Genomic DNA, 72089 nt, shown 5'->3' on the forward strand with positions numbered 1-72089 from the left:
ATTACAATAGGCTTTAAAAGCGAACAGCATGGATCCAGACCAGACTCCGCGGATGCGCAGGCTGGTCTGGATCCATGCTGGTCGCAAAGCCACTATGTTGTTTTTCTCATGGCGCAGCTCAATTATAATTAGACCAAGAATCACCAACCTGTACAAAAAATAATAACTGGCAACCGAAGTTAGGAACACGGTTTAAAGTTTTGTATCTGGTCTAGCAGTTATGACACTCGAATCCAAATACATACTTGATCATACTGTGACAGGCACTCATCTGCTGCGCTATAAGATAGAATTATCAAATTTGGAACAAATGTGAATTAGGTGCACCTGCAGATTTTAGATTTTTGTCGAACTTGACGAAATAAGGTAGTGTCTATAAGTCCCAAAACTGCCCAGAATTGTTGACTGGCAAATATTTGTTAAGTACTAGTTATGACCATTGTATTAAAATAAGGGCATCATGTGTGAAATATTTTGACACTATCTGATCATAACGAAATGTCCTTAATACGCCACGTGGTCCAGGTTGCATAGAAACACCGAAGAGCTATATACGGAACAAAGCTAAAGGTGTTCCGTTTATAGCTCCTGTTTTAGCAAGGGAGCTTTATACGGAGAATATATACGAAAAGGTCCCCCAATATAGGAAACAACTCAAGAAATCACCACTTCCCTTACACTACTGATTTACCAACACAGTCCAAACCACCCCATGCCCATACCCCAACCAAGCCAAAAATAAGTAGATCAACTATTACTTGGCCACCTATACAGTAACAATTTTATATGATTCTTACATATGGCTAGCTAATCCTATACAATTGAATTCTATATCTTTGTACAATTAAACCTAAAATTTTACCTTCTAAATTAGAATAAAATTGTACTATATTCAATAACATTTATGAATAAATTATCTCAGATATGAAACTGTATAAAAGTTGACAGTTGCAGGTAAAATAGATTATATAACAAAAGGGCTATATCGTTTCTTCATTGTCTAAGGCCTACATGCACAAGAAAATTTTAGGTCTATTTACTGTCAATAAATACAGACAATCACATGTATAAAATTATGCGGAATCATGCATATAAAATATACATGTGCAAGTGCTTGTACATTGAAAATGTGAAGGTGCGTTGTATATCTATTCCAGGTTTTATGGCGGTATATAAATGTAGGGATATTCGACTCTGTTTTTGTTTAGCTAATATATGCAAAACATATGTGTTCAAGACTCGACTGTTCAAGGATATTTTATTTAGTACCAGAATCAATATCATTTTACTAGTGAAAAAAGACGTTCAGTTTTGGAGCAGTTTAATGTTTATGTCAAAGTATTTTGTCAATATTATGCATGTTTTTATAATGCATGCCTTGTTTTTTTTTTTTTTTTATTTTTTTTGTTTTTTGTTGTTTTTTTAAGATGGTTTTTCTTTTAACTAAACTCTGACCTATCTTTTTTCTTTTAAACGATCTTCTTACTGATGTGAAATTAAATGAATACAATGAATTCATTACTCCTACATGTCATTTGATTTATAGATAGAACACTATTTTTTTCTCAGTTAACCGTTACGGTTAGAACATTCATGTAGAAAAAAAATGTAATAAATAATCATCTTCTAGCTATATACGGGGTACATTGAAAAATTGAACGAAGACATTAAATTATTCAAACTTTCACTTAACTATAAATTGTATATATTTCATAATGATGAGTCTTCCGTTGCTAGGCAACGTACGCTACGAGTGAACGACATTATAATACGGTTATCTTTGAAAATATTTGTTTCCTTACTGTTACAACGAGGTATATTATTATTGTAACAATATTTACATGTACAAATGGACCGGTCCTATCACTGAACTAGTCGAAAATTCAGGATATGTTATCAGGTTTGTTTATCTTGAAGCCTATTAAAGTAATATAGTTTGAACAGTATCTTTTCAGCAGAGATAGCCAGTTATATTTATGAACATGACTTAACTTGTCTTCTCTATTCTCAGAAGTACTCGAGATACTGTGCTATAGATATGTGGTTGCTCTGAAGGTCAAGTCATGCCCGTCACTCAATAGTGTACATGAAAAGACAAAAACCTGATAAAGTACTGTGTTCTGTGACGGTCATCGTTGATTTGACAATTTGCCCTGTAGATTGGTAAGGTTGACAGTGTGATAATACGATGCGACGACGTGACATTCTGCATCGCGTTTTCATATCGTATCATCGCATTATCGCCCCTCTCCTACCATAACTGGGCGAATTTACGATTTTATGATGCAAAATTTAAGTGCGATGCAAATAAAAACGCGAAAATACAAAGGTGCGATATTGATAACGTGTCTGTTGCAGATCTTCACGTTAACGCATCGTATAATTGCGCCATCGCATCGTATCTTCGTGTCTTCGCATCGTTTTATCGTACTTTCACCCTTACCAATCTACAGAGCAAATGGGCGAAATAAGGATGACTCTCATTGAACCCATACAAAAGCCTCCCTCTGAACCACTAGTTGTATATCTCTAACATCGCCTTCCCATTTTATACACTATTCTTATTTAAGATTCACTGACAGCACACACATTTTAACCTAGTCAAGACACCAATGCTTTCATTAAAATTTCTAAAGGCTAAACTCATGCTCCGATCTCGGCCAAAACTTAATTAATATATGTCCCGTAGCTGCAGAGATGGTTCATAGTTATTTCGTGGTATCATAATCACATTGTTAGGTAAAATGGATATATTCAGTATTCCTTTGCTAGGTTACTTTTAAAGCGCCATTATCATTTTTCGGAACACATTATTCATATGATACAATAAATGCTGCACTTCAATTGTACAGTCACTAACGCTTACGGATTCTTCCCTGAGTGCAGGAGTCCATTCACAAACAGAATTTTGGACAGAAACCGATTACAGGGCCGCGATGTACGAAACTCTTACAAAATCTAATTGTTCCCCGTGATGTTTACATAAAACACACAGACAGTGAGCACGGTAACACACTATCTCGTTTACCTGACTTAATATATAGGACTTCAAATCAATATTTTCACATCCGTATACTGGTTAATGTCATGGGACACATACGATAACACCACTCGTATCGTTTCGAAATTTTATGTTACTCGAATTAACTTTATGGAAGCAACCTTATTAATGAAAGGGGAAATAATTGTAATCGTACACTTAATACAGCAATACTGAATAATTACCCTTTAAAATATTGGTCTTGTACCTGTGCGTCAGGCAACATACGAAAATTGTATGACATATTCACCACACTAAGCTTGGAATACCTTAAAATCACATATTGGTCCGCCCGCCTAGCTCAGTAGGGCGAGCGCAGATCTACAGATCGCGGGGTCGGGAGTTCGATTCTCGGGCGGGGCGTATGTTCTCCGTGACGATTTGATAAAAAACTTTGTGCCTGATATCATTCGTCTTCCACCTTTGATTTATGTGGGGAAGTTGGCAGTTACTTGCTGAAAACAGATTAGTACTGGTAAAGAATCCAGGTAACTGCTCGCCGTTACATAACTGAAATACAGTTAAACCCGAAACAAACAAATAAAATCATATATTGAATAAACGTGACGAATATTAGGACGGACGGCAATCAGGTTTCCTCAACGTTCGTGTTGTCTTGAAGATGAAATATTTTACATTAGTTATGGCTGCTTCCATTGACTGACACCTTTGAATTGTCCGCTTGTTTTTTTTTTAAACACAAATTTACAAAATACAATTATGTCATACTGTCAAAAGAAATAAATTTCATATCAAAATGTTTGATACTTCTCTTAGTTCAGCTATGATAAACTTTAACGTTACCTTGAGATTAGTCTGTGTTCAGACCGTATGTTTTGTTCAAAGGAGATAACTCCTGAGGCTATTCAAATTTTGTATAATTTTGTCCCTTGTCTTCTCAAAACATAATCAGAGCCAGGACTGATGAAGTCAGAATTTTTTACAGAATTTTTTTCTAAAAAAAAAAAAAAAGATTATCTAGTCGGTAGCTAGACTACCTTGAGATAGTCATATCAAGGAATCAGCATAAAAGGTGCTATAAATACAGGATTTCCAAAGAAAAAAAATATCATCACATTTATACGTTGTTTAGGTTGAAACAAACTGTTGTCGCCTATGAACAGAAAAATGCTGACCAGTTTTTTTAAATACAAAACTATCAAGTCACTTAACCAGCACAACGACGGTGCTGTATATTATATAAAATACACCTAAACTGGAAACTTAGCAACAGGCCGAAAACAGGGCTGCAGACTTGAAAAGGTTATTAACAACGATGTGGTTTGGGGATTAAAATTACATGTACCTACAAGAAGAGCCTAAACTTTGTCATAGATTAACGACAAAATGTACTTACTGAACCTAATATCCTAATCCCTACTTGATAATATTTATTTTCAGTTCTGAGTGTTTGCCTTCTCATCGTTTTCTCGTTTTCCACTTATGTGTCGGATCAGCAAACAAAATAACCTTCATTGAAGTAGCTCTTCTACAACGCCCCCGTCATAAGTGTACAAATTTTTGCGTGCTGCACATAGGGGATGCATCATAGCTAAGTTGGTAGCATTCTCTGACGGATATGTCTATAAACATAACACGTGGTTTTGTTCTGCTACAACATGTGACACTAGATGCAAAAAGGACGGCATTTTATTTCTTCCCATGATCCTCTGAACAAAACTTTGACAAAATAATGGTATGCCGAATATTTATTGAACAAATGATTCTTCACTGCTGTAGACGCTGAAGTCTCTAATTTCGCATGAAGCTCATGAGAGAGCTTTATAGAGAGCTTAATGTAGATGTGCATTTTGCATAAAGTTCATCGTGAGATTTATGCGAATAGAATGTGCCTTTGTTTGCATAAAGCTCAACAGTTTTACTCAGAAATGTATACATAGTGTACTTCAAAATATTGCTCTGTAAATTCGAAACTATTAAAAAAATGTTAAAATTCGAAACCACGCTAAGCCTGATGAAAATCGATACTTACATGATAGAAATATTGACCGGCGATTCATAAAAGTGCCTTCTGCAGCCAACGTTAATCAGTCTGTAAAAAATTATGTGTTTATGTCTTTGTTGAAATATGCTGTTTCTGCTGGGGTTTTTTTCTTCTTGTAATTCTGTGGTTATGCTATTTTCGGAGTGTGTCATCCCTAGTTTGGGAAGTAGTTGCGACATTCAGCTAATATGTTGTTTACATAATGAGTTAATCTAAATATTGACTTTACGGCTTTAACTGCCAATTATGAAGAGAATTATTTAAGCTTCCGTTCACATTTTGCGTGCCCCTTTTTTATTATTTCAAAAATTACACAACACATAGTATACTTCAACCTACTTCGAATCACAGAGAGAACTTCCGAGCGTTCCATCTTGTTCCAGTGTCATAGCATCCCGACTTTTCTTTCTCGATCTCACGACATAACATCTCAATTGTTTTGTTTGTTATCTCTTTCAAACGAAATATTGTCTCGAGTTTATCGTTTTCTATCTCATTCCAACGGCATGTCATCTTAAATTGTTTTTATTTTATTTTCAAAAAGTATTTTAAGAAACATTTAAAATGATACTGAGACTTCCGGCGATATTAAAGATAATATTATGTTAGACTCAAATTCGTATTTGAAATTAAGAACATGGACTTCACTGTATCTACGTTAACTTAAAATTAACATGTTCTTTGTGCAGGGTTTCCGCTACAATTCGCCAAATTATCAAATGGCGAACAAAAATGGCGGGAAAAATCGACATAAATGTACTTTTATGTGTATTACTTTGTCTAAAGAACTATCCGTCTAGCCTAAAAATTGTGTATAGACAATACTCTAGTTTTATACCAATATCTAATGCATGCATTACTGTAGTTCTGCACAGTATAATTGTGCACCACTAAAAAGCTAAAAAAAAAAAAAAAAGAGGATTTTAAGGATGTAGTTACATCGTGTTTTATTATAAACGTACTGTATCAGAATACTTAGACTGGCTCCCAGACTATGATATATCTTTTTTTACCTTTTTATGATTGAAAGTGGTGAACTGAGTCAGTCTATATTCCGGCTTTTGTCTCCATGAAATTGAATTAGACAAGAAAAGGAAAACCTGTAGAAATATATTTATTATCAGTCTAGTGGCTAGTTTGAAAAATACCTTAAAAGGTTTGAATCGTATCACTGGTCAAAGAATTTGAATGGTCATGTTTGTTTATAACCGTTCTCTCTTATCGTTGAAAACGCGGTATACCGAGGTATGCCTTAACCGAAATGAAATGAACCTGAAACTATTAAAATTAAAAAGATTTTGTTTGTATAGCAGCACGGGTATTTAGGTAAACACTTGTAAACTTTTGTTAGTCATAATTTCTGTTTGCCATGCAAATGATGAAACTTGTTTTATTGTGTTCGAAAGCTAGAACGTGATAAACCTTCGTTCTTTACGCAGATAGTTTATTTGCTTTTAACACTAAAAAAAAACTGGAAAAAAAAAGAAATATTTTTCAGTTCAGTTTGCGTTTTTAACAAATAAGAAAAAGAAGAGGTCGGTAGATAACGTGTTTTAAACAAGCTTTAAGAAGTAGAAATATTAACATTTAGTTATAGCAAAAATTAACGTGGCTTCAGTAAGTCGATCCAACAATAAGATTATTTTAAAGTAAACATGTAAAAACCATGAATAAATATGCTTTGGCATTGAAATAATTAAATACAAGAATGCTCATCGCAAATTAAGATTGAACAAATGTTATATAATTATAGCTCTTTTTGCCTTAGATATTTTATGACTTTTTCCCCCACCACTGGCATTTGATTGTCCATTGAGACATTAAATGAATATAACAAAAGGCAATTTAAATATAGATTTTATTGTAAGCATGTTTATGGTCCCGTCTCAATTTCGGAGATGAACGTAAGTTTATGGAAGATAACTATCAAAACTACAAGATTATCGATTTCTTAAATAAGGCTTATTAGCAGTCGCGTTTATTACAGATAGTTCGGTATGTACGATCTACTTACAATTTCTGGCACGCACTGCACATCCGGGTAGTCTAATTAACTTTACCGTATGTATTACATGTAGCAAATGGTTTGTTTACATATCACATAATAACTAAAGATTAGTCTTTAAATGGTTTCAACTGCCTCTTGGTTCATTTTCAGATTACCGTAATTTAAAAACACTTTGAATTCACGTGAACTTGTAACTTTGTAGTTTAATTCGCGACGTTCTGGAAAATGAAACCGGAAATGCACTACAGTTTTCAAATTGTATGTTAAATCATAAATTAGAAGGTCACGAATGTTGATGCAGGTTCTGCTCAAGTCCAGCCAATACATGGAACGTAGCCAGTAAGTCACAGAATTTATTCGAAGACTGCATTCATATTTAACATAGAACTAATACAATAAACCTGGAGCTATATTGTTAAACTGTGAAGATTAGACCGCCATTACGTCATCTTCGTAATGAGAAATTATTCCGCCTCTTTATAACCAAACTTATGATTTCATATTTAGTCTCGCATGTACTGACATACAGTTAAAATATAAAAAGATGGTCCACATTTTGCCTTTACGGATTTATAATAAAAAAAATAACACGAAAGCATATAGACACTACTACCAAGCTTTTGAGATTTGTCTGTCTTCTTTTTTCAAGTGGTGGCTGTTTTATGCTGTCGGAGAATCTTAACGTATAAGATGAGCGTGAAGCGAGGTAGAAAGAAATACAACTCTTTAGTGGGAGAATGGTAGAATTGGAACCTACATTAAAAGCCGCCAGACAGACATATTCACATATTTATGTGTTGAGTGGATAGAGCTGAAGAGAAATTCAACCCTAAGGAAGTAAGGTGTGTTGAAAGTAGACGTGAAAGCACCCCTAGCATATGCAAAAACGTGCACGCACGCACGCACACCCCCGGAGATACCCCGACCCTCACATGTACTAATGTACTACCCACCTCATATTGCCGCCCACTGCCCCCACAAATAGCGAGAAAAAAATGATAGTATCAATATTTTTGCTGAGATGTCGCCAGAATTTAAAGGAAAAGCATCCATTCGGTATACCTTGTCGTGAGAAAAAGAAAAAAAATCGAAAGATTATTTAGCAGGAATGATGTCCCCTCTGGTCTTCTGTACCAAACAGACACACTCATAGGAAAAATTATCAACACCATCTTCACGTCATGTTAAACAATTACATATAAATAATACGATTTTATGCTCTGTGCACAAACTATGCAAACTATGCGTTACGGGATCTTTAATTTCAAGGTTGACTGCATGTATAAATACCCAACATATCAAATCAGAAAAATGGCAAAATGCACTCTGGTTGTCCCAATTCCCATAACAAACAGATTATTATCTGAGAAAATTTAATGATATATTTTACCAGAATTTAATTTTGAAAATATAAACAAATACTAAATATAGTTAAAGGAAACAGTTCATGTGATATAAGGCCTTAGTTAAATTACGTTCGAATGTTTTATATTTGAAGTATATAATTATGCAAATATGAAATATTTAGTGAACGATGTTCATGTATTATCCTTGTACACCGGAAAATAAATAATTGCAAACATCCTTTAACCGTAACATAGCAACAGGATGCCGTACTAAATATTACATACTCCTTCCGGTTGTTTACATATTATATTGAGAGTAATAAAGTAGTGATCGCATATGCATTTTGAAATACTGTGTTACTAATTAAAATTATCTGATTTTGTATGTTAAAAATTTGAAAGTTGTCATGCAAAATAGATGTTAAGTACCTTACAATGTTGCTATGGAATATATTTCAACTAGTTTTTCAGTTATGTTTTATTCTTCGCAGCACATATTCTCAGACAGGTAAGTTTTATAATGTTTATGTTGGGTAAATGCATTATTTGATTTGTATGGTGTAGTTTTAACGCCGTCACTTTACAGCAATATATCAGTTAAAATAAATCAAAAAGAGTATTACGTAAAATCTACAGGTTTCAGCGTGAGATAGCGTGATTAAATTTGTAGACAATTGACACGTCGATAGGATTAACGCTAATTTTAACACGTTTGAAGCCGATGCCACATAAGTGAAGTTCTTACAAGTAAAACTTTTATTATAAATCTTTGTATTTATATATATATTAGTGGATCTGGAGAGTATACGTGATATATGAATACTAAAGTCAATTAGTGAGCGGTCGAGTGACTAAGATGTTAAATTCAGACAATCAGTACAATAATCATGCATAATACAATGAAGAAAATGTATGCACCTACATGAACGGTTTGTTGACGATCTCTACCAATATAATGGTGTCTATGATAGTTTTGTAATTGATAATTATTATCAAGCACGTTGAGTTAAGCTGTCAAGACAATAAGAAATTACCTTTCAAAGATGTTTAGACTCTAAATCTCTCTTATTCCAGATTTTTGTGTTTATTGGTATGACTATTATAAGTGACATGTATATGTGTATAAGTATGTCCCGAGCTTCGCATTGCATTTCTTTAATTGCAGCAGTTACCTGAAACGAATAGGCTAAAGGATTTATTCAATTCTTGTTAATATCAACTTTTATCTGTGATAAATATTCATTTATTAGGATGGTTTTTCCGTCATAGATATTAGATATTTTGACTGTGTTAAGCGCTTTAGTATGTATATCATTTATGTTACTAAAATATTCCTCTTTATCAGATGTGAATTTGATTGGATATACTTAAATACAGGTTGAACATAAAAGAATTAAATTTGATATTTGTACATGTATATACAGATTTTAGATGTCTGGATGGTTGACAATTTTCTGTCAACTTTGTGGCCTTCACGAGCCACTACCCACTGCCTCAGGCAATAGGTTTGCTATTGTCCCTGTCAGCCAAAACTCCGATCAATAGACAAGTTTCAGTGATTTCCATGCCATTGTTAACGTGTCAGTACCCGGGTCATATCTTTCAAAGATGGTTGACGGCTGATTTATTACCTAACGTGAAATAGGTCTTTAATATAAAAATGGACGCAGTGGTTTAGTAGCAACTCGTCGATCTATGAGACCAGGCCCCGTATTTACAAAGCATTTTTCGGACTCAGCTGAGTTTGGGCTTGAAATTTTAATATCAGTTTTACTAAAACTTCAAGACTTAGTTCCAATTGAAAATGACCATCAATACTGAAAAGTCATTTGAAAATAGTTATTATCTTAAATTTCAGTTTTAAACATGCTATTTAGACATAAATGACAAATAAAATTTCATTATATCGAATTCAGCTGAGACTGACAGTGTTTTGTCATACTGAAGAACTGGATAAAAATCGATTCTATAGTCGTCCCTTGTTTATTAGCTCACCTGAGCAATGCTCAGGTGAGTTTTTCTGATCGCTCGATGTCCGGCGTCCGTCGTCCGTCGTCTGTCGTCTGTCGTCTGTCAACATTTAGCTTGTGTATGCGATAGAGGCTGTATTTTTCAATTAATCTTCATGAATATTGGTCAGAATGATAACCTTGATGAAATCTAGGCCGAGTTCGAAAATGGGTCATCTCGGGTCAAAAACTAGGTCACTAGGTCAAATCAAAGAAAAACCTTGTGTATGCGATAGAGGCTGTATTTTTCATTTAATCTTCATGAATATTGGTCAGAATGATAACTTTGATGAAATCTAGGCCGAGTTCGAAAATGGGTCATCTCGGGTCAAAAACTAGGTCACTAGGTCAAATCAAAGAAAAACCTTGTGTATGCGATAGAGGTGGTATTTTTCAATTAATCTTCATGAATATTGGTCAGAATGATAACCTTGATGAAATCTAAGCCGAGTTCGAAAATGGGTCATCTCGGGTCCAAAACTAGGTCACTAGGTCAAATCAAAGAAAAACCTTGTGTATGCAATAGAGGCTGTATTTTTCAATTCTTCTTCATGAATATTGGTCAGAATGATAACCTTGATGAAATCTAGGCCGAGTTCGAAAATGGGTCATCTCGGGTCAAAAACTAGGTCACTAGGTCAAATCAAAGAAAAACCTTGTGTATGCGATAGAGGAGGTATTTTTCAATTAATCTTCATGAATATTGGTCAGAATGATAACCTTGATGAAATCTAAGCCGAGTTCGAAAATGGGTCATCTCGGGTCCAAAACTAGGTCACTAGGTCAAATCAAAGAAAAACCTTGTGTATGCAATAGAGGCTGTATTTTTCAATTCTTCTTCATGAATATTGGTCAGAATGATAACCTTGATGAAATCTAGGCCGAGTTCGAAAATGGGTCATCTCGGGTCAAAAACTAGGTCACTAGGTCAAATCAAAGAAAAACCTTGTGTATGCGATAGAGGCTGTATTTTTCAATTGATCTTCATGAATTTTGGTCAGAATGATTGCCTTGATGAAATCTAGGCCGAGTTCGAAAATGGGTCATCTCGGGTCAAAAACTAGGTCACTAGTTCAAATCAAAGAAAAACCTTGTGTATGCGATAGAGGCGGTATTTTTCAATTGATCTTCATGAATTTTGGTCAGAATGATTGCCTTGATGAAATTTAGGCCGAGTTCGAAAATGGGTCATCTGGGGTCAAAAACTAGGTCACTAGGTCGTATCACGTAAAAACCTTGTGTATGCGATAGAGGCTGTATTTTTCAATTGATCTTCATGAATTTTAGTCAGAATGATTGCCTTGATGAAATTTAGACCAAGTTCGAAAATGGGTCATCTGGGTTCAAAAACTAGGTCACTAGGTCAAATCAAAGAAAAACCTTGTGTATGCAATAGAGGCTGTATTTTTCAACTGATCTTCATAAAATTTAGCCAGAATGATTACCTTGATAAAATCTAGGCTGATTTCGAAAATGGGTCATCTGGGGTCAAAAACTAGGTCACTAGGTCAAATCGAAGAAAAACATTGTGTATGCAATAGAGGATGTATTTTTCAATTGATCTTCATGAAATTTGGTCAGAGTGATTGCCTTGATGAAAACTAGGTCGGTTTTGAATATGGATTATCTGAGGTCAAAAGCTAGGTCACTAGGTCAAATTAAAGAAAAATCTTGTGTATGCGATAGAGACTGTTTTTTTCAGTTGATATTTATGAAATTTGGTCAGGTTGATTGCCTTAATGAAATCTAGGTTGAATTTGAATATGGGTCATCTGAGGTCAAAAACTAGGTCAATTGGTCAAATCAAAGAAAAAACTTCTGTATGTGATAGAGGCTGTATTTTTCAGTTGATCTTCATGAATTTTGGTCAGAATGATTGCCTTGATAAAATCTAGGTCGAGTTTGAACATGGGTCATCTAGGGTCAAAAACTAGGTCATATCTAAGAAAATGCTTGTTTTATCGCAAGAGACCAATTTTTTTGTCCAATCTTAATGAAAATTGGTCAGAATATTTGTTTCCATGAAATCACTAGGTCAAACATGTTTTACACTGTTATGGAGTGTTTCTTAGGTGAGCGACCTAGGGCCATCTTGGCCCTCTTGTTAATATCCACGCTATATACAGTTGTCTCCCTTCCACCGTCTAACCCGATACAGATCAATTATCGGATATTTTTAGCAAGCGGTGCAGCTATTTCCGCGATTCACATCTACGGGAGGTGCCGATCATAAATATCAGGATTATAGATACTGTAAAAAACGTAGAAATATGGAATTCCATTTTATACCAATTTTAAGTACTGGTAAAAAAACAAACAAATACAGTCATCTGTAAAATTATTTCTACAAGGTTACATAGTGTATCAACATGGTTTAATTCGGTTTAAAAATAATATACAGAACGGAAAAAAGAAGACACCGAACGATAGATTTACGTTATTTTATTCTTTTATTTTGCATAAGATATAATCAGTATATGAAAATAATGATCTTTATTATCTTATTTTTATTTTGCATTAAAGAAGCTAAGACATAAAAAATATATACAAAAGCATATATGTTAGGCGAATCAAAACAGGTAGCACATATTAAGCAGCGTAACATACATCTACATGAAATAGTCAAAAGTAATTTTACCTAAGAAGATATCTAATAAACATTTAAAAAACTAATCGTCACACACAAATAAGAATTAACAGAAACAAAAAACTAACAAACACACTTGACAATGTATATGCAAAGAGCTATAAAAATAAATAGATTGGCTTGAAAGGCATATAGAGCAAATCTCGCCAACATCACGTCGGAACTGAATGTGATCTCGTTTTAACGGTGTATGAAACAGACAGCAGAAGGACAGAAATTTGTGTCGTGAAAATCTTTATTTCAGATCGTTTGTTTAAAATGATAATTGTGTGTGTGTTCGGGTTTAACGTCTTTTCCAACATTTTTTCAGTCATATAAACGGTTAAAATGATAATGGTGTTTTTTAATGTTATTACTATAGTATTTTCTACACGGGGGAGGAATGAATTTATGATTGGAAGTATGAATAATCAACAGTTATCGTTTGAAAATTGGACCCGATTCGGTTTATTACGTGCCGGCCGTACCGCCAGTGTAATACTTAAAAGTTAATAAGCGTCTGTTGATTTGATCACGATTGATCAATCGGCAAACGCTTCAGTAAGATAACGCGCTGACACGAGCTTACCCGGTTGCCATTCTTTGTATTTTATACTTCTTTGTCTGCACTGTCCGCTATTCAGTCAGTAACTATTCAGTGAACACCCTTTATAAATAATATTAAGTGGTCCTGCCCAAATTGAATAATGGACGAGTCCGTTTTAGAATATAGAAGGGTCAAGGTTAAACTGTAAAGGGACGTACGATTCTAGCACTCCTTTGTTTTACTAACGGATAAGATGCTTTATACCTGACACGCAAAACTTTCGGAATTGAGCGTCTCCTGTACCGTGTACTTTCTTGCAAATAATATTCATTATATTACTAACACTTCCGAAGGAGTCGCCCTAATTGGTTACCTGTTTCGACTAAGGAATAGATACACACACAAACGCAAACATTACGTAGATATTATATATTACAAGATATTAATACTGATTTTGACAGTATGTGACAGTTATTCCAAACCATAGCTAGATGAAATTGCACTTTTATCTATAAGATATATCGCTGCGTGTTTATTAAGACTTAGCCTTACATTTTGAGAAAAAAAAATCAAACAACACCAAATCATAGATTCACATGAAAGTTGAACAATATATAAAACTGTATATTACTCTACACAACAACTGTCAGTTTACTGATATATACATTAAATTCCGGAAAAGGGCTCTAGAAAGGGACAACACTTTTTTCAATAGTACAAGTGTAAAGATATTACAGTTTTTTTACAGGCTGAACTTCTATATGACTTACACAGCATAATACAATTATTTGAGCTAGTGAAATCAAGGGAGAAAACCCAAAGTTGGGAAGTCATAACTTAGTATAAAACAAGTGTTTTACTTTTTATTTAGTTATTTTTGTATATTAAAGGGTATTTTATTTTGAACTTTGTCTTAGAAAGTGACATACTTTTGTTTTCATGCTTTCTAAGCCTTTTAACCACTTTTTAGCACCATTTTTCTCATTTTGTTAGAAGGGTCAGTCGATATTTTACTCGAGGTAATGCAGCAGGTAGATTACACTTCATTAGATTTCTAGGATTTATAATGTTATAAGTTCATATTTTGTGAAAAAAAACACTCTTTTTACTTTTATGCATACTTTTAAGTTGATTTACAGTAAAATTAATAGTTAAACGTTTTAAAAGGGCAATTTTACGGTTATGTAATCCCTGACTTACCTACGTCTAAAAATAGCCAGAGTCCATCTATTGGCTTTGTCCACTCTAATTAGGGGACACTGTTGTTTATTGGTTTGGGTTTATGATTTATTGATTTATTTTTAGTCATTTTCTTTTAACCATTGTATATGTGTGTGCAAATATATTAGTTTTGATAATTTTGGCCAGATGAGGACTTTTAATTACTTTAATACTTTTTATGTGTAAACCAGATAAGCCTTTAGGTTGGGTCAGTCCAATCTGAATCATTCTGATTGTCTAGTTGAATTTTTGCCTCATTTGAGTGTATATAAGTTGGGTTTTGACAGCAGTCAGGACATTCTGGTCCACTCTTCTCAATAAACACATTTAGGAAAAAGGAAAACTTTTGGAAAACAGAGGTATTTTAGAATAAATTATTTATTCTAGTAACCTTTTCTGAAAATAATAGACATTTAACTAATTGTTTAGATCTTAGGGGAAAAGAATAATCATTTTTGAAATTAAAGATTTTTTTAAACCAACTCTTTCGGGTTAAAGCTGGAGTAGGAGTTTATAAGTTTACTCTTATAGCTCTGCTTCAACTTTTTATGAGAATCCTTAGTTGCTTGTCTCCTAGGGGGACTTGGCTGGTAGACCTGCGAGCTGCCCTCCAGGCGACTGATTTCCTTGAGCACAAACTGCTAATATTTGACTGGTCTTCTAATTTAGGTTATTAAGTAAATAACAGTCTAAATTTAATAACAGTCTTAATTACAGTAAAGGATCAGAATCGCTCAAGTTTAGTTAGGAACATATTTTTCTTTTCCCGCAATACTTCAATTGGTTTAAAGTAGATTTCAGTCAGCAATCATGTTAAGATGTTGCCTTTCTTGTTAGCTGCTTTAAATATTGTTTGCAATCTGTTCATACTTAGTACTATTATAGTGTCAGTGTCTGTTATTGCAATTCAAAATCACATTTTACGAATTTGGCTGGCACTTGTTCAGAATAACTTTGCATTGTTTCGTAACTTCACCTTACCAACTTGTGCTTAGAGAGAGTTTAACTGTAGACTTAACTGTTGACTTAATACAATTCATCAAACTAACCTGGTGTTACTTCTTTCATTTTTAATTAGTTACTCAAATCAAACTGAGTTGATCTTATAAAATTAAGCTTTCTTGCGTGGCTATTCTGTGTTAATTACAATAAATTGAATCAACTAACGACAGCCAGTGGTGTCCATCCTGACAGTACTTTAAACTACCACTCGGGTTACGAACCATTGTATAACTCCTCGTAACCAAACCAGATAGACCGTACCACAGAAAAGTAACCATACCACATCATCATAAAATACAGGTCAAGTTCGACTTTGAGGTCAGAGTCAAAGGTCAAGGTCGCAGTGACGTTGAACAGTTAAACGGTTTCCGGATGATAACTTAAGAAAGCTTGGGCGTAGGATCATATATTCCGGTACACAGGTGTAACATCATAAAATACAGGTCAAGTTTGACTTTGAGGTTAGTAGAACAATGTCAAGGTCACAACGACTCTGAACAGTTAAACGGTTTCCGGATGATAATTGAGAACGCTTGTGCCTAGGATCATACATTTTGGTACACAGATGTAACCTGATAAAATACAAGTCAAGAACAATTTTGAGATGAGTAGGTCAAAGGTCAAGGTCACAATGACACAAAACAGTTAAATGCTTTCCGGGTGATAACTTAAGAATGCTTAGGCCTAGGATCATGAAAGTTGATAGGGAGGTTGGTCATGACTAGCAGATGACCCCCTAATGATTTTGAGCTCAGTAGATCACAGGTCAAGGTCACAGTGACCCGGATTTTTTAAATGGTTTTCGGACAATAACTTCAGAATGCTTGGGTCTAGGACCACAAAACGTAATAGAGAGGTTGGTAATGACCAGCAGATGACCTCTATTGATTCAGAGTTCAAAAGGTTAAAGGTCAGAGTGACCCGGAACATTTAAACTGTTTTCGTACAATAACTTGAGAACGCTTAAGCGGAGGATCATGAAACTTTATAGGGAGGTTGATCATGACCAGCAGATGACCCCTATTGACTTTGAGGTCAGTAGGTCAAATGTCAAGCAAGGTCGGCTTTAGCATTGGCTTAGTTTTGTGACAAGGCCATATTGTGGGGGTATAATTCGTCACTCCTGTGACAACTCTATTTTTTATTTCTTTACAAATGGTATTCATTTTTAAAGGGGGACAACTGTTTAAGAATATTTTAAGTATCCATCGTATGGGACATTACGACAGAACATGTAATGGTGTAGTGGTGGGCCGGTGGTCTAGTGGTAACACGCTTGACTATCAATCCAGAGTCCGGGATTCGAATCCCGGTCCAGGCACTGGAAATTTCTGAGATGCTCTTGAGTGTCTCCCACCTCACTAGAGGCCTGTACTGGTTCTTCCCAGGAAAGACGGCTTCGCGTGTATAGGTGCTATACACCGGGCATGTTAAAGAACCAGACTGTCTATTCGAGAAGAGCTAGGCTAAGTTAGCCGGACACGTCTGTACCTGAAAATTTCTCTCTGCCTGTTCTGGGGGCTTTATCTCACTCTGTCCCTCTGGTCAGATCGCTCCGTGTCTGTACTAGTAGAGGATGATTTCGCGCCCTGTGTGACTGCAGTTGCTGTAAAGCGCCTTTGAACGTGTTTATCATGAAAAGGGCGCTATATAAATCTGGTATAATAATAATGTAATGATCAGGTAGATTGTTGGTAAAGATGTTGTTCGTATATCAAATATTTCCGTGTTTTGAAGATATACTCCTAAGCCTCAACTTTTGTGTTTTCAGAATCGACGGCAGGAAATTGTAGTTCTCCCATGACACGAGATCTCCATGCTGATCAGTTTTCAGCTTCTTCTGAATATGACGTTGCTCATAACGCAAGTTCAGCAAGATACGGCTATGGTAAGTGAAATAGCTGTCGACCTTAAATCACTTAATATTTTTGACATATGATAATAGTATGTGTACTTAAGACACGGCCATGGTAATATGGCATATGAAATAGTCATGAGCCCGGGCAGTGTCGTTTATCAATATGATACACATTTTTCCTTTTGTAAAGGGATGTAAGTCTGCATTTGCTTTCTGATAAAACTGATTCGAGTTTCTCGCCATAGTTTCTCTTTCGGTTGTTTTCGAAATAACCACAGAGCTTAACAGTTTAGCTTAACCTGTAAGAATCATCATCATCATTTTCACCACCATCATCATCACAATCATCATCACAATTATCATCACAATCATCATCGTATAAAATGTCTATTTTGATCACGAAATCACGAAATTATGCTACTAATAATACGATCAGGTACCTTTTCGGCGTAAATGTATATGCATACGGCTATGTATATGTATTATGTACTTCGGACAAAAGTGGGGGATTGTCTCAAGACAACAGCGAATAACGTATCATCTGTTAATATTAATACCAAGTCTCATAGTCATGGCACAGCTGAGTTTGAGTAATGGTATAGCATATCGCCATTTTGAATAATGAAAGATTCTAAACAAATAAAATATTCCACTATTCCACAATGATAGAATATATTTGCCTCTTCTTACTCACGTCTAATTTTCGCTCTGTAGTTATGTCGCCCAGTGTGAAATGTTTACACAATTTTGGAATCACAACCATATTTCATAGTTAACTTAGAACCAACAAATTATTCATATCTATATTAAAGCGATGACATTAAGAAATCAGAGACATGAGTGTCAGAAAAGTAACTTAAAACTCCAACATTTAAACTTATATGTGTTAGTAGTCTTGTCTCAGTCATAAAGAAAATATAAATTTCAGGAAATATATTCTTAAATGTCAGTCGACTCTGTCAATAAATATTACAGTATTTAAGATATTCTACTGCCTCCAAGCTAAGGTCAGATTGCAATAAAATCTGACTACAATTAAAGGATATCCTAGACTATCCAACAAAAAAATACGTTCGCTTCGCTCTTAGTAACTACAAGTTTTCTGTTCTGATCCATATACCACACATTCGGTATGAAAGATAGTATTGTACGTTAAATATTGGCTTTTATATCAGCATATGTATTGCTTCTTGTGCAGTAATTGTGTTGACCTTTAAAACTAAATGTAAAAATGATATGTCAATGTCTTACCTTTGTGCCTAACCGTCCACACCGTAATAAGTTCTAATTCACATAACTTGTAGTTTTACATATGTGTATCATCCATTTATACATATTTATTTGTTTATAAAACTGTTTACAGAAGAAGTAAAATTATGGTTGGCAAAAGCGCATAAAATTACTTCTTGAGATTGTAAAATTGATTCTATGTAAATGGATGTTCCGCACCAAGTACATAAGGGGAAAATGAGTCTGAGCAAAGACTGTCAGCCCAAGCTCCTCTAACTGTCTAATGGCCGTCCACTAATTATTGAATCTGAACAGAACTACCACCAGAAATACAGATAGAAATACAAATATCTACTAACAAATTTGCTGAGAGATATTTAAGGCCAACACAATGTGTTGTATGTTTAGACATTGTTTTGTTATGTTTTTCAAATTTTATGTTTTGAGAAATCCCCCAGATTTCGACCATAGTACATAGTAAGTCTACATTGTCCATGTCCGTTGTATAGATCTAATATGAATATGCGATATATCTAGATTTTCATTTAATTAACAGTGAATTTTTACGTCATATTTAGATTCAGATATAATCAGAGGTAATCCAAACTAGAAATTCACGAAAGAAAAAACCCGAGATTGGTAGGATTTAGTGGATTAGCCTTACACTAACTCAGTTATATACATAGGTACATTTCAGCTGAATGACACATGTCTTGACTTTTAAGTCTCTCTAATCTTTTACAGGTGGATGGATCGCCGGTACAAAGAACACGTATCAATACTTGACAGTAGATTTAGAAGGAGTTTGGGAAATTACTAAACTAACCTTCCATGATTCTGATAAAGGATGGTACTCCAGAGCAATAAGGTGACTCTTATAATTATGACACCGCATGTTTCTGGTAACTTTAATGTTCCTAGCCAATTTTCTGAAATGCGGACGCAACAAATATAAATTTATCTTCTAGAATTTTGCATCTTACCATCTGTAAGATACTTTAGAAACCAGGTTTATGATCTATTTTTTTTTCAATATCCAGTATGTATATAAATATTGCATTCCTGAGAGGGTGATATGAAAAATGTTCACCGCGAGATATATGAATATTGACCGAGGCGCCAGCCGAGGTCTATATTCATATTTCGAGGGGTGAACATTTTTCATATCACCCTCTCAGGAATGCAATATTTATTTTATTATACCGAAAACGTATAAGGGTCAAAGCATTTACTGGAAAATCAACATAATAATGTATATGATATTTAAAAGTAATTACTAACCAACTAATGAAGACAGAATTAAAGAGTCTTTACTTGTTAGCACTCATAATTTGTGGCGACTTTGCTTTGTAATAAGACTTTTTTTGATAGATTTAGTCGAGACGTTTACATATCGCTGACTCCTATAATTATTCTAATATTTCAACATTGCGTCAAGCAGTAGCATTTCAAAAACGGCGATAACTTCCTACTTTCTAAACGAAACATACAAGTGTGAGCACTCATTTTCTTAGTTACATCATTTCCAAACTTATTTTGGTAGTTTCGATTCAATATTTGATGAAAATTTGTTTTCGAAATATTTTGCACGTAGCATAAAAAAGACAATTCGGTCGTGTTCGCACCTACAAGAGCACCAGAAAATGGTAATTTAATCCTAACGTATAATTATATAAGTGCCTCGTCTGAAAATTTATCAACTTCGTCTTTTAATCAATGCCAAAGTATCAATCTCTCAACGGGTGATATGAAAAAATAATATCACATGCGCAGAAAAACAAAATAACGCTGTTGCGCATGTGATATGAAATTATGGATCATATCACCTGCGCAGAATTTGAAAATAACGATTTTGCGCATGTGATGTAAAATCACTGGGGAATATGATATATTATTCAAGTTAAACTAATGGGAAATTTGCATTGGACATTTAAGTGAGGTATAATAATAGTAATTATCATTGATAGTATCAGAACAAAGAGCTGGCAGTATATAAATTTAACGTATGGTGGCTGATTTCTGCCATTTCATTCTGGCGTGTTGGCGAGTTTGAAGAGAACCAACTCGCTAACAAGCCAGAACGTCTACACAGAGCGCCGATTCGACAAATGCCTTATTTGTGCTTGACGTATTGGCGTGCTAGTTTGTCATTCTTGCGTGTTGACACATTCGAAGAACAATCAACACGCCAACACGCCAGATCGACAAACTAGCACGCCGTTACGATAAATGTCCTGTTTGTATTTGTCGATTTGGTACGCTCGTTTGTCGTTCTGGTGTGTTGACATATGACGTCAATTTTGATATAGGAAGGCTTTTTCGTAGTCACTTTTTTGACTGAAGACACGGGTCTCAGTTTGTTTTTAAATACTGGACGCATATGCCCTTTTTCCCATTCAACTGCAAAAAAGTTCTTGTACCCTATATCCTAAAATACATTTGTACCCAACAATGAAATGAATTGTTATTGTGCAGCATAGGCTATAAAAATTATAAAATATAACTACCTCGAATATCAACTGCAAAATATTGGCTAGAGATATTATATTGTTTTCATGGTGTTGATATAGAACATCTCTATACAACCTTCATCATTCATGTGTTTTTTTTTTATGTAGTTCCTTTGCAGATAAGCGTAATATTTGTTGTTTTTTTAAGAAATACTGGAATATTAGGCGATTCTTGATTGAGCAAGATTTATTTCGATAAAGCGACTGAATCAAAGTAATATAAATCATTCATGGATCTGTTTTATAAAAAACAAAACATATAATTCGTCCTAAAGAGTTTCAGACATATATTATTTGAATATATAGGGTATCGTACAGCCACGATGGGTATGTCTGGATGCCATACAATACGCACCTGTCGGATGATGCCCGGGGAGAATTGTTTGAACGGCAAGGGAAAACTACAGCTGTGGCTTTCAATCCGTCATTAAAGGTAGTTTTCATTTACTCTGTTGCATAAGGTTTTAAGGATATATGTTAATACAGACAAAACTGACATGGAAAGGATATAATCTGGCTGCTTAAGGATATCCGCCATTTTGAAAAATGTTTCCTGGAATATTTCTTTCTAACGAATTTTTACCAAATATTAATGCGAAATAATCAAAATATGGCTAATAATGTACCATTTAACCAAGCAGATTCTACTTGTAGCGAAAACAAAGTTTTCACCCTTATTTTTGACTGCCTAAAACTGATGTCAGATGTACAATGGGGTAGGGGTCGGTGATTTCAAATATCTTTTATAGTAGATCAGGTTTGGTTCTGATATTTTTCTAACTGATATATAAAATTAATGATAAGTTACAATTGAAATGAAGCGTTTTAACATATCACTTTATATAATCTAGGAAGTATAAATCAAAACCAAAAGAAGCAAAAATATCAATATCACAGTCATTAGTTTTTAAACATTTTTTCTAAATAAATCTCTTAGATGCACGGACCGGTAACCCCAACTTTATTTCTTTCCATTTTGAAGCATTTTTGTGTGTCATTAAAGCTGCAAAATATTTTTAAAATCTAAACCTCAATTTTTTTTATAGATTTAAATACGATTTTTCCATTGAAAAAAGTGTGTGTGTGTGGCAGGGGGGTGGGGGGGGGGTAAGGTAATTATGTCAGCATGTAAAAATGAAAGAGATAAAGAGATTTGTTAGTGACGTTTATGCTTATATAATACTGATGTTACCTTGTATTCATTGTAACCCGTTAGACCTGAAATCCCTATAACATTAAGTGAGATATTATATGTTTTATCATGTACCACCATTTTTTCAATTGTACAAAATTTCAGAAATGCTTAAACCGTGTGTGAAGAAAATGCCCTATAAAATAAAATCGAGTGTGGTGACCTGTGCTTTTTCTTCTCTTGTTTGTCTTAGAAACTAATGTTCTTTAAGCTCACAGACTATAAAAAAAATCTTAACGGTAGAAAAAACACACGATCCTACATACTTAAGACAGATGACTGCATAGGACAAGCTGATACTTTAACAAGAAGAAAGTGGGGAAGTAAGCAGACATGCTGCTTAAGGCAATTGACTGTTTAATATAGGTGACCGTATTGCCAGGTTCAACTGTATCAAGTCTATTTTTATCCAGTTCCTTCAATGGATTTCCATGTAAACTTATTTTATGGACAGTTGTGACATGTAGTATCACTTTCGTTTAAAATGGGGTGGAAAATATGACTTTGAAACAGCAGGGTGGAAAATATGACTTTGAAATAATGATCTTTAGATAAGTGTTGAAGTGGACTGCCCAAAGGAATTAATAATTTGATTCTATACAAATACGTTATTTCTTGGCTTATCTTCGAACGTTTGTTGTCAGAATATATGAATAGTACTCGTCATATTCAGTTTTTTTTCTTTTTGTGAGAAATATATAAAAATTGTCATTGATCAACATCGATACAATTTTTTCTTCTTAATTTTAGGCACGATTTATCACCATCAATCCAGTGTCTTACTACAGATGGATGTACCCTTCTCTGGTTATTGAATTTTTTGGATGTAAGAACTCTGCAACACCAACTACGCATGTCACAACTGCCGGAAACAGTATTGATGTGAGTAATACAAAACTATTTTATAACATGTATATTTAATGGTTTAGATCTTTGATTATAACATAATACGAGAACCAACGTTCACAGGGACCGACTATATTGTTAAATGTGTTGATTCCGGACCTTCATACATTTTCATAACTCGTTTGTTTAGAATAAGGCTAAATGTCAGATAACATCAAAAACAAAAAAGAATCGCACCAGTTCCTTTCGGATTGCATACTGGTATAATTTTAAACTTGTCTGAATCGTTAATCGTTGTCATATTAATTGCTTTTATCTTGCAAGTAATTCTGAGCAATTTGTTTTTATTTGAACTATATTTAAACAACCATTATTTGCCGAAATATTTTTTATTAGTTTTTCGTTCTGAATAATAATCAATATTTTGCGGCTTAAATATATTTGTATTTAACTCTTAGCCTGCTAACGGCAAGTGATTCTGCCCTTGCGACCAGTGCAGACCAAGATTAGCCTGCACATCGTGCAGTCTGATCATGGTCTGCACTGTTCGCCATTCAGTCAGTATATTTTTGGAAATCACCCGTTTTAACAGTTAATGGTACTGTCCAAATTGATGGACCAGCTCATTAAAGAAATTTATCAAGGTAAGGGTTAAGTATTATGCAGAATGTAAGAGAATGGCTGATGGTAACTGATGTTATTGGGAATACAGTTGGATGAAAGATTACTTATTACGACCTTTCTCAAATAAAAATTGGGCAGTTTGATTTGTAATACCTATTTTTCCTTTTCCATAGATAATTTGATATTTATATACTAAATCTGTGCTCTAAAGTTGTTCAGATTTCAGTAGAAAAGAGGGATTTCTTGAATTAAATCAATGTTACGATGGAAACGAATTCCGTAACCTATCTATCTAAATGTAAAATTTAAATGCGTTGACACTGGTCTATTTATATAATAAGGAAGACAGCTTCAGCTTTTTATCTGTATTTCAACACTATCCATGAGAATAATTATTGTAAGCACAATGATTTTTTCATAAACAATTTCATAGAAGTAAGTATTTTAAGCTTTGAAATGTGTTTAAATAAATGCAAATAACACGAACATAATACTTAATTTGGAAATAAAATGTTTTGAAGCTACATTGAACGAGAAAGATAATTTTATGTAATATTTTTCTAACAAATTACGATGGAAAGCAAGATATAAGATGTTTTAAACATCTCTGTCGCCATGGTTACTTAAAGCGTTAAGATAAATGTGGTACAATGTAAAGTGTTTGGTATTCTTCTAATAATATTACCCTAATATTCCATCTTGGTAATTAACAGAATGAAACTGAAGTCGTTGAAAACCCGTTATCATACATAGTTGATTAAAAATAACAGAACACGCGTTACCTTGGAAACACGACCCGCACGACATATACATTTTAAGCTTATGCGCATACTAATAAAATGACTACTACGGATCGGATGATAGTGAACCGAAATACACTGAAATTTTTTAAATCGCTGTATTTTCTTTCTTCTTTCAATATCAAATACATGTGGAGGGTCATGTATTTAAAACCTGGATAAAAATTGTACTTGAAGAAACAGAGATAAACGAACTTGAAATTGAAGCAGCTAAAACATTAAATTACACGAAATACAATAAAGTGCTACTGTTCAACTAATTTGAATTTACCCTGGTATAAAGGTATACTACCTCCGTAACAAGATATTTATAACCATATAGACTAACATAGAAATGTCGCCCCACAAAATGTGGTTATAGCGCTTCGCCCAGTATCGCCCCGCCAAATGTCGTTATGGCAACTGCCGAACCAAGTCATTCGTTGCCCTGCTAAAGGCCCCCTCGCGTAACATCGCAAGTAACATGAGAGTCACCCTGCTAAACGTGTGCAAGGTGAAGTTTTGCGGTTCGAGGTTAGGTGGTGCGATGTCTGGTGGGAAAATGTTACGTGGAGCGATGTCTGATGGGTCGACGTTTGACATTGTGTCGATGAGAAATAACATACATTACATATCATCCACCTTACTAGCATGGTGCTCAACACCATATTATTTACAGTTCCAAAACATTTAATTTCGGCTTAAACAGCATTTATCTCGATTAAGTACGTACGTACATACATACGTACGTACATAGATACATATATACATCATACATACATACGTACGTGCATACATATATACATACATACATACATACATGCATACATACATACATTAACGTAAATTTTCAAGGCGTTAATTATGAATTTGAAGGTTTGGAGATTTCTGAAAGAAAAAATGTAAAGAAAAGAAATGAGAAAAAAGAATAATGCAGCAACAACTGTCAGACCAATGCCTTCACGTGCCCTTGGTTCGTCTGTCCAATTATAAAATAAAAATGTCATGTAATAACACGTCGTGTCGCAGCGATGTACAACTAGACTTGCAAATATACAGCCATTATTTTAATGTTGACGTAAATTAAAAATTCTTTTTTCTTAGATTGACACCACGTGGATTCCAAGTCAGAGTCCGATTATTGTAAACAGCCCAGTTGTTATCCGTCCCGCCGCTACATTAACAATTCAAGCTGGCGTATTAGTAATTTTCACTAAAGAGGAAGCGGGCATAGAAGTGTGGGGTAAAATTTACTCGCTTACTTAAAACAGTAGACGAACACTTCTCCTTGCTTGGTTTTAATTCAATTTGCTTCATCAACGTCACTTTTCTTGACTTTACTTCATTTTACTGTACTTTGCTTCACCCTGCTTCACTTTTCTTCACTATACTTCACTTTGCTTATCATTGCATCACCTTGCTTCACTTTTATTCACTTTACTTTATTTTACTACTCTTTTTTTCACCATACATCATTTGTGTTCACTTTTTCACTAAATTCACATTGCTTCACTTTGTTTCATCTTATATCACTTTTCCTCACTCTGCCGCACTTTGCCTCACTTTACTTTTTCGTTTTGTTTTGTTAAGCGTTGTATCACTTTTCTTTACTTTGCTTTACTTTATTTTGCTTCAAATTGCTTCTTTTTTTACACTTTGCCGCACTTTACTTTACTTTGCTTCAGTTTTCTTCACTTTTCTTTACTTTGATTAGCCTTGCTTCATCTTACATCACTTTGCTTCTCTTTACTTCACTTTGCTTTACCTACCATTTCTTTCCTTTACCTTTCTTGTCTTTGCTTAACTTTGCTTCACTTTTCTTCTCTTTTTTTTGCCTGACTTTTCTTCAACCACTTTACCTCTTTTTTCATCACATTGCTTCACTTTGCTGCACTTTGCTTTAGATACTTTTGCGATAGATTCGAAACAAACTTTATTTTAGTCATATTTATAACCTTAAGGAGGAAATATCTCCAAGTTTTCAATACTTTTGTTACTGCCAGGACATAAATTAATACGTATCATTAAATTATACATTTAGGAACCTGAGGCAATAAGTTAGTGTAAATTATTTCAGACATTTTATTACAATTTTTTTGCAGTTGATATTACTAAGCTTTCTGTGATTGACCTTTACGAGACCGAGGAATAAACATTGAAAGTAACAATAATGATAATAGTGAATACTTTATATAATCAGGAAACATACTACTCCCGCACGATAATATAAACGACAGCATGTTTATATAATTGTTTGATTGTTATGGTTCTCATGCGTCATTGAACTCAAAAAGGTTGTCCATGACAGATAGAATTTATATTTGACAAAGTCATCTTCCATGTACAATACAAACATTTACCCAAAATATGTTACAAAGGCGAATAAACGATTTGCAGAAAGTGATTTGTTATCGGAATCATTAGAACTGTCATGAAATAATGGCAAGTTATCCTTAGCTGAAACGTATTCATGTTACATCGATTATAGTAAACTGTAGACTTACTTTTTACTGGATTGTGGATACCATGGTCAAATTATGTTCTCAGCGAGATTTGAAGGATATGAGTCATATGGGTCCTCTGCGCATCGCTTTGCGGAAGAGTCATGCTTGGTATATAATTCAAAATAATAGCCGATAAGATTATGTTTATTTATGGCAAAACGTTGTTTTCTTACTCCAGGTACACTTATTTCGGATGGCATACCCGGGCTAAGCGTTTTACTCACATCTAGCGATCCTGTCTTGTCAGCACATTCACAATGGAGAGGCATAACCCAAAAAACTGGCGGTAGGACTTATTATCACTTCCAAATTCTATCTCCATATCAGTTTTTTTGTGCGTTTATTTTCATGACTTAATTGCATTTCGGAACGAATTTATCCGACTTTTTAGTGGCAGTATCTGAGTCGATAGGTTGTACTAGTGTGGTAACAATTCTTAACAAATTAATGCAATTTCAGGCAATATCACCATGGATAACACACTCGTGCGTCAAGCGGTAACAGGACTACAAGGGAATGGGAGCCGTATAAAAATATCACACAGTGAAATACACACTTGCGATAGCGGTATTCAGATATATGGCGGACTTTCGAATAATATCGCACACACCGACGTTACAATTAGTACAGATTATATGACGTTGGTACACGTGAATGTTCATAACAACATAAACGGACTACAAGTTATAGGCACTTATTCTCAACCTAATGTTTACATCGGTTATTCTAATTTTGACCGAAACAAGAAAAACGGAATCGATATACTTGATTGGGACGCAGGTGAAGAAGACTTGCCAACTAACTTGATTATATCTTACTCATCATTCAGTAGAAACTCGAAATATGGCATCAATTGTAAAGATCAGGCATTGAGCACTTTTCGAATAAGCCATTCAGTTTTTAACCGTAATTCAGATGCTGGGCTGTATTACTATCGTTGGTTACCTTATAATCTAACGGTTTATATTGACATTTCACACTCAAAGTTCACTGACAACGGCTATAATGGGATAGACGCAAAATTGGTTTGCTTTTACGAACATTGCAAAACGCATGAACCCAATGTACTGATTTTTACAAACAATGTCTTTTCAAGGCAGAATTATGCAATGAAACTCGTTTACACAATGGAAAAAATGGAAGCGGAAGCAAATGTTAAAATAGAAAATAACACCTTTGAATTGAATACGCATGACGTTGAATTGTTATATAAACTCAACGGCGTCGTTCAGATTTCAGTACAAAATAATTCGTTTCAACATTCACGTTTTCCACTGAAAGTAACAAGCAACTCCCTGAACAATAACGTATCAATTCTGCGAAACATGTTTACGGACTGCATAACCAAAAATACAAGGGATATTTTTATTGATGTCAACGCAATATCAGCGCAGGTCTTCAACAATAGTTTCGAACAGTGTTCACTGTCGTATGGTATCTCACTAAATGAAGGTATCGGGCACTTGTTCGCTTACAATTCTTTCATTGACACAGCCGTCTCTATGTGTTACATATCCATAGGCCAAGAATATGACGAAAACGAAGCGTTAAACATTGACAACAATTCCTGGGGTACATCAGATATTAAAGCCGTCAAAGCAAAAATCTGTGATTTCTTTCTAGACTCGTCTAAAGCTGTTGCTAAATTAAACCTATATTTTACAAATGAGTCGATGGTAAACGCAAGCGATTCTGGGAAAATAGACATTTTCCGTTCCGAAAGGGATGAACTGAATAATATCACTTATATTGGTGGTATTATTGACAGAAATATTGACTTTTCTGGTTTTGGAGACAGCCCGTTGATTTTGAACAGGAGTCTTCTAATTCTCAAAGCCGTTCATGTTGGAATTGCTGCGGTCAGTTTAACAATAAAGAAAAGAAGAGGAATCAAAGTGTATGGTACGTGTTTGTTAACAGTAGCGTTAAAAAGTGTCTGAAGAAAACTTGCAAAAGCCTGTATTGCTTAGTGATACACTGTATAGATATTTTGTTATAAAATATGTTAATGTAATAGAATATGTAAACATCCGATAAGGACCTATTTAAATTTCAATAGTGATTTAAATTTTATGTTAAAAACAGATGAAGCAGGTGTCAAAATAGAAAATATTCATAACTTCATGGTTAGAAAATCACGACCGTCACTGGTGCACAAAACAGTATACTATCAGTGTCATACAGGGACAAAATAAAATGAATTGATTCAATAATACTTTCTGTTACGACATTCATATATTCAAATCTGTGACAAATATAGGAGAAATCAGTTGCCAAAATTATAGGAAATAATAAGTCATTAGAAGAATTTTCATTCACAATATAGGGCAGCAACGTAACGATCTAATTTTGACCCTTAGACATACGTTACGTTTTAATTGCAGGTAGTCTAACAATAGGAAAGCAAACAGACGAAGCATCACGAACCACAGTGTTAAAGTTGGATGGCAAAGTTAGTTGGAGTAATAAGTGGAATGGGGTTAGCATGACGTCTTCAGGTAACTACATTATCATTGATACGATACGATGCAACCTTTCTACAGCAATCACTATTTTGAACACTGTTTGGAATTAGTTGCAATTATGTCTGATAAAAAACAAAATATATATGTATTATTACGGAAATATTTGCTCTACAGAGGTGTCGTTTATAGTGGGTAATCTGTACATATTATATGCAACAAGTATATGAATGATTTTCAGAAAGTATAGATATCAGCTTAAACATATCCTTCGGAAACAAAGATTGTGATGAAGCAAGACTAATTAAGGCGGCGTCTAGTTTCTTGCGATGGCTAATTCTTGCATGCCAGACAGGATTTTCCCGTATTTTGCCTGTGCTGGAAAAACTCATCTTAGATCCCGATGTGTAAGATGACTCACATGCTGACGTTTATGAATGAATGCGTAAATTGATACGCTACTATTATAAAATTTGTTTTCATTTTATTGCATCTATTAATAAAAGAATACGGTATGCAAGAAAAAGAATCTATCACTAGTTGGAAGTGCTGATGGAAATATTTGGCTGTCGGGTAACAGTTTTCGTGGTAACTCGGCAGAGCATCGTTACCGCCTAAACAGTTACTCTCGAGCCAAGATTTTCCATCCGTACCTTCAACCAGTGAATTATTTTATAATATAGAGTGTGCTAAAATGATTCAGGACATGCACAGTGCTGTAATAAGTATCTACGCCCTGTAACTTATGACGCTTATTTATTTTAGCTCACCTGTCACGTGGTGACAAGGTGAGCTTTTGTGATCGCCCTTCGTCCTTCGTACGTCGTAGTCCGTCCGTCGTATGTCCACAATTTCTTGTGAACACGATAGAGACCACATTTTGCAATCAATTTTAATCAAACCTGTATTGGCATATCTCGGTTCCTTTCGAAAACTGGCCAGATCTCAACACGGGTTCCAGAGTTATGGCCCCTTAAAGGGCAGAAAATTGATACTTTTGGCTTGTGAACACGATAGAGATCACATTTTGCAATCAACTTTAATCAAACTGACATACAACTTGTATTGGCGTAATATCTCGATTCTTTTTGAAAACTGACCAGATCCCATCATGGGTTACAGAGTTATGGCCCATTAAAGGACCAAAATCTGATATTTTTGCCTTGTGATCAGGACAGACCACATTTTGAAATCAACTTTAATCAAACTTGCACACAACTTGTATTGGCATAATATATCGGTTCTTTTCGAAAACTGGCCAGATCCCTTCATGGTTTCCAGAGTTATGGCCCCTTATAGGGCCAAAATTTGATATTTTTGGCTTGTGAACAGGATAGAGAACACATTTTGCAATCCACTTTAAGCAAACGTGCACACAACTTGTATTGGCATAATATCTCGGTTCCTTTCGAAAACTGGCCAGATCCCATCATGGGTTCCAGAGTTATGGCCAGTTAAAGGGCCAACATTTGATATGGTTGGCTTGTCAACGGGATAGAGACCACATGTTGCAATCAACTTTAATCCAGTGACCTACTGGCCTACTTTCTTGTATTTTAAGATACAGCCTTTAAATTTGGATGACATGTACAGGTACGCACACCGATCTTAAAACTGACTTTCAGTGTCCATGAATGTGACCTACTGACCTACTTTCTTGTTTTTTAAGATACAGCCGTGAAATTTAGATGAGATGTACAGTTTTGCACACCAGTCTTAAAACTGACTTTTAGTGACCGTGAATTTGACCTACTGACCTACTTTTACTTAATATTTTAGCATCAGTTTGACATTTGATACATGTAGCTCATATTACTCAGGTGAGCAATCCAGGGTCACCATGACCCTCTTGTTAAAAAGTTCTTCTTAGTTTAAAACACGTATAACTTTGTTAATGCCCCAAATCTGAGTAATTTAGACAAAACAATCCTGACGAACCTAATATCCTAAATGTAACTGACACTGAACATTTAAAGAAGTTGACATAGAAGTTTACAAGTTTTAAAAGATCTGTTACCCAGTCGGCCAAATTGCACCATATGCGATAAAGCAACGGTCAGCGTTACGTATTTGAAGCTAGGATATTTAAACACACGTTACGATATTGATGTCTCTGTTTATTTTTCAGATGTAAAGATATATAATGCTGTGATCTATGGTATGGACACTCTTTTGGAAGTAACTGGAAGTAATTCGACCATTGTTATAAATAACTTCTCCACAACGAAAGAGAAAATTCAACATTTGATATATGGCAACGTTTTAAATGGAAGCCTTTCTTTGCATATTAATGAAATCAGTCTGTCAACTGAGTCAACACTTGCATATATAAGAACTATAAACAGTGATATTCACGTTGACATTGAAGAAAGCAATCTCCAAAGTGAAGAATACGTCTTCGACATACGAGAATCAAACTCGCAGACAATTATAAGTCTTGTAGATATATACATTTCAAACAGTTTAATATCCTCTCCACGTTCCTCGAAATGGAATATGTTTTTAGAGGGCTGTTCAAGTCATTTAACATCAAGAATTACAGGATCGCGTTTTTCAGCCATCAACAACTATTACGGCCTGACGAATTTTAATTATTTGTCAGTAGACATGATGGCTGTGGGAAACACATTTGGTGACGCTGAGGTATCATTAAGATTTGCGTTCTGTGGCGACGTTTCTTCCAATTTCTCCAAGGAGATTAAAATTACCGGGAATCATTTTAACAGTTCTCTTGCTGGAAGCGACCTGCTTATAAATGGAGCTGTTACTGATGGACATACGTTCTATATTGCAAATAACACTTTTGATAGTCACCATGTTGCTTCTAGGAAAGGTATCAACTGTGAAAGATCTAGAAGCATTAGCCTTCACACGTTATATATCAATTCTAATGTCTTCACAAATATTGAACATGGAGCAGTCGATGTATTTTGTAGACTAAAGATGGTGATAACAAACAACTTGTTCATTTCTAATAAAAAGTGCATAGTTGTGATCGGATATTCTGCTTTCCATCCAATAGAAAGTTTGGAGATAATTGGGAATGAATTCATAAATAATACTGATCCAGATGGAATAATTTATTTACACAGAGACGAATTTGGGATTCAGACAGTGAACATCACTGAGAACACGTTCGAAGGAAACACTGGAATTGTGATTGCGCTGAAAACCCATAAAATCAGACTAAAATACAACTTTTTTAATAATGAACATGCATTTTACAACATTAAAGTACTGAAAGATTACGTGACAAATCCGGAAAGTATTAACGCATCTCTTAATTATTGGGGAACGTCTAACCCGAGGGAAATCTCCAAAGGAATATATGACTTTGATTATGACAGTTCATTGTTTCATGTTGAATTTAGACCTTATTTAGGGTCCAAAAATATATCTGATGTTCAAAATGCTGAATATGGATTTATCTCGGAAAGTGGCGAAATCGGAGGCAAGGTAAACGGAAATATTACCTTACGTCTAAAAGATAGTCCATTTCTTGTAATATCAAACATCAATGTTGAGGAAAACGATACCCTTACTATAGAAGCCGGGGTTGAACTTAGGGTCCGACAAGGTGTGGGCATCTTCGTTAAAGGTAAGAAGCATTATTTTTATGTAGATCAAATTCAGATTAAACGAACTGCATTATGAAGTTAAAGATGATTTATGAGTAAACGCAGCTGTATTATGAATCAGAACCAGAGTTATCTTCCGTCTCTAGAATCGCATATTATTGCATGGATAATGGTAACCGCATATTAGATAGGATCAGTTAATTTATACAGCTGTAGTTATTGTGTATGTAGGTATTTTAGGCACATTTATCAGGTACATGTATAAACGAATTAGATTTGATACCATCATAGTAAGTGCTGTAATAAGGTGTGATGGCTATGCATTATAACTGTTACCACATTGTTTATTTACCGCTTATTTCATATCCTGGTATACTATCTTCTTTTATTGTAATTTCCAAGTTCTAATAAAATGCATTTGTCCAGTTCTATAAGACGTAATGAAAGTGTATAACTGAATGTTTCGAATTCTGATTCTTGGAATTCCTGTTTTGCAAAACATAATTACTCTTTTGAAATGTTTCAAATTCAAACTTCAATTATTTATTACAGTAAGACAGTTAATTGTAGCATCGATCGAGTGGTAATTATTCATTTTACCTAGTATTGTTTTTACTTTGATTACGAAAACACAGATGGTATGGTATATCAAAATCTGACATTTTTTGTTGTTTCCAATGTATCTATCTACCTTCAGGAAAACTGTTCATACTCGGCACAAAGGACCTTCCTGTAAAGTTAAGTCCTGAAGAAATGGGGTTACCATGGAGAGGCATAGATTTCAATTCTGCCTCAGGTATACTGAAATGTTTACAGTGTTTATTAAATTTTTACTTTAGACATCTATGTTTACTTATTTAGAAACTGGTTGATAACATATTATACACAATTGTGATATTGAAGACATTAAAAGGACTTTCTCGAACATTAACAGTTCTGAAAAACTGTATTTTCATATTACCCAAATTCAATTAATAGGACTGAATTAGATATAATCTAGAACCGTTAAGATGGGAAACAAATAGATTTTAAGTTCACATTCAGACATTTTACATCTGAACTGTCAAAGGTTTCGCTCAAACATCAGTAGGATTAAATAGGTATTGTTAATGGTTCGTCTTTAAACAGAAACAATTTGGTTGATTTTCATTTAAGCAGCAAAGCCAAGATTGAATCAAATATTATAATAGTATTTAAATGAGTTCCCAGGTGCTTACAAAAATACTTAATTAAGCAAAACTTGATGATGAGAAACGATTTCTCAATGCGATTGTTGGACCATCAAAATAGTTTGGCATTTAATTCTACGTAGATATTGCCTCAGAGAAAAATGTGGTAGTTGATTTAACGTTTTAGTTAGTGCCACTATCGTTCAGCTGTTGAATATGAAAACGGCGCATGTAATATTTGTATACACTTCGTTACATACAGATGCAGTGTTGTCACACATCGACGTAAATGACACAGACGCAGGGATAACAATAAGAAGTTCTGCATTCAGTATTTCAAATGTTTCTTCAACGTTTTCAAGAACATCTGGAATTTCACGTATTTTCTCTAATAAACAAAAGGAGATGAGAACTACCCTTTACTTTTCTAATGTGACACTGGAAGATAATTCCGAAGCTGGAATAACGATTTCCGGAGACTCTGACACAGCTGTGATTATTAGCAACTGCACGGTTACACGTAATAAAGAGGACGGTATAAAATTGTCAACAAATGCTAGAATCGAAGTAACTAACTGCTTGATATCCGAAAACGGAGAAAGCGGTGTATCTATCTCTCAGTCAAATGGTGGTGGAATGTTGTACATAAACAATTCAGTTATCGCTTCAAATACAAACTATGCACTTAAAGGGACGGTAACTACAGGAGTAGTCGTAGATTCGTGTGAGGTAAGAAACCATACCTACGAATACATTAATTACTGGGGGCGTCGGTACACCCACGGATACATAGAGTTAGAGAGACGTTATTCTTACAAAGAATTTAAAAGCTTAGTATTATTTAAAAACACTCTGTTTCAAGGTAACACAGCAGACTGGATTGAAATCTCAGACGATGAGTGGGTAAGGGGAGAAATAGAAATTCGTTTTGAAAATAACATATTTACTGAGGGAAGACGTACATTTCTCTGTAAGACATACTCCAGTAACAACAATTATCAAATTAACATTTACTTCCAGAACAATACATTAGAAAAAAATTCAGTATTGGAAGAAACGACTGAAAACGTCCTTGTAGAATTCCTTTTATTTGCTAATCCGGAATATCATATTGAAATAACTGGAAACTTATTTCGGGAAAATATCGCACAGTCATGTCTGGTGGTTCCGTCAAACTATATTGATATCAGTAACGGTGAAATGAATATCTTGGAAAATGTCTTTAAAGACAATAATTTTTCCTCATCCGTAGTTAACATTCAAACGCACGTTCCATTAGAGATGCATCGAAATATATTTGATTTTCCACATACTTACCGATGTGCAGTTGAAGTTCACGATTTTGATCTGGATTTGACATTCAACGCTACGCACAATTACTGGGGAACAAGTGTTACAAAAGAAGTTATTGAAACAGTTTGTGGGTTTGAAAAAGACATGAGTAGGAGTATAGTATGGACATTTCCTTTTTACGCAAACGAGGAGCTCTCCACCTTGATATCGGAAACACATACATTGGCATCAAATGTATTCGGTGGTGAAATATCAAAAGACACGCATATTCTACCGGAAGAAAAAGACTCAACTGTTGAAGTACATAGGTCCATCATTGTTCGGTATGGCATATTTATTATATTTCATAAAACTGGGATATGTAAAGTAGTTCTGCACGTTTTGGATCGAAATTTTTTCTAAAATGTAGAATTTGATTAAACTCAATTTTTCAAAACTTGATAATATACCTAGAAAATTCAGCAAATAAAACAGATAGTTTTGACATAAAATCTTTGTGTTTACACGGTAATTTACATACTAATTAAGTTTTGACATGCATACTGTCATTGTTTTTGTGTTTTTGTTTTACTAGAGAAGGTGCTAAGCTATACATAGACTCTGGCGTGACCCTTCTGTTTGCACCTGATAGAGGAATATACGTTCAAGGTGAGAACATCTAAAATAATACAACATGAATATAAGTATTGACGAAAGGTCCTAAAATCATTAATGATAGCTCTTTAGTTGTTTATCTTGTTCTCTTCTAACACTAATGAATATCATGCATGTTGTTTGACGTTACAGATATCTCGTTGATTAGCGGACGGTATATGCTACTCCACTGTTATAAAAGTTGCTTTGGGAGGACTATTTCGTTTTTTGAGAGATGTTCATGATTTCATTTTATTTCAAGTGTTACGTCATCTCGAAAACATTCAAAATGAAATTGTAACTACAAAAACTGTTGTATTTAAGAAATTAGTCTCATTTCAGTATAATTCATTATTCAAGCACTCAAGCATAATTTGGTTACATTTGCATACACTGTTGAGTGAGTTAGTACATTAATAACCTAACTGTTGTTTCTGTAAATATCCTTAGATTATAACAATTTAGTTTATTATTGTAGGCGCCCTTTCAATTATTGGAAGCAATTTAAGTGTTGTGTCACAGAATATCGCTCACGAATCTCCCTGGTATGGAATCGTTATAAACACCACTTCACATAACAGTAAGTGTCTTAGTTGATATTTAATTTGTTTGATAGTAGTTTGTCACTCCAATATGGCGACTTTTAAAGTTAAATGGAGGGATCCAGATATTGTTTCAGGCGCTGATGAGCTCACTGGTTAAATCTCTGATATCCTGTATGCCAGTTCGATAGCTACACCATATGAAACATTGTACATGTATTGCAAGGTTTCAGACCTAGAACTTTGCGTTGCAAATCATTCTCAGTCAGCCGTCTTGATCACACGGAGGTCCCTTATTAGCTCATCTGAGAACATAGTTCTCAAGGTTGAGCAGTTATGACTACTCTTCGCCCGTAGTCGTCCTACCATTAAAGAGTTCTTGAACAATCATTAGGAAATCTTATACACAATGTATTACAAGGTTGATCCTGGGCATGACTGCTCCAGTTACTCCACCGGATTGGCCCGTGAATTAATCAAAATTGCCATAATTTTCATTCTTATTAAACTACAGGCCACATATTTTTAAGATTCTTCATAACTATAACTTACTTGTAATGTATATCGCTACTAGATGTTGGGCTTGTCGATAAGATTGCTTCATTTTTCACTAGAGTTTTGCCCCTTGAGTTAATCTGCTCTATCCTATCATTCTACCATTATGTTAAAATACATCAATGAAATTCAAGCCAAACTAGTCAGCTTTATCGGAATGTATGTCTATATTAAATCAATGCCATATTCAAAACTGTTATCTTGGGTCAGGAATTTTGGTCACAAGGTCAGAAATGGAACAAACTTGTTAACGCCTTATTTTCTACTTATCTACATAAAACTTGTCCGAATGACTGCCTTTATGAAATGTAGACCATATTGGAACATGCTTCTATTTAGTTTAAAATTAAGTCAGCAGTTTAGATTATAGTAGCATTCTATCAGGTCACATTTTCAGTATATCATGAAGATGTGATCATAGGAATATTCTGTTAACACTCGAGGAGCCATATAATCAGACTGATCAAAATGAACTCTTGTAAGACTGACTGTCCCTATGCAATTTAGGTCACATTTCAAACTGGATCAGCTTTTAAAAGCTAAGTCAAATCGTCAAAAGATAGGAAAGTAAGAGACACTGTATACTCGATGTTAATTTTTTACTGAATAAACGAAAAGATACAAAAAGTAAATAAAAGTATTTTTTTCAGGTTGGATCTGTTCATGGTTAGAAATGACGCCCGTTAGCACCAATTTAATTGGAAATATTTCATGCATAAACAGACAGCATGATGGACCTGAAATGATAAATGCAAACATTGCAGATGCTTTATAAGGCAATATAAATCATTTTTAGACAAATGTGTATTTGCATTTTTCATGTTATACTGTTTATAAATCTTTTAGGGACTGAGAGAGTACAGATATACCGATCAAGATTACAGAACACGTTACATGGCATTGTTGCACACACTGCAAACTTCGAAATAAAGAGCAGCGAAATTACCGAATCTGCAGCGAACTGCTTAACATTATTTGAAACAGAAGACATAACTATATATGACTTTGGAAACACCACCTTTAAATCATGCGACGGAGTTGGTATTAATATAACAGGAAATGTTGCAGTTACAATCATAAACGCTAATATCCAAGACACATCAGTTGGTATAGGAACTAAAACTTTTTCCGGTTTGCTCGATGTACGTTCTTGCACTTTCATCAACTGTTCAGTGGGTATTTCCCTATCATCACAGAGGTATGATGACAATAGTGTCGTAAAAATTTCACGAAATTCTTTCCAAGAAATTACTTCCACGGCACTTACTATAGTATTGTCAAAAGATCAGCTGGCAAAAAACAACACAAATAGGACAGTAAATGTAGATTTAAACACATTTCAAAATGCTTGCGGAGTTGAAATTCAGACTTGGAACCATGTCGAAATGACGTTTCGCGACAATGATTTACTTAATGCAAGTTGCTTGAAAGAAGAAGACGATTGTTTTATGAATGTGTTTTCAAGTGGCAGTGATATGTTTGAACAAAACAGATATTTTGACATATCTGCAAACCGTTTTGAAAATATCAGTGCAAAATGTATAATTCAGCTGAAAGACAACGACGTATCAAACTTACAAAACACTTTTGTGCATAATACAGTCAGTAACAGTAAAGCGAGGGACGGTGTTATACTTGCTAACGGCAGATATTTCAATATATCGAATAATATTTTTGATAACCCGGACTCGGTTTTTGATGTTATTACAGTACTGAAAGGTACCTGCTTCATTTATCAGTATTTTAGCCATATGATTATGGTTCATTTGACAGACGAGGTTCTGGTTTCATTCGTAACAGTTTACATTTAGCATACTAGTAATACCTTTAATATTTGTGTAGCATACCTAAAACCGAATTATAGTTGCATGAATTTTCAGACTAAAACTTAATACTGCAAGCTTTAGAACATTTGTACTAGTGTCAGAACAATGTCAGAACTGATTTTCAATATCACGGTCTTTCTAATATCATATAAATCAAGACACTGCGGTGTTTAAAGTTTACTGTTAAAAAGTGTTTTTTAAATGTTTTAGACGCACTGGGTGTTCATTGAAACCATAGTAAATTAATGCATAATGATTATATATACAGGTACAAATTCTATCAATGTTACAAACAACTGGTGGGGCAGTCCAGATCCAAGCAATGTTTTTAGCAGAATATTTGATCAGCGGCGCCAAGCGGACTTAATACTATTTGAAGTAGAACCTGTGTTGCTGGACCGATTGGTTGACTGCACAGCTGTGAACAACTGCAGTTCACACGGTGAATGCATAAGCCCTAACCATTGTCGTTGTTCTTCAGGTATGTTGTTATGGCTTGAGTCTGCTACTATTAATTGGGTGGATCATTTTACAGATTTTTCTGAAACAGGCATTCCTTGATAGAAAATTCAGGTATGTTGGCATTTCATTTGAACGAACAATCTGAAATTTTGTAAACTTATTTTAAGTGTCTTGATAGTATACTAGACAGTACCTTCGTGTCGATGTCTTTGCTTCTAATAGAGTGCTATTAATTCTAGTCTAGTTAATGGTTGTCTTTTTATGTAATGAATTAATTATATCTAACTTGATAGCAGAAATTACGTAACTCTACACGGATGGTATAGTTTCCGGTGTGATAACTCCGCTAAACAGTAAAATAGCAACATACTAAGTCAAAGGAGTAGTCAGGTTATGTAGGTAGGCAAGCACCAACACAGAGTAGCTTCCCCTTATCGATGCAGTAGACACTGCCATAACGTATACAATGGGCTATAAGTTAGAATTTTGCTGTACAAAGTTTGTATCTCAGTAGTTAAAAACTATATTTCGCTTATAATACGAGTAAATACCTAAAACATGATACAGTAACTCTAAACTTTCTTATTGTTTGGTGTTGTAAGCAATGAAATGGTGTGATCTTTTTTAAGAACAATCAAAGAATTTGACGAATCGCTAACAGCAACACATAAATATATTCAATACTTTCATGTTTTTAAAGTTTATGGCAGAAATGTGCCTGTACATAATGGCAAGCATTTGATTTACTAAGCGTTGCCATGTGTATCGTTAGTATTGTAATAACCTTATTTGTGCTACATGTAAAGGATGGACAGGGATGTCTTGCATGCAGTATGACTGCAGCGGTGTCAATAACTGTTATGGAAATGGAGATTGCATTGGCCCCAACACTTGTTCTTGTAACGACGGCTGGAGTGGAAAACAGTGTATACTCGCTTCGTGCCTGTACGTTGTATTTTTATTAGTGATTATTTTGAGTTGCCGCTGTCTTAATTTAAAAGAACTAATGATTGCTGCACTAATACACATCTCAGAATATGTGTAGTTCTTATAGTATTTTACAAGTCAAGAAACCATTAGCCATCAATATAGGTTTGTTATGAATTATTCTCGAAATTGTACGATACCATGGAATATACGCCCCACAATTGCTATTTCATCTTGGTAATTCAAAACGAACTGTCGTTTAAGTATTTAAAGTAAATTGTTCCACTGTTGCCAATAGATACGTATAATATGTGAAAACCATCTGTTCTTTTTAAATTAATATATAAAAAGCGGAAATAGATTTGTCGTTCTTTTTTCAAACAATGTTTGTATTGTGGGCAACTGCAAACATTGTAGTGAGCTTAAATACGTAAGCACATGCAGAAATCTGTTATTTACCATCTGGATGTCTTTCTAAAACTTGTTTTAATATTTCAGTAATGTTAGCAACTGTAGTGGACATGGCTTTTGTGTCAGACCAAACGTTTGTGCTTGCGCAGCCAGATTTACCGGAGATGATTGTAGTTTGTGCATACCTCAGCATGGAGGACCTTCGTGTCAACCATGTCCAATGTGTCAACATGGTTCATGCGACCCTAATACAGGTATCAAAATTCTAATTTGATATATCAGAATAATATGTATAACTATTATCAAACTGTAATCACTACGTTGAGACATTTTTACCTGTTTAGTATTGTAATCTTTTGAACTTTCTTATATATTTCTCCTATTATGCGTTTGTTTTCCAAGAATCTACATTTCATTTGCTTACCTATATATATACTATAAAAATATCTTCCCTAGAGACAACAAACAACAGTTTTTAAAAAGTTTGATATTCATTAACGTGCAGACATATTATAAGCTTGTATGTAAAAATCATTCATGTTCATATTTTTCAGGACTATGTAAATGTGAAAGCAATAACTGGACCGGTTATCTTTGCGACCGCTGCAGTGAAACCTTCTACGGCCCAGACTGCCTACCGTTAATCAAAGTGTTGGAAATAATACCAAGTAGAGGACCAGAAAAAGGCGGAAATGATGTGCACGTTTGGGGTCATAACTTCCTGGAATCTTTGAGTGGTGCTTATAAATGTCGTTTTGGAGATACCAAGACTGATGGAAAATGGTTAGCATGGAACCATGTCCTCTGTACTGCACCTAGGCTTCCGGAAGGGGAGGTTACTCTCGAAGTATCTCCAGACGGGTCTAAATTTACAAATGATCGGGTGAGTTTTAGGCGACATAACATATAGATGTGTTTGAAACAGTCAAGAAATTTAATCCAAATTTTCCAGCTTTGTTAACGTATAATTTTTATTACTATTGTATTATAAAATATTTCTGCCATCGATTTCGAGTGACGATTACATATCTTCCTTCCATTTTGCTCAAACAAAGGTATAGAAATTCCGAGCCACTTGAGCGGATTATCATCAAACTTTTGAATGTTTATAATTTTGGATGTAAGTCTTTGTGTTTGTCAATGTCACAATTATCAATATGAATACCTCATAATTCCCTCTTATTGTAGTAATGCTTATAGGTTTGTATTGGGAAATATGCACGAGTTCTTCAGCGGAAATATTGCGCGACTTTAGGAGCGCAATATTCATCCGCTGAAGAACGAGTGCATATTTCCCGATGCAAAGATAATAACCTTTTTATTACATACGCATCTGCACGTATAAATATTATGTAAATATCATAAATATGTTCAATAGCCTGAATAGGATTGACAATACTGAACTAAATAGAAAAAAAAAGTGCAACAACACACACTGAATTACGTCACGCACCCGATATGAAATTCAGGCGTCAGTGTATGGAAAAATATTGACGTTTCCGGTACCAGTGTAACTTAACGGGGAATAGAAAGGAGTATGTAATAATTTATTTTATTTAGTTCGGGTAATATAAGAGGTGTAGGTATGAACGCTATTCAGTACAAAAATATATTTTTTTCAGCAAACATATTTCTTTTACTCAACGTGCCCTCCGGAATCGTGTGGGCGTAACTTCTCTCCATCACGTGGCCAGTGTGTGTTTGGTTCCTGTTCTTGCTTCCTCCCATGGAAAGGAAAGAACTGTACCATTGAAATACTTCCACCAATTATCGCAGTCGTATCTTCTGAACAAACAGTTAACGAAACACAAACATACACTCAACAGTTAAAGTTAGAACAGGTATATTATATTCAAAAGTGTGTCAACGATTTATCTTGATGATCTATACTTATAAGGGCCATTGTTTGGTAGTATCACTTTATACTGATTTATTGTTATTTCTATTTAGTAGAAGGATTAGAACTTTTCCTACGCTTCTGCGTTGGTTGAAAAGAAAAGGAACGTTTTTATTAATTTAACTTAATACATTTGTAAGTTTTCTTTACATCGATGATATATGGATAAAACTATACACTTAAAACAAGAATTTTGTTGAATTTAATGAGGAAGGTAGTGTTTTAGACTGCTATTCAATATTATAAGTGAGTTAAAGCAAGCAGTTGCATTCAAAAAGTATATATTTTTCTTGAAAGTTTTCCAAAAGCGCAGACAGATATTACATATAAAAATATACATTAAAACGTGTTATCAATAATATCATATATTCCAGGGAGATCTACCAGTTCGCTGGTACCTTTTTAAAGGTCCGGTCGGAATGACGGTTGATGAGAAAACCGGCTTAGTCGGGTGGTCAAACGCCTTTGCAAAGTCCGACAAATACCAGATAGATGTTAGAGTCTCAAATATAATTGGAGAAGACACTGTGACATGGTCTCTTTCGGTACCATTGTCATATACAGCCTTTGTTCAATATATTGAACCCAGTGGTATTTTTCCCGCTCCTAGATCAGTCAAGGTGTTTGGAAAAATTGACTTTCTTAGGGATGAAGCAGCACGCACTGTTTCTGTCGAAGTAATGTAAGCAATACATCTTTGTTAAACTATTAAAAGTTGTGACTATTGCTCGTGGCATTGTTTCTGTTGTGTATGTGTTAAGTATAAATCTCTTACAACTATGTTATCGTTTAGTATCTATTATCAAAGTAGCAAATACTTAATAAGTGTTTACTTATTTCAACAAAATGTGTCCGTTAACTCTTTCGGACATCGTATTGATAAAATGTAGTGTGTAATGGTATGTTGCAGGTTATATCCAAGTTTTTGCGTTATGTTAAATATCAATTCAATTATGAATATTTATTAGTGGTACCTTTTTTTCCAACCGCTATATTTTTGCCTTTGCACTTCAAAGTGTGACCAGCAGAAGATCAAAGCATGTAACCATTTTGAAAGCAGTATCAGACCAGTCGCCACCTGACACTTTCATGACAATCTACTATCCGAGACCAGACGATGCCGGATTGTTTTCTGTGGTAATGTTCAAGAATATTTGATTTGGTATTTTAAAATTCCAGCAACGTAATTTTCAATTCATTTTGTAATTTATGAAAAAGGTATAATGATCCGTATGAGCAGTAATGTAACATGTGGCGGATAAATACGTTTTTGATCATGTTTCTATTAAATTGCAGACTGCTAGGCACCCTGGTGAAACCCTGAAGTCCAATACGTCAAATGTAACTTGGTCTGTTCTTGGTATGCAATGTAAACCCTCTACAGCAACTGTTGATGAAATAATATCTGCTGATGATGATGCTATATCAATAGCTAACATCTCTAGATTGGTCAATGTTGGCGATACATATATTGATAACATAACAAGCGAGGTAAATTATGACACATACATCTAAATAGTTTTTCACCAGGCATATAAATATATATGGATTTAAATGACATCAGGATTTTCATAAATTTATTTTACCTAATTCATTTATACTATCATATAAGTCAAAATTATATTGAATTTAACACTGGTATTGTTATTTCAGATACTCGAAGTTACAAATTCATACTTGTGTTCTCACAATATATTGTATTTACCCAAAACTGTTTTAAACGACTGAAGATAATTACAAAAGTGTTTTGTGACAAGTTATTGTTATGTATGTGTTTATAACATAGCCGTTATTATGGTAAAGAATATAACGGGTCTGAACAAGGAACTGTTTTAAAGATCGCAGTTGTAATGTGCCTTAAATATTTGTTCTTAAGATTCAAAAAGAGCTTTGAAACCAACAGAGATAGATAGTAATACATATATTCATTTATAATTCTAAACATTGCAGGTTGATGGTTTACCTGGTGCGTATATCGGATTGTCAGGAGATTTCAGCGGCAAATCGTTTGCCTTGCAACGTCTTCAGACGAACGAGAATATTTCGTTCAATCTCATTATCACCAACGCAAAACCTCTATATGGCCATATATATATTATTTTTACCACTCGTCAAGGAACATCAACTGGCATGAGAGTAAATATCAAACTGTCCGCCCGCAAGCCTGTTCTTATCTTGAAACCTCCTTCGTTGCGTGAAAGCGTTGTGCGTGGTACGTTGAAAGTATTTGATGTTAACATCACAAACATTGGAGAAGTATCAGCAAACAATTTGTCCGTAAGTCTTCCAAGAGATTCAAGATTTTCGCTGGTATCCTTTACATCAAAAAGTAATTGGGTTACGGAGTCAGATGACAACAGTGTAGCTCTATTACCAAATGATGTCGCGTATTTGTCGATTGCCGTTGTTATTGAAGAAACTGAATCACTGGGTGAAATAAGCGGACATATTTATATAAATTCTGTTTCAACTTCCAGTCGACTGCCTTATAAAATTTTTATCACATCTATAGGGACCTTCAATGTGACATTTACTGTAAAAGATGAATATACATATTTTGCTTCTGGGTCGCCACTGGTCACCAACGCCAAAGTAAGACTTTCAAACCCAAGACGGAAGTTTTATGAAACGAAGTATACTGGGAATGAAACAGGTAATTGCAGAAATTATACCACTGTTTTTATTTAGAATCTTTTTGGTTGGGATAGAAACATCATAAATTTTAACTGAAGCCTTGTTGTGTAAGAACAAATATAGTTTGAGAGGTTATTATATCATAACAAAAAGTGTTGCAAACTCCACTTGAATACTGTTTCGTTGACTTTAACAACAGTTATCTTGCAGGTTATGTTATATTTGAGGACATATACGAAGATCAGTATACGTTATATGCCGAAGCTGATGATCATTCTACATACGGAGCAGTAATACTAATCACTTCTGACTCTACAGAGCAGGACATATTTCTGCCACGTATCGCCGTTAAATATACTTGGACAGTGGAACCTACAACAGTAGAAGACGTTTATATTATTGAACTGGAATCAACCTTTGAAACCTATGTAATATTCCTTTGATTCGTACATTTTTATGTTGCTGTTTAAAACAGTGTTAGACTTGCAATTTTTTCGTATCAGAAAAATTTGAGAGAATTTAAGATTTTCCCAATTCGATAGTTTATCATATCAAATCTGTCCTAAATAAAGTCTATAGGGGCTAATTTTGGAAACACGAGTGTCCGTAGTCAGTAATTCGTGTCTTCAATCTATCTATTAAACATGAATTATTGGCCTTATCAAGATGACTGTTTGAGCGCAGAACCCATGTCACTATGTCCAGTGGCAAGAGGGCATGAGGTCAGGAAAGTTACATGTATAAACCAGTTTGGAGATTTTAATAAAACTTGCTTCAAGTACTGATCAGGATGACGTATATAGCGCTTCGCCTTGTTTACTATATCCCAGGTCAAGGTCACATAAACCAAAGATAAAGTAGCTAAAATGCTTGCCTGAGGCATATTTTGTGAACCACCGGAAGGATTTTTGCATAGCTAGTATCAATCGTTAAGCTCATCAAGACGATATTCAGAGCGAATACGCCAGGCCTCTATATTAAGGTGAAGGTGTCAGTGCCGTGACTACGAGTATCAATCTAATTAATTACATAGATAATATCCTTCAACAGTAAAACTGCAACTGCATTTAATATACTGTGTAATCTTGCTTTTATGAACTTCGATCCCTTTTATAATATTAAAGCTGTCATGTTTAATTGCCATTTTGTATTCTGTTTGTCTTTATAAATTATAATGTTGGTCTATTTATATGCTGTTTTGTAGGTTCCAATGCCAGTTGTTACTCTACAGCCAGCCCAGATAAACACAATTCCTTTGGAGCAGGAACAAACGAGTACCATCGAGTTCACTATAACAAATCACGGTCTTATCAGAGCTGACAATGTTCGATTTTCCTTACCAACAACTCATCCATACCTAAATTTTGAAGCGGTTAGTACGCTTTGTACGCTTAAACGACATGAATCATTTTGAATATGTAGTACATTTGGAATGAAAAAAGGGTATTGATAGCCAGATCGGAAATTATTTCAGGTAGATCATAATTAGGTTATAGTTGACATTTTATTAATGGTACCCTATTTGAGTACACTCTGACTCAAAATCCTGAAATGATAAAAAAAACAATGAATGTCGTATAAATGACAGGTTAAATCTTAAAACAGTTTTGCCGCCTGCACGCCTGAAAAGCTTACTTATAACCTATTCCAAAACATAATACTGATTTTATTTATAATATCTATTAATATGTGGTATTGTTGATTTCAGAGATTATGTACAGTATTTGTTCCTATTTCTGCATGTAAAGTTTGGGCAATGCTTTATTTATAAAGTATAATTTTAAAACAAATTTTTCCATCGAAGATAGAGATATATCATTAGAAGTTATACTTGACCCATAAAGAAATATTCTCGTTATTAAACGGTTTAGACGTGACTTCAGCTACCGTATGGTGAGTCTAAAACCTTTTGAACGTCGCTGTATTTTCAGGTCGGTGATTTTATTGGAAACATTGCTCCCTATATTCACATTTATCTAACTAACAACGTGACTTTCTATACTTTACGGTGTTGTGTATTAAACCTGAACCACAATGTTGTTTTTGTTTCAGGTTGTGGATTATATTGGAAGCATTGCTGCTAATACATCCATTGTTGTACCTGTTAGGACGAAACTCAAACAGAGAGAAAAACGATCGACAGGCTCATGTGTTTCAATACTTCTGTTGTACAGTTTTGAATGTTCTGGAATACAGACACGATCTGCATTGTCTAGACTAACACGCGGCGATATATCTGGTAGATCATGTTTCGGGTCGATATTTCATGGACATGGACGTTTAAGTGGCCGTGGAAGCGGACACGCATCGGCATATATTGCAAGTACCGCCCTAACATGTGATTGTCTACAGACATTCTTTAAGAGTTGTATCTTAGCATTCTTGCCGGGTTATGGCTGCCCTTTAGCATTATATAATTTCGTGACTGCGGACCATGTAAGTATTTCGTTTGTATTTGCTTTAATTTGATATGTGGAATATGTTAAAGAGGAACACAGTATATATTTATGTCACTTAACGAACGCATAAATACAAATGCAATCAATTATAATTTTTTACAGGAATAAAAGAAATTCATCATTCTGTCATGCATGTTAGAATCTGCGTGAGTGCCTAAAACCTTAAAGTTATAACAACATACGTTTCTGTGGGCGTTATTTCAAATGGGTACAGTTTGGTAAAAACAGCCGACGGAAAAGGTTTTTAACATGCTAGATCAAAATAACTATCACTGACATAGCAAAAGTCATTTGCTAGACCACTCGTGAAAATATTGCATCTGTTGTTCACTAGCACTCGGCGAAAGATATTGCAATCGTGTACTGCAACAAACATATCTTCTCGATATATTGCATTTTAACATGGTCGTGAATACATTTTTTCATGATTTAGCTTTCATTGAAAGCTATGTTGTCATTGAAAAGCATTTTTTGTCATTGCAACGTTCTTTATATATGACAGTGTGCTTTTCCATAAACCAGATTTACAACTGATTTTCGGTATCAGATATTGTTGCACAATAACTTCATCATTATTTTGGTGAATTAATAATTTTAAGCAATTGCTGTAGAAGATTACGTTTTGTATGTTAAAAGTCCAGCGCTAACGTGAAGGATGAAGTGCTTGGGATGCTGGACATAGTGGTTGGATGTTTGGCTGAGGACATTGTAGATGATCTGAAAAAACAGTTCCCAAAGAAACTTCTAGTGGACCTATTAAAGAAGAACTTACCCGTTATTGAACATTTGTATACGGCAGTCAGGTAAATAAAATGCAACAAAAACATAATATTGATAGTTTATACCTGTATTTTATATTCAAACAACTTTAAAGTATACATGTATGAAGCAATTAAATATAACTATAGTGGCAACTACGTTCTGCTGTGGGGAGGAGATATTTGTACGAATTAAGCAATATCATATTTTTCTGAAACGGCTTTTTACTTTTTATCATTGTAAAACAGACTGAAATACCTTTTCGACTTTCAGTTAGTTGAAACAATAACTGTTTTGTTTCAAGATGATATTTTACTTTGGTTTAAATAATCTATTGTTTTTATGCCAAATCTGGAATTAAAGTATGTTCGTATTGAATATACTCGTAGAATGATCTCGGTAGAATTATTTCAGATGTGTTCAGGACGTTGAGGCCAAATGTTCGGGTGGACGTTCCCGAAGAGAAATCAATTCTGATGTACTAAATGCTGTTGTTAGGGCGTCCGGACCTATGATGAATTTTATCAGCTTAGCTAAAGAGATAATAGGACAACAATCAGTGTAAGTGCATCTACATTAATGTGATATACAATACCGCTCTTAGAGACATCGTTCATTTTACAGTTCATTTTGAGTGCATTTCTATTTTGAATTGCTTCGAATCACTTTCCCACCACCAGTATTGGTTCTAAACTTTTGCTCTTGGGTATAGAATTGTTTCATGTAAGGGAGCCAGCCTCCCACATGAAAACCTCGAAAGTCGTCATATGACCTATAGTTGTGTCAATGGGTATCTTATATTAAGTAACAGTTACGTATTCCATGTACTAGATTCAAAAGATGTTTAAAGATACTACCATTATGGATTAGACAATTATTATAAATCAGCTTTATATTTCGTGTTTATTTTAAAGAGCGTTAGAAGAGGCATGGTACAATGAATTTAAGAAAAGCGTCGGTGATGATACTGAACTTGGAGTAATGCTGTCGGAAACTGAATCCTCAGCCATCTTATACACTATAACAGAAGAAGCATACAAGACTAATCTAAGTAGTTTCCTTTCACGCTATAATAATACAGGTACTCGGATTTCACCTTTTTGCTAACAATTGAAACTTTCATTATGTAAATGAAAAAATAATGATTTAATCAGATATATTACCAAATGGATGCATTTATGAAAAAGAATTTGTTCAACTCCGAGAGTATAAAAGTCAACTTGAAAGAATCGAGTACAAATGATGAGTTATATGACTTGTTAGTTAAACGCATGTTGTTGATTGCATAGGTATTTGGCCTTTTTGCAGTAAATAAAAGAGGTTAGTTCATACATGAGATATCACACAGCAATTAAGTGTCAAAATTCAGGTATTCTATGACTACAAATTGTATAAAATAATGAATGTGGTAACAGTACATACAATATATCTGAAGTCACTGCTTCTCCAATTTATCGATGTTGTATAAATGAAATTGAAATACAGTGTTAAACCCGTATTAATTAAATAAAGTAAACTTAAGCCGGAATTGTTTATATACGTTTTGAAATCGAGTATTTAAAAATCAATACCTTGTTCGATCTGCTAGTACATTATCATTGATATGCGTAACACTGCTTTCTATATATTTCAGCAGCGGCATGGGAAAATGGAACTTTATCAAAACTTGAAGACACCGGTAAAGTGATCAGTTTTAAGCGTTTGAAACCTAGAGTTGAACAATTTATTAATGACATTGATAAATCAAAGGCTAGAGTATTTGACTCCATCTTCGATGAGTACGAGTATGCTGTGAAGACATACTATGACGCAGAAGGAAAGGAGGTAACTGTTTTAGACATTAATGCGAATTTTCACTTTGGAATAATACAACATGTTACTTAAAAACATACAGTAAAACATTAAGTAAATTTTGTATCTGTACTAAGAAGGGTACCCTCATTGGGTGTGCGTTCTTCATTTTTGTGGCAAAACATATCAGTTTAGGTATTTTCCACATTTTTTCTTGTATGTTCTATTGAAAAGTTTATAACAATATAGAATTATGAACGGTCCATGAAATCTTGTCTTTAATTAAACAGAGCAGCAGCGGGGCTAGAGAAAAAGAAGGCGTATGCGCTCGAGTGAGAATAAGGATTGAACAGGAACTAGTTTTAACAAGGGACGCATTTAAAGCCAAATTAGAGATAGAAAATGGTGAAACATCAGATCTAGAGAACATAAAAGTTCAAATAGAAATCAAACAAACATTTGGATCTGGAGATCTTTTAAACGACAATTTTTCAATCGGTAACCATTACTTTAAATTTCAATAAATTTAGCATTTCGTTTATATAAGTTTACTTGATTTACAATGATGTAGCATTATCTTAAATGCGCGAAGTATTTTCAGAATATCTCTATATATATTACAATTATAAGGTTGTCGACAGTATACACATGTATTTTGCACATATTTTATATATTAATGTAAAATCATTTTTGTTACATCTTCTGTCTGTCGTTTTGTCGGCAAATATTGAACATAAATAAATACATGCCTACCCTTTCTATGGTTTTAATGGAGTCTGTGTTGTTTTCTTTTAGGCAAACCGTCATTAATCGGAATAAGCAGTGTTGATGGAACGGGTAGATTGGGTCGTGATTTATCAGGTTCCGCAGAATGGCTTATCATTCCATATAGCAAAGCTGCCCCAGTGGATGATACACAGTACGATATTGGTGGTCAGTTATCATACAGGGTTGGAGGAACCGAATTTTCTGTTCCACTGCTGCCAGACACAATAACTGTTTCTCCGAATCCAAGTCTAATTGTGCATTATTTCCATGAGAAATACGTAAGAGGTGATGACGCACTCACACCGGAAATTGAGCCGATTATTCCGTTTACACTTGCTGTAATGGTGACGAATGATGGATACGGTGTGGCAAGAGCGCTTAAGATAACTTCCGGACAGCCAGAAATTATTGAAAACAAAAAAGGATTACTCGTAACGTTTAAAATAATTGCTGCACAGTTAGGGAATTATCCAGTTGCACCATCTCTTACTGTCGACTTCGGGGACATCTCTTCGTTTGAAACTAAAACTGCAAGATGGCTCATGACGTCTTCGTTGATGGGGAAATTCTATAATTACAGCGCCACCTTTGAGAATATAAATCCTCTTGGTGATCCTCAGTTATCATTAATCGATAAACTAGAATACCATGATTTATTTCATCTTGTAAGAATCGAATTTCCGGACAAGGATGATGGTTTAGACGATTTTCTGGTAAATAATTTCCCGGACCAAGAAAGTATCCCTGATAGGCTTTATAATAGTGCAAACGGCACTGATGTTTCTGACGTGTTTTTTGTTAATATAACGGATGTTCATGTAAGTTCTTTTGTTAGTTCATCAATGAAAAATTACAAGCAGGTGAATCTAACTCTTTACACAAAGACCTCCACATGGGTGTATGCAAGAATAGAAAATACATTTACTAGTTCTGATAGGTCGACCATTGACAATTTATTAAATGCTGTGTCGCAATACGGTAGAAACATACTACTCGACAAGAACATTTGGCAGACCACTCATATTCTTGATTCGTTTTACTTGCACCTGTTTGATTTTATCGAGAAAGATAATTCCATTGATGATAAAGATGAAACAGAAATGGTCTATACGCTAACGTATGGTCCGAAAAACAGTCACGCTCCTAGATTCGATGCGACTTTCTATTCTGCAAAAGTACCAAAAGGGACAAATGTTGGATCTGAAGTTGTACGAGTAACTGCGTATGATAACGACAAAGATAATCTTCAATTCAAACTCAGAAACTATAGTGATAGTCTCTTTGATATTAGAACGATAACCCCTTCTTCTGTTGCAATTACAGTAAGTGACATCCTAACTGTCCCTGGATTATCACTTGTTGAGTTGGTTGTACATGACGATGGTATACCGCCTAGGTCCTCTGTTGTGAACATTAGTATCGTTGTTGTAGACAGTGATAGGAACAACGCTTCAACAGATTCCAGCTTAGAAACTACGAAACATATTCCGTCAACGTGGTCACCTTCTACAGAACCTGATAGTTCAACAGAAACACAAAGTACATATACAACGCAATCCAATGAAGCTGACAAAATTTCATCCGATGAAATACTGTCCTGGGTTATACCGTTAGCCATTGGATGTACCATTGTGCTTATATTGATAATCGTTGGACTTGTGTGTTTATTAAGGAAAAAACAAGTCATATTTTCAAGGAATGATAACACGTTTGAACTGAAATAATGCAATTTGCAGCATACATATCATAATATTTTAAAGTGTGAATAAATTTGGTCTTCGGAGTTCAATCGTAAATGTGTGATTATTATCACTGTAGTCTACATTTTATGATACAACGTTTTCAAATAAAAGACTGAGTACTTGATGTCTGTTTGTACAAGTCTGCAACACATTCCTCTGCATTTGATAATGCCACCCCTTTACTAGGGTAAAAAACTGTTGTTCAGTGGTAAAAGTATAGTCTGTTGATTGTAACTGAACAAGATATGTTCGAACGCTGTTTTTGGAAATTCTCAGTGTTTTCTACTTTTAATGCTCGTGTCTTCTGGATTAACTTAAAAACACAGTTAAAGTGTCACTAGTATCTTTCCGTTTTATTTTATTCCACCTGAACAAAGTTACGTTTTTATTCTTTTGACTTTTAGCTTTGTGACAATGGCTTACCTAAACCAACTCGCACAGTGGCCCGTTAACATGTATATATATACTGAGCTACTAGCACAGGATAACTAAAAAATCAACTTTTATATAAAGTTAGTGTCTATAGCGTAGCAGCAAGGATAAGTATCTGTTACAGCGTTTTAAAACCCTGAAGTGATTAACAGCACACAGTTCCAAGGCGTTACCGAAAGGGTATTTTATTTATTATCATGGATTTTGCTATGGCAATTTGTGTGACATTATGATTTTTATTCCGCTGAAATATTCAGTATTCATATTCCTGGAATGTGTAAGATGACGAGCTATTTCTTCGTAGTCTTTAAAAAAATAAAAAAATATAAAAAATTGCTATTATTATGTATTTATCCTGATGAAGGCGTAAGCGCCGAAACGTTGATAAAGATAAATATTCACGTGTTGTTGTTGAGTTTTACCATCGTATTCGTAGTATTTTAGGAATTTTAAACGTATTCTTTGATATGTCCGCCGAGAACGACATGTTTCGCACATTCATTGCAATGTATAACGAGAAAATTTACAAAACATCAATAAACTAGATCCAAAATTACAAAACCAAATTTAGAAATATCTGAAGGCTCGCACTATAATTATATATCATTAGAGCGTACTAAGATGTTATACGCGTCTCATTTTTGTTGTTCGGTCATGATTTTGTTTGTTATATAAAATTTCATACCATTCCGTTTAGTGATTAAAACAGATATGATTTGAAATGTTGTGAACATATGCAGATCAAAATTGCAAAATGAAATAAGCAAGTCTATTTAACAACAACAACGTTTACTGACAATTTCATATATAGCCTGTTATATCATCCTCGAAACGTCAAATCAGCTGAGCTGACATTCAGAACTTTCAACGAAATATAAACACGTTTTCTTTAAGAGCAATGTGTAGTTAATGTTTTATACATATGTATAACAACTGTGTTATTGTTGAGCCTATCATTATTATATTCATATTAAATACCCATACCGATTGCTAAAACATTAAAACACCATATTGTCCATATCGCCGCAAAAGCTTTGATTTATATGTAAATGTTATTAGTTCCACAGCTTGCTGGTGACAGGATTCGGAATATAAGCTGTCGAGGAAATCCATAACATGCGAAAGCGGAGCTCGAGACTGATATAGATTTTCGGGACAGCGTATGTATGTCTTAGGATATAGTTTGGCGGGGTTGTTCTGGAGGCCGTAGTTTCGTCGTGTGTGATGTGCAGGCCATAGTCGGTACTATAAACTGTTTTAGTTCTATGGTATAGTTACTTCCATTAAGTTTTTCCCATTTAAGAACAAATATCAATGCCAAAAAAAATATATAAGAAGTCAATAAATAATCGTTTTGCAGGCAAATCAGCAAAAGCAAATATGCTTTACAAGAAATTTAATTGAAAGCATTAATAGTTCAAGGCAACAAAAAATTACCACAACCAGGAGTTCGCTTCTTTATTAGATCTTCAAAGAAAAATCAATCGTTGTAAAGTTCAGTCCTGAACTGTATCGTTGAAGCTTTTTGAACAATGGCGATGACAGCTGACATGGAATGCTTGAATGCACAATACAATAGGTATTATGATAGTAGCTCGATCTGGGATGCTGTTTTCGGCTCCAGTAGATTTTGCCAGATTGGATCTCACGTGATCCGCCCTTGCCTAAACCACGAGAGCCGAGTACAAAATTCCAGATCTAGCTACTGTTGTAACGACCCCTTTTATTATATACATCCACCTTTTCGGCCCTATGTGGTTCTGGGACGATCTGTGTATGAAAAGAATTGGAACCACTGCCTTACCCTTAAGAGGCGACTAGGGTCTTAACACTTGGTTTTGCAGTAACTCTGTGATTCCGGCAGGTATGCAAATTTTGATTCCATACCTCATGTTTTTATTTCGATGTAGATGAGATGTGGAACCAAAATTTGTAGTTCTGTTTGGCGCCATATAACCTATACTGTGTTGGTGCGCCGTAAAACCCAAATAAATAAATAAATCCACCTTTTCGGTTGTTGTTGTTTTGTTTTTGAACATAATATCATTGTTTGTCTATGTTAAAATAGAAATGATTGAAGTTTTTGTGTACACTATTTATAGAATTGTGTCAGGTCATGCATATTAAATGAAAATAGTCCGGCAATATACAGTACAAAAGATACAATACAGATTTTTTTCTGCCTTTTCATATTTACATGTGAAATACAGAATTTATATATGTATATAATAAAAGTAGATACTAAACCTTCTGAGTCAGACAGTTTATATGATCACTTCGCACACTTAATTCTAATGCGCAAAGCCCGAACCGGACTTAATAAAAGGAATTAATTTCCGGTTATAAGCAATAAAAGGAATGTAGATATCTTGAGTGGAATTAATTCAACCGTATTTTCATAATATATATATATCGAAATCCAACAGAACTAGATCTGTTGATTTGACTTGTATGGGTCTGACAAATGAAAGAAATCAGACTACTTTATTTTGTATTTTGGTCGGAAAGAAAAGCGATAATAACAATAGGCTGATGCTGTGAATTTGGCAAATTGATAATTTTGGCGTAATATATCATTTGTGTGTTGCCATCTTCTGCTATATGTTGTTGAAACTATAGAGAACAAAATGGTCATTATTAACTAAAAATATCATTGAAAAGCTAGTCGTTTTTTTCCAAACACATTCCAAATTGCGACAAAAATAATCATAGAGCAAACTGCGAGGAAATTTTTAAAACATAAGCGCTGTACTTTTTGACAGTTACATAATGAAGGTCTCAGCAAAGCCAGCATTAAAAAAAACAAGTAGCTAGTATTAAATAATGTAAGAGAGAACTGTAGACTAAATAAAGAACTGTGTTTAATGCAACTGCTACGATTAAACAACATTCATCAAGCACGTAATTCTCAGAATAAACTTATTAACATTGTTACGGTTGCTTACGCATAGCTTGTAAGTTTAAAACCAAACTTTGACCACTGCGTCCAGGGAGTCGACACTTTTGCTCAGTGGTTAGAGTAACTATCGTCTTCAGTTCCTTTTACGCTCTTAGGTCGTAAGATGAGGCTGGTCCGGGATGTGGACTTTATCTAGTGCCTAAAATGGCATTCACGTCATAATAAATGATGACTCCTTCGAAGAGGGGAAGTGATAGTATACGGTCGCTTACGCATAGCTTGTAAGTTTAAAACCAATCTCTGACAACTGCGTCAGGAAGTCGACACTTTCGCTCCATGGTTAGAGCATTGGACTTCCACCCGTGCGACCCGGGTTCGATTCCCGCCTCAGGCAATTGGGATTTTTCATCTTTTAAATTTCTGTTACGCTTTCAAGTCGTAAGAACATATAGCTTCTTTTTTTGTAAATATGAAAAAAATATGGAGTTCCGGTTTAGACCATGGGCGTGCGACGACCCCGATGAAATTCGAGATATCACGGTCTTCGTTAATGTTAATAAGCGTCCGTCAGATCGGTAGGCCAAACGCAATATCCGCACAATAAGATGTCTGCGACACGAAAGAATATTCAAAGTAAGCTGTTAATTTTGTCGCGTCACAAGCTAATCAGCCGGTAACATGACTACACTGATATAATTTGTGATACAAACATGCTTTATTCATTACTGAGCAGCATTTTTAAACGGCGACATTTTGAACATTTTTATCTTTACATTGACTTAAGTGAGAGTAGATACAGTTACACTAGCGCCGACATTTTGAAAATTTGAGAAAACAAAAACTTTTTCCAACGAGTTCTTCAGCTCGGGGAATGAGAGAATAGATTAACCTTTGTATCGCTTTTCAGTTCGTATTTTAATCCCTTTCCGGTACTTTAATTTCTTGGAACTTCTCTGTTACTCGATCACTAAGCCAATACTGTATTGAATTTTTAAAATTAAGAAATCTGTGATTTTACTTGCAGGCATGACTGATTATTGGAATTATTTTACTTTTATATAGAATATTACAGCATGTGCATGGTTGGACCTGTTGACATTTTTAGAAACGTGAGTAACTAACTTTCCAATGTAAACAAACACCCCACCCATAAAAAAAGCATAGAAATTCCTTATTTTTTACCATTTTATTTATTCATAAATTTGAATTGGGCCTTTTAGATTACTATTTCTTAATGCTCACTGCATACACAGTAATTAAGTTGAGCTAATGGTTCTGCCCATAAGCAGTGCTCAGTCTAAATATAGGGAATTGCATCGGCTTATAGAAAACAAAGAAGTATAAAATACACAGAATCGCGACTGGCTGTAATCTCGCGTGATCTCCTGTCAGAGCGTGAATCCGCGTTGTCTTAGCAAAAACAAATATCGGCGAGCAAGGAGTTACAATTTGTACCTTTAAAACTACATTTAAAATACATGTTAGCTTCTAAAACAACATTTATCTATTTGTTTTGATAGCTCTTTATAGAAAAAAATATAAATTTTAAAAGGTTTTTCATGTTCTCAGAATTTTGCATATACTGCATTATTTTTCATGACTGGACACAAATTTGACCTTGTTAATCACCGTTTCTATAAGAAATTATTTAAACCAGTAATTTCGCACATCTGATTTAAAAATAGGTCAGTGAGTCCAAGGTATATACATGCTTTTACCCGTAACTGTGAATGCACAGTGTTCGAAATTAGAGGTAGTTCAATAGCCAATGACTACAGAATTTCAGCTCGTGTTACTGATTTGCCGCAGATACAACCTCGACCAGGCTACCATTTATTTCCTAATATGATTGAAAAAGCATGCTAGTTAAATGCGTAAATCTTGTTTATTTAGTATGATTTCCATTTATAAAACTTTTTTTTCTAGAATGCATCGCACAATGTACAGGTTGAGGAACACTTATTGATTTATTGAAACTGTACGAGCATGCTCGATTAGTTGGTCAGAATTATGAAGGAATTGAATTCAAACAGTTCCATAAATGCAAGAGTTTAAGAGTTAGTCAGAAGCATAATCACGCAGAATATGTAATTATTTTCACAAATCACAAATTTTGCACTCGCTGAATGCAAGTAGGCTTCATGGAATGCAAGTTAGGATAAAAATTTCACACAATTTATTTTGCAAATACAAATAAATAGTCATGTTTGCGGTTGCGGTTTTTGTTTGTAGATTCGCTTTCATTTGAGCACAATTAAAGGCAGTGACAGTCACAGTGTTTTCCCCACATGCAGATAACAGAAAACTCAATATCTTTTGTTGGTTAGCCATTTTTAGCTCGACTATTCAAAGAATAGTCTAGCTATTCTACTCACCCTAGCGTCGGCGTCGGCGTCGGCGTCACACCTTGGTTAAGTTTTTGCATGCAAGTACATACAGCCATCAATCAAAGGCATATAGCTTTGAAACTTATTTTTTCTTTTTCTAGGTCAATTACCAACCTCTCTGGGTCAAGTACCATAACTCTGACATGCATTTTGAGCAAATTATGCCCCCTTTTGGACTTAGAAAATTTTGGTTAAAGTTTTACATGCAAGTTACTATCTCAAAAACTAATGCAGATATTGATTTGAAACTTCACATGTGTCTTCGGGGTTATAAAACTAGTTGATAGCAGCAAGTCCCATAACTCTGACCTTCATTTTGGCCAAATTATGCCCCCATTTGGACTTAGAAAATTCTGGTTAAAGTTTTGCGTGCAAGTACATACAGCTATTTCTAAAAGGCATATAGATTTGAAACTTATTTTTTCTTTTTCTAGATCAATTACCAACCTCACTGGGTCAAGTCCCATAACTCTGACATGTATTTTGAGCAAATTATGCCCACTTTTAGACTTAGAAAATTTTGGTTAAAGTTTTACATGCAAGTTACTATCTCCAAAACTAATGCAGATATTGATTTGAAACTTAACAAGTGTCTTCGGGGTTATAAAACTAGTTGAAAGCAGCAAGTCCCATAACTCTGACCTTCATTTTGGCCAAATTATGCCCCCTTTTGGACTTTAAGCAAATTCTGGTTAAAGTTATGTGTGCAAGTACATACAGCTATTACTAAAAGGCATACAGATTTGAAACTTATTTTTTCTTTTTCTAGATCAATTACTAACCTCACTGGATCAAGTCCCATAACTCTTACATGTATTTTGAGCAAATTATTCCCCTTTTTGGACTAAGAAAATCCTGGTTAAAGTTTTGCGTGCAAGTACATACAGCAATTACTAAAAGGCATATAGATTTGAAACTTATTTTTTCTTTTTCTAGATCAATTACCAACCTCACTGGGTCAAGTTCAATAACTCTGGCATGTATTTTAGGCAAATTATGCCCCTTTTGGACTTTGACAATTCTGGTTAAAGTTTTACATGCGAGTTTCTATCTCCAAAACTAATGCAGATATTGAATTGAAACTTCACATGTGCCTTTGGGGTTATAAAACTAGTTGAAAGCAGCAAGTCCCATAACTGATATACATTTTGGTCAAATTATGCCCCCTTTTGAACTTAAAACTCTTTTGATATTTAACCTTTTTGGGTAATATTTTCCTGCTTCTGGGACAATATTTCGAATAGTCGAGCTGGGCTGTCTTACGGACAGCTCTTGTTTGTTGAATGGATTACTGATTATAAAGAGATGTAGAGGTCTACCTGATAATTAAATCTAAAACGCAGGCTACCTTACTACTTCGTACATATGGTTGAATCGGTACTTAAAATATTAGGTACGAAAATTGGCCTTGCTGTAGTTTCAGCCTGTAGTTAAGTTACACCATCAATGATGCGTTCCGAATTACTTTGAAGGTCATTTTGAGCTATAACGCACAAAATTGTATGCCAAGGAAAACCTTACAAACAATATTGATGTTTTAGCATGATTTTTTAGGATATTCTAACATTTTTAATTGAAAGTCTAAATTTGCAAGTAGATTTTTAGATTTAGCAACAAGAAAAAAAGCTACTAAGTCTTGCTAAAATTTGCAATTAGTCATAAAAGTTAAATTTGAGCTCTGCAAATGCAAACTTAAGCTGCTCACATTACTTGTTGGAAGACTGTTCCGATGCATTCATTTCCTGTTCTCCTAGGAATCCCCAATCGAGCATGTCCTAAACAATATGATGAAGTATTTTGAGGGTATGAGACCAGTTGTTTTATGGTGCAAAATTAAGATATTTTATGGTGCTTTAAGTTCAGGCATGTGAAATTGGTATCAAGCTTGGAAAATTTTCTATCTGGTTGCCAGAATGGGTAAGTTGAAATCTGAATTTTGTACACTGCACGCATACTCAAATACGTTTAAAGTTATACATTTATGAATCATGGCCGTCAGATACCAATAAACAATTATAGCATTTTGTCGGCTCCTATGTTCATACTAAACTGAGAAAGGCAGAACAAATTCTTCTAGCAGGTTTACCAGCCTGTTTTTGCCTTTCATTGATACCGAGCAAAGTGAAGGTCATAGACCACCAAGTCAAAAAGGTACATGGAATTCATTGGGTTAAAGTAATGTTTGGCCGTTCTGGCTGGTCAGTCCTGTAAACAAACCCACTCATACAGTGACTTTTTTTTCTAAACTGAAATTTTTAACCGCATTTACTTTGTTTCATTATACATTTTGACAAAATTTGCTACTGTTTTATTTTCATTGAAAAAGGTTTTATTTAACAAATTTCTCCCGCCATGCCAATGATATAATTGGGGTCATCTTATATTGGCATGAAAATTGAAAAAAGAAACAGCTTTTGCGAAAAAGTTGTTAGCCCTTAGACCTTAGAAATTTCAAAACAGCTGGTTCTCAATGGTTTCTTAATTTGCTCACTTTTCACTATTTTCAGGCATCTTGGTCTATTATACAGAGTATTGTAGTACTGCTCCAATGTGCTTGTTGACAGACTGAAACCACTTGCTTGCAGCTCATAAGGTATTTATTTCTATCTTTCTATTTCTTTATAGTTGCAGCTGTGGGAAGCAGTTTGAATAATTCAAAAAGCATGGTATACTGTAAAATCATTAGTATTTGTGTGGATAGATTTTTGTGGTTGAGTCAGTGCACAGAATCAAATATCAAGGAACATTAGGCATAAAAAAATTGTTTGTTTCCGGTATCCCGACCTACCCTAAATTTTTGGCCTGACCCTAAATGTTTTAATGGCCTTGGGGAACATTTTTTCAACTTCTTGACAAGAAGTTGCAAAACTGCACTTTTTATGCTTTAAATATGGTCATTGATATTATAAATCAACTTAATGATGCTTTTGAGGCATAACCCCCCTATTTGTATTCATTTTTTGACACAAAAATAATTTCCGAAAAGTCTCCAAAGAAAAAGTTTTTCCGACATACCTACCCTAATTTTTTTAGCATGTTACCGGAAACAAAGAACTTTTTTTTAGGCCTTAGTAAAGACTCCATTTCATTTCCTTGATGTGAAAATCCATGATATGGTATCTGAATGAAAAAGCATTTCACTTGTCACAGGGTGACATGTGTCAACAATTTGTTAAAAAATCTTCTTCAGAATAACTGGGCAGATTTACACCAAACTTCACAGGAATGATCATTGAGAGGTCCTCTTTCAAAATTGCTCAAAGAATTTAATTCCATATAGAACTCTGGTTGCCATGGCAACCGAAATGAAAAACTTTGAAAATGATTTCTTGTCAGAAATTTTGAGCTGGCAGGGCTTTTCATCCTTAAATGACAGAGACCTATATTCGGCCACTTCCCAATTCAAAAATATTGCATTTTTTCCCAACTGTGGCAGAGAAACATCCCAAAATGCAAGGTAACATTTCCCAAAAATCACATCAACAAATGGTTTAATTTTGTTTACATTTTAGTATTACCGGAGGAAGCGGTTCTCGGGTATTGATTTTTATACTCCCAAAGGGACGTAATATGTTATGATGCTAGTGTCCGTCTGTCCGTTAGCAATTTCGTGTCAGCTCTGTAACTCTTGAACCCCTTGAAGGATTTCAAGGAAACTTGACACAAATGTTCACCACACCAAGACGACATGCAGAGCGCATGTTTTGGATGTCTCACTTCAAGGTCAAGGTCACACTTAGGCGTCAAGGGCCATATCAGTTTGTTTCGTGTCCGCTCTGTAACTCTTGAACCTCTGAAAGGATTTCAAAGAAACTTGACACAAATGTTTACCACACCTAGACAACGTGCAGAGCACATGTTCTGGACGACTCGCTTAAAGGTCAAGGTCACACTTAGGGGCCAAAAGTCATATCAGTTTGTTTCGTGTCCGCTCTGTAGCTCTTGAACTGCTTGAAGGATTTCAAAGAAACTTGGCAGACTTGTTTCAAGGTCAATATCACACTTAAGGGTCAATTTTATTTTGCAGATCTCTGTTTTGTTCACTTACAATATTTTTTTTGAATTAATTCCCTTTTATGTTATATAAATATCTTATTTTGAAACTTTTTTATTATTGGCCGTAGGGAAAAACCGAGACCACTTTTCTTTGGTACAACATGGATGGTACCTCTGATTTTAGGTGTATTTTTACCAATCTGACTAAAGTACTTGATCTTCTAAACGAAGATCTGAGAACGACCCATTCACATTCGTCTTCTGTACATTTTGGATTTCCAGTATTGCTATTTTTATTTTATCCAATCAGACGACATGTTCGAATGTCAAAGAGTAAGAAAAATGTGCAGTTATTCCAGGGCTCGAACCCAGGACCCCTCGCTTACAAAGCAAGTGGCCTACCAACTGAGCTAACCGGCTATCTGATACATTATGATATAAGAATTGTAAATATCAAAAGTCAAGGCTAGAGGTAGATTTGCAAGATGTTGTAAGTTAGGCTCTGATTGGCTAGCGAAAGGGTCGTCAGAACGAGGCAATGAATAGATCGTTCTCAGATCCTATGCGTAGCGTAATAGGATATGTACTTTAGTCAGATTGTATTTTTACATACCTGTACCTGATAAGGGTTTTTTGGGGGGACTTTGAATATTTTTTTTTGTGGACTTGGATTTGTTTTTTGAAGTTTTCCTTTTGTTGTTCTACTCCTTTGGGCTACAACAGTCAAGTTCTTAATATTTTCTCCCATCCTATGATGTAATCCTTCGGGCGTATATTGCCCCACTTGGTGGAGTTCTTGTTTATCTTACTATAGCGCACAGTACTGCGTGTTACGCATTTAAATACCAGTCTAATCTGTTATGTTCCTTGTCCCGGAATTTATATTTTAGTCCGTGCTTCAGGGGAGACAAATTTAATTTGTCTTCCGGTGTTTACTTCCGGTTGATTTTTTTCCTGACAAAATGTCATATAACGGGAAATATTACTGCAAATCTATCAAACACGTGGCAGTATCAAAAGAAATTGGAGGTAATCTTTCGACCGTGGGGTAAAAAGGTGCAACTTTGAGGGTACGGGTAATAATACCACCGAAGAAACGGCCTGTGATTAGATTTGTAAAACTGGTAAATGCTGTAGTCTAGTCTATTACAGTAAAAATTAAATTTGATTTTAAAATATTTATTACTGTTCAAATTTATACACTAACACCATCTTTCCAGGAATAAGATTTCTTCCCAAACTGGACAGTTATCGCACATAAATTTCCAAATTTTAAAGGCCTTGACCTCTATCCAATTTGCTGGTGAAAAGCTCTGGCTGGATTTCAAAAATAATTTATGGAAATGACCTCTAGGTGACCCTCTACCAAAATTGACTTAGCCATTCTGTTCCGGTTAAAAGCAAGTTCCTCTATCAAGTCAGTTCAGATTATCCCCCTTGAGTCAAAGATGGCCCTGCCATTTGGTCATATGGTTTACATAGACTTGTTTAGGGAAAACTTTGGCCAACTCTGTATTGAAACAGCTGAAAATATTTCAAATTGTTCAGAATAATGTCCAATTTGTAATAGAAATTTTATATTTATTTGTTTTAGTGTGCCTGCTTTCTGAAAGCTTTGAGTATGAAAACATGTCTTTTTTGTTGGGGTCTCTTTTTATCAATTTACAATGTTTGATTTGTGTTTTACAGGTTCACTTCTTGAGAGCGGGCAGCTACAAAATGGAAGGTCAACAAAACCAGTATACTTGAAAAGCAAGAAAGAAACACCAGAAAATATGAAAAGACAGAAGAACAGGGGAACTTGAATAAAAAAATACTTTTAAAGATAGGAATTCAGGATTTACTTGGAAACTAAATTTATTTTGAGAACAGCAGTGATTGACTAAGCTCTGTTACTTTAAGAGATAAAGTACTATTATCACATTGGTTTTGTTATGCTCATAAAACATTCTAAAGTTTCATTAATCTTATTTTAGATAATTGTTTTCTAGTTTGGTTTATTTTGTAAAGGTTGTCTTCTAATGAACATAATTATATTTAAGTAATATTTTCCATGAAATTTTAAAGAGAAAGTTTTGTTATACCCCCATGTAGCAAGCTTGTCTGTCAGTCAGTTGGTTTTCATGGTTTCCAGATGATAACTCACGGAAAGCTTGACCGATTTAAATATTTTTTGGTACACAGGTGTAACATCAGTAGGTCAAAGGTCAAGGTCACAGTGACCCTGAACAGGTAAATGGTTTCTGAATGTTAACTTGCGAATGATTTGGCCTAGGGTCATAGCTTTTGTAACACAGGTGTAACATGATAAAACACAGGTTGTTTGAATTTGAGGTCAGTAGATCAAAGGTCAAGGTCACAGTGACCCTGAACAGTTGAACCATTTCCGAATGATAACTTGAGACCTTGAGCCTAGGATGATAAAGTTTGGTACACAGATGTCACATCATGAAATACAGGTCAAGTTTTACTTTGAGGTCAGTAGGTCAAGGTCACAATAAGGCAAAACAATGAGATGTTTTTCAGATTATAACTTGAGAATGCTTGAGCCTAGGATCATGAAAATTGTTAGGGAGGTTGATTATGACCAGCAGGTGACCACTAATGATGTTGAGGTCACAGGTCAAGGTCACACTGACCCGGTTCTTTAAAATAATGCACGAGGGGGCACCTGGGGTCTTCTCCACCATTAAAGCTGGAAAGTCGCCATGTGACCTATCCTGTGTCGGTGTGATGTTAAATCCAACAAAATAAATAACGGTTCTTTAAAACGTTTTTTTGGACAATAACTTCAGTATGCATGGAATGAGGATCACAAAATTTAGTACAAGGTTGGTCTTGACCAGCAGATGACCCGTATTGATTTTGAGTTCCAAAGGTCAGGATGACCCGGAACATTTAAACCTTTCCATACAACAACTTGAGAACACTTGGGCGGAGGATCATGAAACTTCATATGGAGATCTGGACCAGCAGATGATCTGTATTGACTTTGAGGTCATTAGGTCAAAGCTCAAGAAAGTGCTGCTTTGACATTGGCTCAGTTCTGTGATAAGGCCATATTGTGGGGGTATAATTCGTCACTCCTATGACAACTCTAGTGTTTAGCTCACCTGAGCACAAAGTGTTCAAGGTGAGCGTTTGTGATCGCCCCGTGTCCGTCGTCGTCCGTCGTCAACAATTTGACTGTTAACACTCTGGAGGTCACAATTTTGACCTAATTTTAATGAAACTTGGTCAGAATGTTACCCTTAATAAAATCTTGGACGATTTTAATTTGGGTCATCTGGGATCAAAAACTAGGTCACCAGGTCAAATCAAAGGAAAAAATTGTTAACAATCTAGACGTCACAATTTTGGTCCAGTCTTAATGAAACTTGGTCAGAATGTTACCCTCAATAAAATCTTGGACGAGTTTGATATTAGGTCATCTGGAATCAAAAACTAGGTCACCAGGTCAGGACAAAGGAAAAGTTTGTTAATACTCTGGAGGTCACAATATTGGCCAAATCTTAATGAAACTTAATCAAAATGTCACCCTCAATAAAATCTTGGACGAGTTTAATATTGGGTTATCTTGGTTCAAAAACTAGGTCACCAGGTCAAATCAAAGGAAAAGCTTGTTAACACAATAGAGGTCACATTTGAGACTATATCTTCATGAAACTTGGTCAGAATATTAATCGTGATGATCTCAAGGTCCAGCTTGAGTCTGGATTATGTAGGGTCAAAAACTAGGTCACTAGGTCAGATCAAAGGAAAAGCTAGTAAACACTCTAGAAACCACATTTATGACCATATCTTAATGAAACTTGTGAAAATTGTTAATAATGATGATTCATAGGTCAAGTTTAAATCTGGGTCAGGTGGGGTCAAAAACTGGGTCACCAGGTTAAATCAAGGGAAAAGCTTGTTAACACTCTAGAGGTCACAATTTTGGCACAATCTTAATCAAACTTGGTCAGAATGTTACCCTTAATACAATCTTAGATGAGTTTGATATTGGGTCATCTAGGGTCAAAAACTAGGTCACCAGGTCAAATCAAAGGAAAAGCTTGTTAACACTGTAGTGGCAACATTTATGACCATATCTTAATGAAACTTGGTCAGTATGTTAATCTTGATGATCTATAGGTCAAATTAAATCTGGGTCAGGTGGGATCAAAAACTAGGTCACTAGGTCAAATCAAAGGAACACTCAAGAGGCCACATTTATGACTGTATCTTCATGAAACTTAATCAGAATGTTAATCTTGATGATATTTAAATCAGGTTTGAATCTGGGTCATGTAGGGTCAAAAACTAGGTTACCGGGTCAAATCAAAGGAAAAGCTAGTTAACACTTTAGAGGCTACATTTATGATCATGTCTTAATGACACTTGGTCAGATGTTGATCTTGATGATCTTTAGGTCAATAGGTTAGGTGAGCGATACAGGGCCTTCATGGCCCTCTTGTTTATTTGTTCTTGTTGGAAGAGAAATGGTACATTTTAGAATACAGATACAGCAAGTCACATTTTCTTTATTTTGACAATACTTATTTCAAAGCCTGAGAAAAGCATCCAGTACTGTTATTAAAATTTGTTTTTCACAGTTCAGCTTTATTTCATGTATGGATAAAACAAATAACACAGATTATGTGATCATTATAAATGTGTATATAGATAAAACTTAAACATGTAGACAGTTCATTCAATAAATAAAGTGCGATGCAATTCTTTGTAATGTGTATATAGAAGCGAAATCAGGATTTGTTTTACTAAGCATGGTACTAAGAGCAAGTAATTTCAGAATTACAATTAACACAAGTAGAAAAAATCAAGCCTGCAGAAGAATGCTAATATGTCTCCCTAGTCTGAGCTCTTAACCTGCCGTGGTGCAAATAGATTGTTACATGTGTGTCTGTCTGTTACAGTCTTGTTAACAGTGAGTTGCAATCTAGTAACTTTTCAGTTTGTATGATTTTTAGCTCGCCTGAGCACAGTGTGAGCTGATGTGATCACCCTTAGTCTGTCATTGTGCTTCTCAACAATTTGCCTGAAATTTTGTCGATTCGTTTCGCATTTTAGATTTATTGTTGCAGTAATGATTTGCCATATTTTAGTTGCCAAACAGATACATGTGTACACTTTACAGTTCCTAAAACTGATTAGCTTGCCAATTTTATTTAATTATATTTATTGTGAATTATTTATAAAACTTTTGATAATATTAAAACCAGTTGGGGACTGCATATGTGTCAGCGACTTCAAGTATTGTGAACTACTCCCGTTTCCGTATCCCCGCTCTGGTGAATTTGGGGCAAGCTGTGTCTGCTGCGGTAAGTTTCGCTGTTCTTTTCTTTGGCTTTCAGATTAAACTTTCCTTTCACAATGTGTTAAGATTATATCATTTACCAAACGAGACTTTATATAGCAATTGCCCATCCCTATTATTTTGATATACTGTATAAGGTTAAGGGTAGATTTATTGCACTGAGCAACCGAAACACAGCCATAGAATCATGCATTGCAAAGTAAGACCGCAACAAAAAAGAAGCTGTACCGAAAATTATAGCATACGGGTTGCTACTGGAGTCCAGCAAATATATAATAATTATTTGCAAAATACAAAACGGGGTTTAAGGGGTATAAAAGGTGGGGGTGTTCTGGAAAGTGGAAAAAGTAACATTTTTTTACTAAGTTATTTTGTAGAAAACCGGTTATTAGATTGGGGTATGTTTTTGGATGGGCGGTCGGGCGGGCTTGGCGGTCGTCAAACTTGGTTTCCGCACAAAAACTATAGTTTAGAACAAGCTATAGACACCAAACTTGGTCGTAGATAGATAGTAAGGAGACAAAGGTTGGGACTGCATTTGGGTCAATCGCAAGGTCCTGTTGCTTGAAGTAGAAAAATGGTTTCCGCTCAGTAACTTTAGTTTGCTTTGATGTATTGAAATTAAACTTGGCATATAGGTAACTTGTAGAAAAAGCCAAGGTTGGGATTGTATATGGGGTCATTCGGATCCAGTTCAAGGTCTGGATAATCTATTTAATCTTCACACCGAAAATTCTTCGATAGCGGAGTGGTCTAGAGCGTTAAGCCAAAAGCTACTTTTTAGTTAATGGGACAGAAGAGCGTCGGTTCAACTTCTAATGAGATCCAAATTTATTTTTTGTGATAAAAAGCTCACTTTAATGCCATTTGGTCAAAGTCCAGGTTAAAGTTACTAAAAAATATTTTTTCTTAATTCTTAGAATCTGTGTGCGTGATGCAAAGTTTAATAATCTGGGTTTTCGTGGAATTTCTTGTATGCATGTTAATGTTAACAAATAAACATTTATCCCTTTCCTTTTTATTGCCTTCAACTGAAAAAAACAACAACTTTTTAGTCAGTAAATGAAAAACAAAAAGCGAATTCTCAGTTATTGCACTCTAACTGGGTATGTTTCAAAACCCTATGCATGAGACTTTAAAAATATATCGGACAGTTTTCTATATGTACAACCTCTCCAGAGCGGCTTTCTCTTAAGCAAAAACCTCTCCATAACAATATCATAAAAATTTCCCTAAGCTGAAATATACTATCAAATTTACCTCTCCAATACAACAACTTCTAAGTAACAGTTAACATTTGTATCTCCCAAAGGGTGTTGCTCTACAGAGGTTGCACTGTATAAGCAAACATTTTCCTACAGACATAATTTCTTTAAACTTTGTGTACTGACTAAGAATCAAGTTTAAAACGGAAATATGTATTAAAATCATATGTAATTTTTTGCCTATCATAGTATCAGATAAAATGGTTATGCTTACAATTGGACGAAATAAAATTTCAACACACGAACTTACTAATGTCTTCCATTCAAACAGACTGTGTGGAAAAATGCGCACCTTTAAAAAGATGTTGTCGAGGCAGAACTTTGTTTGAAGACCTGTCGGAAGATGTGACAGCAATAAAGATCGCCACTGCTGTCCATGTAAGTACGATAAAACACCTCTCTTTCTATTTATGTGACGTCGATGGCCAAATGGTTAAGGCCGCTAAATTGTAATTACTCGGAATGGGTACGAAACCAGGCTAAGTGTGTAAAATTATTTTGTGTGAGAAAGCCTTTAAACTGGCTGTAAGAACGTCGATGATTCCAGCCAGGTGCCCATCCTTGCCACTAATAATGTACGGAGGGGCATCTTGGTTCTTAATAACCATTACAGGCACTGACCCCCTGATACTGGTTAAAATGATAATTCTTGATTAGAAGTAGAGCTTTTGGTTATATCGTATAAATTCCAGTTCAAGGACAAAAACAAGCCCGAATCGGGAATCGAACCCGGACCGCCGCAGCAATAAAAACTTGCCTACGTCCTTGACCAATACACAATGGAGGACTATGTACATACCAGTTTTTAAATATTAAGCTATATAATAAGGCACTTTACCTCCGATACCCTTGTTTTTACAAACGCTTTTCAGTTTGGAATGGAAAAAATATTAAAAACAAGACTCCTTATGTGTTTCCATAAAATATTGTCTGTCAAACTGTCAGTTACTAAGCCTTCTTAGGAAATATAGTAATAACTTTCTGATATCTATATATTTTCTTTTCTTTTCTTTTTTTGTTGTTGTACAATCTGGAGGTGACAGAGCCTTTAAAGTTTCGAAGGTCATAATATCTTTTGCCTAGTAATTAGAAGTACTGACAGTTTCTTTCAGAGCTTGTAACTATTGTTTGCCTTGTAGAATGATAAAACAGGTTTTACTTTATATATAATTTATGATATATCATTTCCTATAACTCATTTTAATATTAACAAGATAAACCAAGAATATTTATTGTAAATGTGAAAATTGCCTTATAATATTCTGAAATAATTTCCACGTCACTGCTTTTTTCTTAAGGCAATATTGTCACAACGAGTGAATTATTTGTTGTTGTTGTTGTTGTTGTTATATATATATATATATATATATATATATATATATATATATATATATATATATATATATATATATATATATACAGCATGTGTCACTGTGTGTAATAATATAATGAAATTTGATAATTGCAATCGGGCAAGGCATTTTGTTTTTGTTTTGTTTTTATAGCATTAAATGAAATCGATGAGTAATTATACGGGCCCTGTTAGATGAGCCAAATTATACGAGGCATGTGACTGCTTTGAAAGATGTCCCAAACTCTGGAAGGACATTAGCTCTTGTGGTAAATGCTGTGAATTCTAATTAAGGTAAAATATCCCACAATTCCATTGAACTTAAATACTGTCAAAACTTTATTCTTTTCGTTACGATACTGATTATATATATTTCCTTGAAAAGCAGTATATTTCAAATAACTTTATATCCTTTGTTCTTCAAAAGGAAAACAGATTAACCCTGCAAAACATTGTATCATACAAAATGTGTGTCGTAGAATGCAATATCCCCGAAATAAATAATCAATATTTTTTATTTCGTGGAAGGTCATTATACTCTTACTCTTCATTCGGTTATATTGTAATAACTTAGCTATTTTGGTATCTTCTATAGACGAGTGCTTAAGGTAGCAAAGTTCGAATCACTTGCTGTTACCGCCCTGGGCTGGGTTCAAAACCTCAGCTTAGGTGTAAAGTTGAGGCATGTGAGATATCCATCATGCTTGCTTACGTCTCTACGAAGATGGAATCCCAGCCATGGCTGATATTATGCCCGGAAGGATACTTGTGGACTTCTGCCACCTTTGGTCATATAAGCTAAAACTATACCGTTCTCCAAAAAAATGAAAAGAGAAACAAATCGTCAACTTGAAGAAATACCGATAAGGATACTTCACAATTTAGATACATTATTTGTAAATATGCGGTGTAAGTGCATTAAAGTCGATACCAAATAGTGATATATCTAAGAAACATTTGTTTTGGGAAAATGTATAACAGTAAATATGTCAGCAGTCGATTTCTAGAAGAAAATACGTCACCTGACAAAACGTTTGCGCTAAAGCGGTTCATGAATATACACAAAATTGAGGCTGTAGCATCCTTACAAAGGAGCCGTTTATCAGTGGGTTCAAATGATTTCTCTTGCTTTCACTAAGCGACCGTCTGAGTGAAAGATAAAAATGTAACATGATTATTGTCATAAA

At 34.7% G+C, this 72089-nt stretch overlaps 1 protein-coding gene across 2 annotated transcripts; it reads left to right on the top strand.

The window, feature by feature from the left end:
- The first annotated feature begins 8712 nt into the window (after positions 1-8712).
- Positions 8713-54022, top strand: LOC128548542 (uncharacterized). 2 transcript variants are annotated; one of them, XM_053523688.1, is made up of 33 exons: positions 8713-8907; positions 17576-17692; positions 19637-19760; positions 21709-21835; positions 23345-23476; positions 25948-26086; positions 27526-27633; positions 27807-29249; positions 29732-29845; positions 31938-33407; positions 34085-34183; positions 34819-36172; positions 36424-36497; positions 36961-37062; positions 38426-39298; positions 39674-39886; positions 40674-40812; positions 41293-41459; positions 41760-42088; positions 42828-43046; positions 43477-43784; positions 44119-44239; positions 44399-44593; positions 45053-45755; positions 45947-46164; positions 46941-47108; positions 47789-48172; positions 48832-48998; positions 49369-49515; positions 49869-50035; positions 50588-50778; positions 51036-51243; positions 51541-54022. In XM_053523688.1, the coding sequence occupies exons 1-33, from the start codon at positions 8835-8837 to the stop codon at positions 53235-53237; spliced, it is 12090 nt and encodes a 4029-aa protein (XP_053379663.1). In that variant the 5' UTR covers positions 8713-8834; the 3' UTR covers positions 53238-54022. The 2 variants fall into 2 exon arrangements, with proteins under 2 accessions (XP_053379663.1, XP_053379664.1); XM_053523689.1 differs by lacking the exon at positions 27807-29249 and having other exon boundaries at positions 8717-8907.
- Positions 54023-72089: the final 18067 nt, after the last annotated feature.

Source organism: Mercenaria mercenaria, chromosome 14 (genome assembly GCF_021730395.1).
Source record: "Mercenaria mercenaria strain notata chromosome 14, MADL_Memer_1, whole genome shotgun sequence".
NCBI classification, from domain to species: domain Eukaryota; kingdom Metazoa; phylum Mollusca; class Bivalvia; order Venerida; family Veneridae; genus Mercenaria; species Mercenaria mercenaria.

Coding starts and splice junctions, on each gene's coding strand:
- LOC128548542 (XM_053523688.1), top strand. CDS start 8,835: ATGTTGCTATGGAATATATTTCAACTAGTTTTTCAGTTATGTTTTATT. Junction 23,477..25,947: donor CTGCCGGAAACAGTATTGAT/GTGAGTAATACA, acceptor CTTTTTTCTTAG/ATTGACACCACGTGGATTCC. Junction 43,785..44,118: donor ACTGTTTCTGTCGAAGTAAT/GTAAGCAATACA, acceptor TGCACTTCAAAG/TGTGACCAGCAGAAGATCAA.